This window comes from Phaseolus vulgaris, chromosome 8 (assembly GCF_000499845.2).
Source record: "Phaseolus vulgaris cultivar G19833 chromosome 8, P. vulgaris v2.0, whole genome shotgun sequence".
Lineage (NCBI taxonomy): Eukaryota > Viridiplantae > Streptophyta > Magnoliopsida > Fabales > Fabaceae > Phaseolus > Phaseolus vulgaris.
This window is the reverse complement of record NC_023752.2, coordinates 48,158,587-48,230,675: the sequence shown is the minus strand read 5'-3', so window position 1 is coordinate 48,230,675 and position 72,089 is coordinate 48,158,587. Positions and strand designations below refer to the sequence as shown.

The following is a 72,089-nucleotide window of genomic DNA, read 5'->3' as shown; positions in this document are numbered from 1 at the left end:
ACTCTCAAGCAAGGATTAGTGCTCAACCAAGACAGGGACTGTCCTCAGTTTCGCTTTTGGATGGGGATATAGGAAACTGTAACATACGATTGAATGTCTCTGAATCGGAGGACGAACCGGCCAAGCTATGGGAAATTAGTAGAAGTGCAGGAACCCTGTGTCGCGGGGAAGAAAAGGAGGTAATCAAGGAATATGTAAACATGGAAGCAAGAGATTTGGAGATTCTCAAGAGTGCGGAGGAGGGAAGGAAGGATCGGTTTTTATGATCATAGTTAATTTAAATATCAGAGGGTTGGGGGGAGGTACCAAAGCTAGATATATGAGACATGTTATAGGAAGGGAGGAAGCTGACTTTGTTTTTATACAAGAAACAAAATCCAAAGAGCTCTCGGATGCTAGGTGTTTTGTGATTTGGGGGGATAACAATGTGGGATGGATTCACAATAAAGGAGATGAAGGTAGTGGAAGTTTGTTGTCAATGTGGCCTAAGGACGTTTTTGAGTATGAAAGTCATGTGATGGGAACCGGTTACATAGCTGTTTACGGCCAACACCTTAAAACTTCTTATAGGTGTGTTGTGGTCAATGTTTATTCTTCTTGCTCCTTGAGAGGTAAGAAGACTCTTTGGGAGGACATCTCCAAAGTAAGACAGTCATCACATGTTTTGGCATGGTGCATCTGCGGAGACTTTAATGCAGTGAGAAGTAGCAATGAGAGGAAAGGTATCACAGACAGGGGTGAACAAAAAAGCGAGGTGAATGGGTTTAATAGCTTCATTGATTCCAACTTCTTATTAGATTTACCTCTGGTCGGCAAGAAGTTTACGTGGTTTAAACCTGATGGAACGGCAAAGAGTAGAATTGATAGAGTGCTTGTTACTGAAGACTGGTTACTTCTATGGCCCAAGAGTAAACAATATGTACTTCGAAGGGAAGTGTCAGACCATTGTGCACTAGTGGTGAAGTCAGTGGAGAAGGACTGGGGTCCAAAACCGTGTAGAACCATAGATGCGTGGCTGTTGGAGAGAGGGTTCAACAGGATGGTGAAGGACAAATGACAGTCTTATTCTATTCAGGGGAATGGGTTCATTATATGTAAAGAAAACCTAAAACTCCTCAAGCTCGATCTGAAGTCTTAGAACAGGGATGTATTTGGAAACTTGGAGACTTCCAAGAGGAGGATCTTACAGGAGATGGAGGCCCTTGATAGTCATGATTGCTCAGGTGGGTTAACAGAAAGTGAGAGGTTGAGAAGACTAGACTGTTAAGCAGCCTAAAAGAGAATGAAAAGAAAATTGAATCCCTTAGCTGTCAAAAGGCAAGAGCAAACTGGTTCAAGAGTGGGGACTCATGTACTAGATTCTTCCATTCATCTTTGAGGTGGAGAAGGTTGAGGAATGAAGTGAAGGGTGTCCAGGTGGGGGAGCAATGGTGTGAGGAACCTTGTACGGTTCAGTTAGAGGCGAAGAGTTTATTCGAATCCAGATTCAAAGCAACGAAAGATCTAGGGGTAAGACTGGACGGAGTCGAATTCAAGTCTTTATCCTCGTATCATAATGAGGGTCTTACAGCTGTGTTCTTGGAGAAGGAAGTTAGGGACGCAGTTTGGCAATGTGACGGATCCAAAAGCCCCGGACCAGATGGATTTAATTTCAATTTTATTCGGAAACACTGGAGTTTTTAAAAGATGAGATCTTGGCAGCACTAACACTATTTCATGAGACTGGGAGTGTCCCGAAGGGCTGTAATGCTTCCTTCATAGCTCTAATACCTAAAGTTAGGGACCCTACATTGTTAGAGCAGTATAGACCTATCTCTCTTGTCGGAGCCTTATACAAAATCATATCTAAGGTATTGGCAGGTAGAATGAAGAAGGTGTTGCCAGTTTTGATAGATGAAAGTCAGTCTGCTTTTGTAAAAGGAAGAGGGATCCTAGACAGTGTGCTTATGGCTAATGAAATGGTAGAAGAAATTAGAAGGCAGGGGAGAAGAGGTCTGTGTCTGAAGGTGGACTTTGAAAAAGCATATGATTCGGTAAGATGGGAGTTCTTGTACGATATGCTACTCAAGATGGGTTTTCACCCCCTGTGGACAGCATGGATCAGAGGATGCCTGGAATCCGCAACTGTGTCTGTGCTAGTCAATGGGAGTCCTACGGAGGAATTCAAGCCAACAAGAGGGTTGAGACAGGGAGATCCACTAGCGCCTTTTCTCTTTCTTATTGTAGCTGAAGGCCTTGCCGGATTGGTAAGACAAGCTATGAAAACCAAACTGCTATCGGGTCTCAAGATTGGGCGGAAAGAGATGGAAGTATGCATCCTTCAGTTTGCAGATGATACTCTTTTTCTGTGTGAAGACTCCCTTAATAATGTGATAACCTTGAAGGCCATTCTAAGGGGTTTTGAATTAGCCTCGGGTTTGAAGATCAACTTTCACAAGTCAAAACTAGTAGGCATCAATGTTCAAAGCTGTTCTCTAGATTGCTACACAAAGACTCCGAACTGTACACAGATGAGGTTACCGTTTAAGTATCTGGGAATTGAAGTGGGAGGAAATCCAAGGAAGGAACAGTTCTGGGAACCTGTCATTAACAAGATAAAAGCTAGGCTTAGTGTGTGGAAAGGTAGATTTTTTACTTTGGCAGGGAGAATATGTCTTATCAAATCTGTCATTACTGCCATACCCCTGTATTATCTCTCCCTATTCAGAGCACCGGACATAGTCTGCAAAAAGATTACTAGCATTCAAAGGAGATTCTTATGGGGGTGGGGTAAAGCAAGTAAAGCAAATAAACCAATTTCCTGGGTAAGTTGGAAAGATGTTTGCAGGAATAAGGAGGAGGGAGGCCTGGGTTTAAGAGATATCCGGAAGTTTAATTATGCTCTTCTAGCAAAGTGGAAATGGCGTTTTATCTCTCAGGAGGAAGGAAGGTGGAAGGACATTTTGATATCAAAATATGGGCTGGAGACCGAAAGCACTCAAACTCCCATTAAACTTCAATCGTGGTGGTGGAGAGACCTCAATAAACTATGTAAGGAGGGAGGAAGAAAGGGATGGTTTCAAGAAGAATTAAGTTGGGAATTAGGATGTGGGGACAAAGTAAAATTTTGGGAGGAGGTGTGGGTTGGAAGTAATGATCTCAAATCATTGTTTCCCAGATTGTACTCCCTATCCCTAAATAAAGGCCAAACAGTGGGCGAGGTAGGTGTTTGGGTTAATTCAATATGGAGGTGGAACCTGGAATGGAGACGTAACAGATTTGAATGGGAGTCCGCAAAGGAAGCAGATCTTCTTATGCTGCTAAATGGGGCTAATATGAAAGAGAATGTTAAGGATGTACAGGTGTGGGGGAAGGAAGTAGCAGGGCTTTTTTCTGTGATTTCTGCTTATAATTGCTTAAACAAACAATCTAGAGGCCCTTGCTTAGAAGTCTTCAAGCTCCTTTGGAAGGCTAAGGCATTCCCAAATGTGGTGACCACTGCTTGGAGGGTGCTGCTGGGGAGAATCCCAACAAGGATGAATTTGAGTAGGAGAGGTGTCACGGTGAATACCACGCTTTGTGCAATGTGCCAGTCCAAGGAGAAGTCATGCCAACATCTTTTTCTGGAGTGTAAACATGCTCAAAGGGTGTGGTTGATGTGCCTCAAGTGGATAGGTATATCTTTTGTTCAACAAAATGTCTTAAATCTGCACTTCACTAGCTTTTTTCTGAGCCAAATCAGTAATAAACAAAATCTGATATGGAAAGGGGTATGGGCAACTATCATTAGATGTATTTGGGATCAAAGGAACCTCTTTGTCTTCAAGCAAGGGGTAGTTGATGCGGAAGAGGTGTTTCAGAAGGCACAACTTAAATCTTGGCTCTAGATAAAATATAATGTGCAGTCCTTTAGCTACTCATATGTCAACTGGGTTCTTAACCCAATGTTATGCATTAGAGGCTATAAGTAGGCACAGTTTTGCTGCAGATGCAGGGGTCCTTAGCACACTAGTCTCTGCCACTGGAGGAAGAAGGACATGGCCGAACCTAGGTGTAGTGGTTGAGGGAAGTTGAGATGAAGGAGTAATAAATCTGAGCCTGGTAGTTACAAAATATTAATGCTAAATGAGACTGTGAAAGATGTCTATTTGGTCGAACTAGGGGCAACTGAATTTGGTGTAAGTGTGGAGGAGTATGTTCAGAAAGTCCAGCTTAAGTCCTGGCAGTGGCTAAAGCACAGGGGCTCCTCTTTTAACTATTCTTTTACAGATTGGATGTTGAACCCCCTTATCTGCATCAGAAGTTAAAAATAAATGGGGAAGGATGTCATGATCGCCGGTTGATGAAACGGCGCTCTTCATATGTGTGTAGTAGGTGGTCGCCGAAGTTATGCAAGGTCAACATGATCGCCGGTCTGAAATGGCGATCTCCATGCGTGCGTAGTCGGTGGTCGTCGTCAACATGATCGTCGGTCGATGAAGCGGCGTTCCCCATATATGCAAAGGTCAACATGATCGCCGGTCGACGAAGCGGCGTTCTCCATATGTGTGTAGTCGGTGGTCGCCGAAGTTATACAAGGTCAACATAATTGTCGGTCGATGAAACGGCGATCTCCATGCGTATGTAGTTGGTGGTCGTCGAAGTTAGGTCAACATGATCGCCGGTCGATGAAACGGCGATCTCCATGCGTGCGTAGTCGGTGGTCATCGAAGTGCAAAGGTCAACATGATCGCCGGTCTAGGAAGCGGCGTTCTCCATATGTGTGTAGTTGGTGGTCGCCGAAGTTGTGCATCATTGCCGTATTCGAAGAACAAAAGATCAGATACTGGAAATCGCCGAGGTAGACACATCGCCGGGTTCCCCAGAACGCTTATTTGAAGCTTTTGGAGTTTTAGGTGAGAAAGTTCAAGTTACATGGCGAGCTATTCCGTGCATGGGCAACTCGTCGCGTGGCGAGGTGAATGTAGGTGGCTTCGGTTCTGGGTGTTTCGGTAAAGTTGAATGTTGCTTTGAGGTAACCTGTTTGGTTTTTTTGGGTATTTTTTCTCACTTTAAGGTTATTCTGCTCCAACCATAAAGGAGGGTTTCTTTTGTGGATGACATAGGAAGTCCACTGGTGGTTACTGTATATGGGTTGGGATACCCCTGAAGTATCCCCTTTAATTTTATTTATTCATTGCTGATAAAAAAAAATTGAAATTTTGCATGCATTGAAAACTTTATTGTGAGCTAAATACACATCCAAATTACATGAAATTTCATCCAAAAACAAAGTGTAAAAAAATGATAAATTGTAAAAGCCTGGATGTTGAGTGTTGAAAAAGCTTGAGCGAGACTCTGAAATTGCTCTTGACTTTTATTTACTACAATTAACTCAATGCATATTTTGAGCTGATTCTTTTTTTAATGGATTACTAGTTGTGTTAGAAATTTGTGGTTAAACTTTGAGAACAAAATTAGATCTAGAAAATTTACATAATTCTTGAAAGTAAAGATTCCATAATTGTTTTAGTCTTGTTTTTGTTTTTTTCAATCTACTCTAGTGTTTTTCTTTAGGTTTCAAAATTTAAGCGTCTACTATTTTTGCAACTGTACTCTTGTTTTAGCTCTTTAAATTAGGGTTTAGGGTTTTGCAGTTTTTCAATTTTAATCCATTTGAGTTTAGCAATTTAAATTGAACTTTGTTGATTTTACTTGTTGACCTCTTAAGGTGAATTCAATTGTGGAGTTTTGGTCTTGTTTAGTTGAAGCTAACTTTTCATTGATGAATTATGGAAAATACCAAAAAGGAAGTGTTCATATAAAGAAGTGAACCTTGAAGAAAGAATACTAAACATGTTGGAGAGGAGTTGACAAACCAAGAAGAAGAACAAGTTTTAAATTTAAAGCTCAGGGATTATTTTGTTGTTGTATGTCATGGAACCTTTGTTTATTTGTGTTAATTTTCCTTCTTTGTTGTTTAGGAAAAGGCCTTTGGAGCAATCCCATTAAATTTTTGTAATAATAGGTGCTCACTTAATGTAAAAGTGTGTCAAGTGGTTCCAAGTGTCATTTGCACTTTCACTTAGGATTTCCGACTAGGTTACTTTGCTTTCATTACAACTTTATTCCTTTGTTATTTCTTTGTAAGTCTCTGTGTAATACGACCCAAATCCATAAGAAGATGACCATGAATGCCAACTTTGAAGGGTCATCTCAACAAGCAAAAGAAGATGTCATCAATAGGAGGAATAGTCAAGGACCAAAACACTTGAAGTTCTTCCTATTAGTCTTCTTAAAATTGATGCCCAAGCCCAATCTGAGGCTCAAGCCCAACCCATGATCTCATCATCCATCATGCCTCAGAAGATTATTAAGAGCAAGGGCACAAGCATTAGATGAGCTTCGATTGATGTCTCTTTTTGTAATTTCTTCAGAGTAAATTTAAATAAAAAATAAAAGGGATGTGTGGATAGGAGTTTAGAGCTTATGAGAAGAAGTAGCAAAGTCACACTTTTCATGTGAAGTCACACCTTACATGTGACTTGTATTGGGTGGCAATTTCAAATGAGTTTCAATTGAATTTCCCACCTATTTTCTTTGCTCAAAACCGAACCTATATCGCTATAAATAGGGATGCTTGGTTCATGTAAAAATACATTGAAATTGAAGTAAAGTTACTATACTCAAATTGAGTGAGAATTGGTGAGACTTGTTTCTCCTATCCTAGTCTTATCTTGTGAGTCTTTGGAAGCTCTCAAGTGGCGATAACCTTCACTCATCTTGGAGTCTATTCACCTTCCAAGTGGCGTGTACCTCTTCCCTTGCTTAAACCACATAAGTTTTCCTATCATTCATCTTCTAATTCCATTTCCATTCCATATCAAATTCTAAACATGTTTTGTTCATTTGTTATTGTTTTCAATCGGTAGAATGATGTTGTTTCTTGATTCTAATCGGTTGAATTGTTTTGTTTGATGTTTTCAATCAGTTCATTGTCTTTAGTTTGTGTTTCTATTCGGTTCTTATTGATTGTAATGTGTTCTTGATGTCGCACCATTAATTGTCATTCATATTCACCTATACTTGTGTTTTTCCTTGGGTCTTTGGAAATGAACTTTCACATCTACTTAAAACTTGTTAATTTAATGTCCAATGGGGATTTTCCTTAAATTACTCACCTTAATTGCTTAAGAATTCAGATCCTATTTCTAAAAAGTGTCACCTAATAAATCAACATAAAATCAACTCACATCATGTGGTATCATGAGCTATGGTTTTATTCATCTTTTTTAGTTGATTTGACACTTTTAATTCAAGCAATTTACATTCAAGTACCTTTACATTCTTGTTCTTTAAATTCAAGTACCTTTACTTTCTTGTCATTACATTCTTGTTTTTAATTTTCTAGCACCTTTAATTCATTGCAGAATTTTTTTTAGCTTTGTTATATTCATTGCATTTTTCGTTTTGAACATGTTCCTTGTTATGCCTTTCTTTGATCTTACTTTTTACTTTGAGTCATGTGTTCATTAGTGTTCTAGGTGTTCTTACTTTGATTCTTCTTGCTTACTTTTAATTGTGAAATTTACAATTCAATTAGAAACTTGTTTTAGTAAAAGTTGATGTTAAGTTCCAAACATGTGATTGCAAGTGTTCAATTATCTTGAATCCACCAATTTTTATTTTTATTTTTGTGAAAAATTGAATGTTCTTGAACACTTTGCATGATGCAATTAGGATAAAAAATGAGCCAAAAACAGCAAGCTATTTTAAGTAATTCCAAAACAATACCTCTTTTGTCCAAAAACATTGCCAATTGACGTTAAAAACAGTGAGCAATTGTTTCAAAAACAGTGACGGTTCCATATTAAAGTGCTATTAAAACAGCAAAGCATTTGTTTCTAAAGGCATCTTGCTTATCATTTGGTTTAGAAATTCATTTTTCACATTTATGCATTCAACTTGATTGACAAATTGTTTTCTACTTTGTGGAATTTTGTATCCTTTTGCTTTAGCAATTTTCTAGTTCAAAAAGTTTCATAGTTAAAAGTTTAGTAAGGTTCTTTGAGTCTTCTTTTGTGTTTTTCTTGATTGTCTACTATTCAAAGTTTTGTCATATCTTTTTTCTAACATTGGTTTAGCATTTCTTGTTTTAAACTTTTCTTGATTGTCTTTTCTTCTTTCCTAAAGTTTTGTGGTGATAATACTTTGAGCAAGTGTTTTTTGCTTTGGCATCTTTCACTTGAGAGTTATCCAATCCACAAGGGAGACTTTGGCTTAGGAAAGAAAATTTATCTTTGAGTGATTACTTCTTTTTTCTTCTTATTGTCGTGAGCACTTTTCTTCTAACTTGTTTCTCTAATTGTTTGTTCATTGTGTTTTGTGTTCGGTTTGATAATATGGATCATCTTTCTAGTCGTGAATCGTCTAAACCTCATTCTCCTCAAAAAGATTTTATAATTGGAGAATTGAAAGAAGCAAAATGAACCATTGCACAAAAAGAGGAAGAAATGAGACAAATGGAGGAAAGACTCCAAATATTGGAGATGATGAATGAAAGACCACAAAGACAAAGGAGACATCATCATAGATATGAATCAAGAAGTTCTCCAAATTATCATGGCTATGATGAAGAAACCGAATGGAGGAGGCAACATTATAAAGATAGGCGCCAAAATGTGGCAAAGCCTTTTCTACCTTATGTAAAATTGCCTAGTTTTAATGGGGATAGTGATGCTAATGTTTATTTAGTTTGGGAGGTAAAGTTAGAACAAATTTTTATGGAGCATGAGGTCCAAGATGACCAAAAGGTAAAATTAGCCTACCTAGAATTCTTATACTATGTCATGCAATGATGGCATAAAATTGTAATGGACATTGGGCTAAACAAGAGACCAACCGTGGTTTCTTGGGATGATTTAAAAGAATGCATGCACACTAGATTTGTGCCTCCACACTATAGGAAAGAACTTTTTTTGAAGCTCCAAAGGCTTCATCAAGGTACACAAAGTGTGGATCCTTATTTTAAAGAACTTGAAACGATTTGCACTCAAATTAACATGCATGAAAGTGAGGACTCCAAAATGACTCGCTTTGTAAGTGGTCTAAAAAGGGAAATACAAGATGTTGTAGAATTATATGAATATTCTTCTTTAGAAAAATTGGTTCACCTTGCCATCAAGGTAGAATCCCAAATTTCAAAGAAAAACTCTTTTAAAAATTCTAAGAATGATGACTTTTACCACATATCTTGGACAAATAAACACAAATCTACTTCAATTTTTCCCTCCAATTTTAAAAAGGAGTCCACTTACAAACCAAGGGATTCTTAACCCTCACCTTCAATTCCTAAATCACCTACCAAAACCTCAAGTAAAAAATGTTTTAAATGTTTAGGTTTTATTCATATAGCGGCTAATTGTCCAACCAAATGCACCATGATGGTTAAGGGAGCTCAAGTAGTAAGTGAACATAGTGATAACTCTTCTTGGTCTAACTCCCCCTCCCCTTCAAAAACCCTTACTGATAATGATTATGAAATACCTTGTGAAGGTGACTTATTGATGATAAGGCGAATGTTGGGAACAATTCCAAAACCTTTGGATGATACCCAAAGAGAAAATATTTTCCACACCCGCTGCCTTATCAACAACAAGTTATGTTCCTTGATTATAGATGGGGGTAGTTGTACTAATGTGGCTAGTACAAGAGTTGTGGAGAAGTTAGCCTTACCCACTATCTCTCATACCAAGCCCTATAAATTACAATGGCTTAGTGCCGAAGGTGAAATCATGGTAAATAAACAAGTCCTCATAAACTTTACAATAGGAAAGTATAAAGATGAGGTTTTATGTGATGTTGTGCCCATGGAAGCAACTCATGTTATTTTAGGAAAGCCTTGGCAATATGATAGACATGTTTTACATGATGGCCTAACCAATACAATGTCTTTTTCCTTCCAAGGGCGCAAGGTTACCTTAAAACCCCTCTCTCCCCAAGAGGTTCATGAGGACCAAATTAAAATGAAAACTAAAATAGAAAATGAGAAAGCAAAAGAAGGAAATGATAAACCGAGTCACAATACCTTATCAACTAAATCAACCATGTTGACTCGTGTTATGCCTCAACTTACGCCTCCAAGGTGTTCTTCTTCTTTGTCTTTTTCACTACCCAAGGTTCCTACTTCCACACCATCTTGGTTAAAGAATGTTAGGGATGATTTTTGCATACCTCCTAATGGTTTTCACATTTTAAGAGGACTTTTTTCAAAGAATATCATCATTCCCAAACAATCTTTTCCAACATGGTCTGTCTATAGGACCTTTTTTTTCTGAACTCCCAATGCTTCAAAATGCTAAGTCAAGTTTGTCTTTCTTTTCTTCAACTGTCTTATTTGATAGCAAACTGACTTTGTTATATGCAAGAGTACTAAATTCGTGGTTGAATTCTCTCCAACTTGGGGGGCATAATACGACCCAAATCCATAAGAAGATGACCATGAATCCAAACTTTGAAGGGTCATCTCAACAAGCAAAAGAAGATGTCATCAATAGGAGGAATGGTCAAGGACCAAAACACTTGAAGTTCTTCCTATTAGTCTTCTTAAATTTGAAGCCCAAGTCCAACAAGCCCAACCCCAATCTGAGGCCCAAGCCCAACCCATGATCTCATCATCCATCATGCCTCAGAATATTATTAAGAGCAAGGGCACAAGCATTAGATGAGCTTCAATTGATGTCTCTTTTTGTAATTTTTTTAGAGTAGATTTAAATAAAACATAAAAGGGATGTGTGGATAGGAGTTTAGGGCTTATGAGAAAAAGTAGCAGAGTCACACTTTCCATGTGAAGTCACACTTTCCATGTGACTTGTATTAGATGGCAATTTCAAATGAGTTTCATTTGAATTTCCCACTCAAAACCGAACCTATATCACTATAAATAGGGATGCTTGGTTCATGCAAAAATACATTGAAATTGAAGTAAAGTTACTATACTCAAATTGAGTGAGAATTAATGAGACTTGTTTCTCCTATCCTAGTCTTATCTTGTGAGTCTATGGGAGCTCTCAAGTGGCGGCAACCTTCACTCATCTTGGAGTCTATTCACCTTCCAAGTGGCGTGTACCTCTTCCCTTGCTTCAACAACATAAGTTTTCCTATCATTCATCTTCTAATTCCATTTCCATTCCATATCAAATTCTAAACATGTTTTGTTCATTTGTTCTTGTTTTAAATCGGTAGAATGATGTTATTTCTTGATTCTAATCGGTTGAATTGTTTTGTTTGATGTTTTCAATCGGTTCATTGTCTTTAGTTTGTTTTTCTATTCGGTTCTTATTGATTGTAATGTATTCTTGATGTCGCACCATTAATTGCCATTCTTACTCACTTATACTTGTGTTTTTTCATGGGTCTTTGGAAATTAACCTTCACATCTACTTAACACTTATTAAGTTAATGTCCAGTAGGGATTTTCCTTAGATTACTCACCTTAATTGCTTAAGAATTCAGATCCTAATTCTAAAAAGTGTCACTTAATGAATCAACATAAAATCAACTCACATCACTGTGACACTTAAGAATTCACTCTAAAATCATTAGTTGAACTTCCTTCAGTCATCTAGTTCTTTTTAGCACACACACAATTAGGATTTTTTTTTAAGTTTCTTTCAAGGAAGACTAGTGAAAACTATCTAAGAGAACTCTGGTTAGGAAAGACCTGGTTCTTAAGTGGTCTTAGTGACTCACCTCTCTTTCCTGGGTGTGAACTTGAAAAAACTTTGACTCTTTTACCTTTTTAGAAACTTCCAAATTTAAAATATTCTTTGTGAAAATCTTTTATCACTCTTTGTTAATTAAATCTCTGTGAAAAACTTTTAGTTTTTTATTCAACAATGAGTAATCATTCTCTTCATTATTCTTGGGTGCATATAAATTGGAGGACACATAAGGAGAATTTGTGAGTGATGAAAATAAAAAATAAGTCATGGATGATATAAGAGACATGTTTGCTCAGATAATGAGAAATACAAAAAAACCTTGGAGAAAAACTAAAGGAGTTTCAAATAAAAAACAATATTATAAGGACCCTTATTCCCAAGAAGAAAAAGTGGTGTGTACAATCCTTACTATATCCATTCCTATCAACCACCCTTTAAACAAAATCATAAGCTTAGAAGTCCCCCTCATTCTACAAAGCTTGAAGTAGACCTAATTCTTTTTATGAAAATAAAAATGTTGAGGTATATTTAGAATGGGAGACAAAGGTTGATCAAATTTGTGAATACCACCAAGTGGATGAATTACACTACAAAATAACGTGTATGTGGTGGCGGTTGTTTTTGTATAACCTGACGTTTATCACCGCCACATTTTACATATGTGGCGGTACCGCGTACCACCAACATTCTTGTTGCCACAAAGTTTAATGTGACGGTCAAGTGAGAACCGTTGTAGCAGACGTCATATAATGCATTGTATAAAGTGACGGTTTTAAGCGTGTAATTTACGTCAGTTATAAATGTCGTAATTTTCAAACTGCTAAACCAATTCCAACGTAAATTGTGGCAGTTATAAACGCCACTTAATACGGTATAGTATGACGTTTGTAATAACTTTTATGACTGTTATAATTCAAATATTAAATATTTAATTTTATTTTTAATATTTATAATAATTTATTTAATTCTATTTTATAATTTAATTTCATATCATAATTATATTTCATATTATAAATAAATTTCATATTTTAATTAAATTTTATATTATCATTAAATTTCATATTATAATTAAATTTCACATTATAATTAAATTTCATAATATTATTTAATTTCATATTATAATTAAATTTCAATACCCAATTAAGTTTCATAATATAATTAAATTATAATATAAATTAATTTCATAATATAATTACTTCATAATATAATTAAAATTGAGAAATATAATAATCAAAAGATGACTTCATTCATTCATTTAAAGAACAAAGTTGAAAATGTCAAACTAATCCAAACAACAAGTAAATTAAATTGTCAAAATATAAATTGTTTCACTTTCTAAACATATTACAACTAAAAATCCAATCTTTTTGTCTTAGTGCCTTCACTTGATCTTATATTCTGGTTTGGTGATAGGAGCACCACTTCCAACATCTGATGCCTGAAATAAGTTAAAATATGTTTAGAGTGAACTGACAATTTTTAAAAAAGAAATGAAAACAGTATTAGAATAAAATTTTAAGTATATAATTTATTCCTCATTAATAGATGGTTGTACCAAATTTACTGTCATTGCAGCTAAATGTTTTGGCACGTCTGGTCTAGAAGCAATGTAGGCTAGCAGAGTATGCATTTGGCTCTTTACAGTTGCAAGTTCAGTTGTCATGTGATCTACCTTTTCTTCAACATTTGTTGAAGACCCACCACTAGAGGAACCATGATCATTTTGCTTAACCTTGTTGTAGATTTCCTGGAAGCAAGGGTTGGACAAGCTCCGTATGAAAGTCCTCTGGGATGCTCATTTCCAAAAATGACACCAATTGGATCATTTGGAGATATATCTGATGCAGTGTTTGGATTTTGCAGCATTAGCTCATCAATTTTTTCCTACATAAAAATGGAAGCAACCAACATTAACAAAGAAACACGGTCCATGTAGAAAAACAATAACAATAATAAAGAAAATACTATTTATCAAATCAAAAACTCCGTGCACATATAATCCAAGGAACTGGGAAATCTGCAATCTTTTATAAAGAAAATATGTTCCCAAAACAGTCCAAAACAATGTCAAAAATAATCCAAGACAGCATCCAAAATAGCCCACAACAATCCAAAATAGTCCAAAACAATATATACCCATGACAGAGACAATATGACCCCAAAACAGTCCAAAACAATGTAAAAAATAGTTCAAGACAGTATCCAAAATAGCCCAAAACAGTCTAAAACAATGCAAAAAAAATAGTTCGAGACAACATCCAAAATAGCCCAAAACAATCCAAAACAGTCCAAAACAATATATACCCATGGCAGAGATAATATGGTCCCAAAAGAGTCCAAAACAATGTAAAAAATAGTTCAAGAAAGTATCCAAAATAGCCCAAAACCGTCCAAAATAGTATATACCCATGGCAGAGACAATATGTTCCCAAAAAAATTCAAAACAATGTCAAAAATAGTCCAAGACAACATCCAAAATAGCCCAAAACAATCCAAAACAGTCCAAAATAGTATAAACCCATGGCATAGATAATATGTTCCTAAAATAGTGTCAAAAATAGTCCAAGACAGTATCCAAAATAGCCCAAAACAGTCCAAAACAATATATACCCATGGCAGAGACAATATGTTCTCAAAACAGTCCAAAACAATGTAAAAAAGGCAAGTTCTTCCCACACCCAATCATTTTTAACATGCACCCAACATAGTTTTTTTGTTTCCGAAAATGCCCTTCATTCCAGAAATGAAAATTCAGAACTGAAAATAATACATTCCAGAAAAATGTATCTGGAATTCAAAATTCAAAATCTCATTCTGGATAAAAAAAATCCGTAATACATAAAATTCATTTTGGAAAAAAAAATCCAGAAACATTATGGAAAAGAATATCCGTAATGTTTGACCCTATTTATTTAAGGGTATTTTTGTCTTTTACATTGAAATTGGGTGCAGTGATATGGTGCAGAAAGTAATTGCCTGTAAAAAATAGTCCAAGACAACATCCAAAATAGCCCAAAACAATCCAAAACAATATATACCCATGGCAGAGACAATATGTTCTCAAAATAGTGTCCAAAATAGTCCAAGACAGTATCCAAAATAGCCTAAAACTGATATATGTTATTAGAACTTACCCTAATGTCCATAGCTTCATCATTAACATATGTGTCATTCTTCCTCTTGTGTGTGATCTTCCACATCTCAACTCGGCCAATGTTCCTACTAGTTTCAATTTTCTATACATTCCAAAAAGGATAATATAATTACAAAAATTCATAATATATTATAAATCAAAATATATGCCAAATTCACAAAGTTATATATAAGTAAACATACCAAATTATCCCTCCTTCTTGACAATGGCATAACACCACCAGTGTGAGGAATAGTCTGTTTCTTTCTTATTTCTCTATTCCTATTACACAGTTTTTACAAAGTAAAATGAAATCAGTTTTTGCAAATTTAAAATCAAGCTTAGTGAAAATACATGAAATGAAAATTATGTACCATTGTGGAAGGCTTGAGACGATAATCCACAAATATAGCCCACTGCTCCATGTTAAGACCATCTGGAATATTCTTTATTAGGTCATTTCTGCTTAACAGTGGGTCATATAATTCATTCCAGAGCTTACATCTATACTCCCTCCATAATTTGCCAATTTTGAACATAAAATCTCTTTTAGCGAGGTCTTCATTTACCTTGAAGCAAAAACGAGTCTTCAAATAATACAACAATTAGTCTATATATATTCAAAAAAAAAAAGAAATAAGAATGTATATATTTAATGTTGTATTGAATGTAGGGTCAATTACCTTCAGTGTACTCTCCCATATAGTATCCTTGTAAGTATCAAGCACAGATGACCAACTTTCAAAACTTATAGGCAACAATATATGATTTCCTACTAGTTGTCTACAAACTCCAGCAAGCAAACCACATGCTTCTCCAATGGATTGAAAGTTGTTATCATAGTCGACAACCACACGTATTCCACTGGGCAAGTTATGAGCATCCCTAACCCTGAGCTTCATTTTCTGAGTAACTCCATGCTCATCTACAAAGTATAATACATTAAGGTATCTGCAATGAAAGTAATTAAATGAAAAGAAAAACACAATAGCTCCTTTAATTCTTTTATGAGTGGTTGTAAGTATACATCAATGTCGTTTCCAGTCATTTGTTTTCCATGAATTATCATGGACAAGATGAAAGAGGTTTGCTTCATACACTCCCAAGGAGGACGATTGTATAGGATGAAGACTACTGGCCATATACCATAGCTTGTACTCATGGTTCCAGAAGGGTTGAAGCCATCACTAGCTAAGCTCAGTCGTACATTTCGAGGATTATTTGCAAATTCTTGATGTAATAGATCAAATGCTTTCCAAGCCTCAAAATCTTTAGGATGTCTCATCAACCCATTATGGCTATCCTCTGATGCATGCCATGTCATAGATTCAATTGTCTTATAACTCATAAACAATCATTACAATCTTGACTTTAATGGAAAGTAACGCAAGATTTTTGCATATTGTTTCTTATCTTTATCTTTCCACTTAGACGTTTTGCACTCTTTACATTCTTCTAAGTTTTCATTCTCTTCACCCCAATATAGCATGCAATCTTTTGGACAAGCTGGTATTTTGACATAATTAAGACCAAGTTTGTTAATCACATTCTTGGCCTCATAAAATGAGTTAGGAAACTTAGCATGTTCAAATGCGTCCTTTAGCAAGTCTAGAATCATGGTCATTGCTTTATCACTCATTCTACACATGCATTTTATATGATACAACTTCAAAATGAATGATAACTTTGAATACTTGGTACAACCTTCATATAATGGTTCGTTAGTGTCCTTCAACAACTCATCAAAGTTTGTATTTCCTTCACCATGCAACATATCATCTTGAGTACCCTCATCAATGTGATCATCGTCGTGCCCCACAAACCCAAATACATCATTCAACATGTCTTCCATTGGATTACGAGATTCTATGAAATCTTCAATGACATGCGCACTTGTAACAGCCACAAACTCATTTCCACTTAGTCCTTCACCGTGCATATACCAAGTTTGGTAGTTTTGAGGAAAAGTGCTACATGTTAAGTGTTCTTGAACTACATCCCTTGTTTGCCACTTTTTGAAACCACACTTTGAACATGAACACTTTATGACAACACCATTAGCATGTCCAAATGCAAATTCCAAAAATTCATTCAAACCATTTGCATATTCAATAGTGTTTCGTGGTTTAGAAATCCAACTTTTATCAATTGGAATGACTACAAAAGAAAACACCATAACAAAAAATTACTTATATAAATGCATTAACTACATGAAATAGTTAATCGGAACCTACATTTACCAAACTAGCTTTTGGTAGATTTTATGGATCATACAAATAAAAATTTAATTTTGCAAGTACTTGGATCATAGAAGCACATCATACAAGCAATCAGTACCCTTGAAAACAGATCTGGATGCTTGGATATAAAATTAGATCCAAACCAATTTGCAAGTTGGTTTGGATAGATTGTTGTCTCTATAAATTTCTTAACCATTCTATAAAGAACCACTATCAAATAGAGAAAATGTTTATCATGCAAACAATTTTTCAAGATTTCAGCAACACTAACTACTATAGCAATAGTTGGACAAATAAGCAAATAAAAAAAAACATAAATAGGTTAAAAAGAATGACTACATAAACCACATAGTAGCACTTTAGAATAATCCCATTAATTTTTTGTGAGCGAAAAGTAAAAATTTGATGCTGCAAAAGATAAGATAAAAGACAAACATCCTTTTTCTCCCTTTTCGTTTGTGCCATCGTAACTTTTATACCTTAAATTTAGTCCCCACTGTTGCACCACCACCCGCCTTTGAATAAAGGAAAAATTATGAAATTTTAGAAAGTCATATTACTTTTAAAAAATATTTATTATAATTTATATTCATTTATATATTAAATCATTATATTTAAAATTTAAATTTTAGAAATAATTTTTTTTTATTTTAAATTTATTTGTTTTTTAAGAAAGTTGGCTAAAATCACCCTTTAAATTGTTTAGCAAAGATAGGACACAGTCAAACTAAAAAAATAACAGTCTATTTCAAAAGTAAGTTAAGTCACTGCCATCCAAATTTTTAGATAGTTATATATATTATTTTTCCCCAATTATACTTTTTTTCCCAAAAAAAAAAAATCTTAAGTAGATTTGTGTGTGGATTATTTTCTAATTTAGCACTTTTTACTCCTTAAAAGTGAAATAAAGAAAACATCACGTTATCATATAACTATTTTCAAATTTATCTTTATTAAATAAATTTAACTAACATAAATATTTTAATAAAATAAAATAATAGTTAATAATAAAATAAAATTTTAATACAAAAATATATACTTATTTATAATAAACATCATATCTTATAACTCTAATATCTGAAATTACACTTGGTTGATGTATATGTTTTATTTCAAACTTAGATCTCAAAATTATTTTTATTCTTGATTGAGTCCCTTTGAAAACAGTAAACAATTACTCTGTACAAGAATTAGCTTAGCTCCTTAGAAAATACAAATCATCTAAGTTAATCCCTATTAGATGTATTCTAATTAACAGACTTCTAATTATTCATAAAATGGTAATGATTTAGAGTCTAAATTTTATCATTAGTAAACTCAATTGGGGTCATCTAATTGAAAACCTTTTAGTGTAACTAGACAATTAGCTTGACAATTCTGCATTATATCGAAAACCCATATGATCTGTAAGTCAATTTTGAAGAAGAAGAAGGCACATGCCTTATGGGGCCTATCTCACATGCAGGGAAGGTATGGACTTTATTACAAATCTAACCATTCATCATCACTCATCACTCATCACTCATCACTCATCAGTGCCTCTGTTTAGCATTGTCTATTGCTCTCTCCGCAGGCATTTACTAGGTGCCACCAACCAGTTGTCACAGGACAGAACAAAGACAGAGACATTTCAACAATACTTCATTTTCGTTACCATCATCTGCTATGCCCTTTCACAAATTGCACACCTCTTTCATTCTAGTAAAACTTAATGTTATTGTCATACATTTCTCCTAACCCATTAGAGCAAACACTAATCACCTTCTATTTCTTAAAAAATAAATAAAAACAATATTACAATAAAATGGGAAATAGTGACTAAAAGGATTAAATTAGAAAACAATATACAAACAAATCATGGGAGTAGAATCCGGGAACCTATAGGTAATAACGTGTAGGTCTTGAATTTGAGGTAAACTTTAGAACTTGGTTCAATCTACAAAGCAAAAACACATCAAAATTCAGAATTTGGTTCACTCTACAAAGCAAAAGCTCAATCAATGAACAAGAATCAAAAGTTAAATTTCAAACAATTTCAACCTGTAAGGATTTCGAACAATAGATTTTCAATAGAGAGGTTTAGGGCGTGCGAGCACAAACCTGAAACAACCTTGCGCGAAGGCGGCAATGGCGGACAGAGGAGTGAGCGTTAGGGTTTCGTGAACGTCAGAGGAAGGGTTAGTGAAGGTCGTGTAAGGGTGTCGTGAAGGTCGTGAGTGTGCGTTGCACAATCAATGAACAAAAATCAAAAGTTAGATTTCGAAAAATTTCAACCTATAATGATTTCGAAAAATAGATTTCCAAGATAGAGGTTTAGGGCGCGTGAGCACAAACCTGAAACAACCTTGCGCGGAGGCAACAATGGCGTACAGAGGAGTGAGCATTAGGGTTTCCTGAAGATGGCGTTAGGGTTTCAAGAACATCGTGTGAGGGTTTCATCAAGGTTGCGTAAGGGTTTCTGAAGGTCGCGTTAGCAGATAGAGATGGAAGAGAATTAGCATTGAGGGGGAAGAGAGTGGGAGGCAACGCTGGTTTCCAAAGAGTGAAAGCACGTTTCCAACAAGATTTAGAAAAAAAAATAGAATAAAGAGGAATGGTGTAGGGAGGGAAAACAAATGCGGGAATTTATTATGAAGGATAATTGCGACAATTAAAAATGACATTTTAAAGGAAAATTCTAGCGGTTAGTAAAATGTCGTATTATACGGAAAATTGTGGCAGTTATTAGTAATCAACATATTAAAACCGCCACTTTATACATAATTTTTTGTAGTGTTAGAAGATTATCCATGGCATGACTTGGTGGAAACAAAGGAAAAATGATGTTAGGATTGGTAGAAAATAAAAAAAAATATTTAATTGGAATGAGTTAAAGTCGTGTTCGAGAAGAAAATTTGTTCCACCTTTATAGAAGAAATATAAGAAGATTAGAAAAGAGATTGTAGAAAAAGAATGAAATTTTATAGATGGAGAAAAATATTTTAGAGAAAAATTATAAGATCTTCTTAGAAAGAAAGAAAATAAAAGAAAAAGATAGAATGAGAGAATGATGTAGACCAAGGAGAGAGCACACCTGAGGCCTAAGCCCGACAAACCCAAGCCCAATCTGAGGCTCAAGCTCAACCTATGATTACTTCATCTATCATGCCTCAGAGGATTACTAGAAGCAGGGCACAAGCATTAGGAGATGACCATCAATTAATGTCTCTTTTTGTAATTTCTTTATAGTAGATTTAAAATAGAACATAAAAGGGAAGTATGAAAAGGAGTATAGGACTTATGAGGAAGTAGTAGAAAAGTCACACTTTCCATAGTGTATGTGATTTGTTTGGGGCGGCATTTCAAAAATGCCTTTTCATTTGGTTCTTCCCACTTTTGCCTTTTGAATGACCGCCCCTCTACACTATATATAGAGGAGCTTGGCTCTTGTAAAGACACATTAAAATTGAAGTAAAGTTACTATTCTCAAATTGAGTGAGAATTTGTGACTTGTTCTCCTTTTCCTAGTCTTATCTTGTGAGTCTTTGGGAGATCTCAAGTGGCGACAACATTCACTCATCTTTGAGTCTATTCACCTTCCAAGTGGCGTGTTCCTCTTCCCTTGCTTCAACCACATAAGTTTTCCGACCTTTCATCTTCTTCTTCCATTTCCATTCCATATCAAATTCTAAACATATCTTGTTCATTTGTTCTTGATTTTAATCGGTAGAATGTTGTTGTTTCTAGATTTCAATCGGTTGAATTTTTTTGTTTGATGTTTTTAATCGATTCATTTCCTTTAGAATGTGTTTCTATTCGGTTTAATTGAGTTGTAACAGAGATTCAATCGGTTCAATGTCTTTGTTTGTGTTCTTGATTTTTCCTTAATTGCTTAAGAATCTTGATCCTAATTCTAAAAAGTGTCTCCTAATGAATCAACCTAGAATCAACTCACATTAGAAAAGGAAGAAAAGATTGAAGAAATAAGAGGGAGAAAATAAAATATTTTGAAAACCTCTTATTCAATTAAGTCTTGTGTGGAGTTGCCAAAAGAAACTGAAAAATTTCAAAAAATATGGCAACCACATAAGACAGAAAAATCACCCATAATATATAGTCTCACGCACGAGTTGACAAGTCTCAACATGAGGGTGTGTGTTGGTGATCCCATATCGATTAGAGATAAGGTCATTTAATAATATATAAGTAAGTGCAAACTTTACCTTATAAGTCAATTTTATAAAGTTAAGTTAGGCTTAACATCCACTTCTGTCTTTTTTATAAGTAGTACATGACCTTTAGAAGTCATAAATTGCTTAATTATGTCTTTAAAAAAAAATTCTTCATGACCTTTATGTATATTTACCACTTGATTTGTTTGGTGTTTATTTCAAATGAGTGTTTAATCTTGGAGGAAAAAATATTAAGGCAATAATAAGGCTGTTGTCAAGAACCAACAATGCATATCTGAAGACAAATCCTTTTCAAGAGGAAGTGTCTGATGGAAGACCATCTAGCCACCACAATTTTGAAGAGTCTTTTTATTTTTCCCTAGCATTGAAAATTTGTACAAGGTAGTGAAAGTTTTATTTGGGCTAATTTTTCACGGGCCATGTATTGGGCCTAGTAGAGTAGGGTATAAATAGAAAAAAAAAGTGTGTAAATAGTAAGCATGTCATATGAAGCATGAGGATTCCACCTAAGCATAGGCAAGGAAGACATGAAGGTCCACATATCATCTCCTCAATGAAGAAATGTCACTTGTCAACCTCTAATTTGAGAGGATTTGCTCCAATGAAAGGAAGTCATTTGTCACCATGGGATGAAGAGTTTTTAGGGTTAACATATGCACATTGGTTGCCCTTAGCACTATAAATAAGTGTATTAGTCGCCTTGTAAATTCAACTTGAATTGATTAAGAAATTTATGTCAAAATGTTGTCTCACTTGACTAAAGTTCACTCTATGTTAGCACGAACTTGTGTTTCTAGCCTATGACTCTTCAAAAACTGGTCTCACCTCTTCTAAATCCCTACTTCCAAAAATCAAATTCATCTGAATTTTACCTTCATCCAACTTCTGCATTGCCTTCATTGAATCCACACAACATTTCAAACTTCAAAACAAGCAAGGATTCAAAATCCGTTTTGCATCAACCGGTTAGGTCTTGGAGAATATTATATCATTCATACATAGGATTTTTATTAAAGATTCAAAAGAAAAAAAATTAAAAATATTATTTGTTGTTGAGAAATGAATCAAAATAACACTAAATATTTGTGAATAATACTTAAAAAAATAATATATATATATATATACTCATCATCTTTTAACTTAAAAATACTAATTAAAATTAATAAATCTAACATATTACTAATACTCTAGATTATTGGGAAAATAAATGCAAAATGCAAGTATTGGTCTTCATATTAATCTAAAAATTAAGGGTGACAATGTGAGCTAGCCTGCCCCGCGTAAGAAGTGCAGGCTCATTTCACTGGCCTGCCCCACATAAGAGATAACCCACGGCCTGCGGGCCAGTCTACATAAGATTTTTTTTCTTTCAAAAATTAAAATTTCATTAATTATAAAATAACTTATTCTTGCTGCTAAAAAATTAAAATTGTATCCCTATTTCAATTCAATCAATTAAGATAAAATATGAATTCAAGTATCAGGGTTATTAGTGTTGAACAAGATGCTTTTATGTCTCCAAATTCATGTGGAAAACTTGAAGACCTTGCGACTGGGTGTGTGTGTTGTCTAGTGGTTTTCAACTTGTTAATTCACTCCTTAAGATAATCCAAGTTCATTTGAATCTTTATCTTTTTGAAAAGATGGGTTTTCTAAAAGGTTGTGAAATTTCAACCTGTTAAAATATCGAATCAACCTGTTGTTTGACACTTAGTGATTTTTAAAATGATTTGGAAAAACTTTGCTTTATTTTTCTTTCCTATCAAACAGAATCAACTGGTTGTTTCGATAAATCAACTGGTTGTTTTTATGAAAACCTTAACAGAAAAATTATTTCAACTGATTGATTTGGAAAACAACTTGTTTTCCTAAAAATTTTGTTAAGTTGTTTAAACTGATTTTAAATGATTCCAACTGCTTTTGGTTTTTGATCTAACAACTTTGACCACTTGATTGAGGTTATATATGTTGGGTCTATTAGTGTCTAAGTTCAAGAGGGGAGGGGTGAATTGAGCTTATAAAATTTTCGCAAGAACACACAATTTTTCAGTATTCCAGAGGCAAAAAGAACAGATTGTTTTTACATGACCCAGATTGATTCTTCATAGCAGTATTGGCACAATTTGAATTTTGTTCAATGTAAAATTGTGATCAATAGAGAATTATAACAGAACCAGATCAGCTTAATATTGTGAGGATGAAGGATACAGCAATGCTTAGAAATCAACCAAAATTACACAACACAAGATTTCAAGAAGAATGATCCTTTCTCAGGTTTTAATGAATGGTCAGTTTGTTCACAATTCACTTAAACCATTATATGCAGCAACCTTGTTTATGATCAGAGAACTTTAACAAATCAGGAAGAACAGTTTTACTTAACCCAGAATTAACAGATTCAATTTCAAAAGAACAGATTTAGTTCTTGACAGAATTAAGCAAAAAACCAGAAATGAGTACAGGGATGAGAATACAAGGTACACACGTTTTATACTGGATCACTCATACAGAGCTACATCCAGTCTCACCTTACCCCAAGGTGGAATTCACTAAAAACAGTACCAATCACTTACAAACACAGCAGTTCTTGAACACTACAAGAACAACACACACAATGCTGAAAAACCCTATTTCAGCACACCTTGCACTCCAAGAAACCCTATCAAGGAGTGACTAACACTTACACCTTTACAAAACAGAATAAAGGAAAGATTACACCTGAAAAGAAGATGCAAGAACTCAAAACCAGTAGTTCAATTTGCTGCAGAACTGCACCAGCACCTTTACCAAGATCAAAGGTTTCCTAGAACAAGCACACTTGAAAATCTCTTTGGAAAACCTTTCAAAACTCTTTCAATCCTTCTTTCTCACATGGAAATTGTTTGATCTCTGTCAAAAGCGTAATTCCTCAGCACTGATTCATGTGAGAGAGACTTTTCTTTATATAGAAAACAGTTTCTAACTTCTTTTCAAAAAACAGTTGAAAAGCAGTTATGAAAACAACAGATTCATTTTTGAACTTAACAGATTTATTTTGTGAAAACTGCCAACTCAGCTAACAGAAATAACTGTCTGAGTTGTACCTTTGGTGCCCTAACTAACTTGTGAAAAACCTTTTAGCAGACCAAAGAATAAACCTGTTATTTCACAGTAAAACAGATTAAAGTATAACAAACAGGCCAGCTCAGCTTAACTAAAATAACGAACTGAGCTTTCCCTTGGTGCCCTAACAGAAATTTAGAAAAGCCTTTTAACAGAGAAGAAATAAACAGATTCTTTCTCCATAAAACAGATTTATTTGTGTACTGTTTTAAAACTGTTAAAAACATTTTAAAAAGCTTTTCAAAAACCATTTAACCACATCATGTGCTTGATCTAGACTTGGTTAGGCATCTAGGATAGGTTATACAGCAAAAGGCAATCACACACACTTACAAGCCTAATTACAAATGAATTCTAAAAACCTATTACAATCTTCAAAGCACTCAAGCCATTTTCTTCATCAAACACACATCAAGCCTTGGTAGGGAAGAAGCTTCCTCCAGCTTCAACAATATAAAGGTTGTTTAACATTCTTTTAAACTAACTAAGAAGAAAGATGATCAAAAACGTTTTTCAAGATTTCAAAAGCTTCGAATCACCTCAAGTCTGTGGAAAAGGATTGAGTTTTGTACTTGTGAACCTTAAGCTTTGTAATACCCAGGTGTATTCTATTCCCTTCTTCCTTGAACATTGTATTTTTGTATTCATGTGTAAGGCAGTTTCAGAAAAGTGTTTATGAAAACTATGGTGTTGTGAAGGAGTGTTGTGTGTTCTTGAGGGTTCAAGATCTACATTCTTGGTGTGGTTTTTGGCCAAGGAGTGTTGTGTGTTCTTGAGGGGTTCAAGATCATCACTCTTGGTGTGTGTTTTGTAATCTAGGTTCGATTACATAGTGAATTTTCAGTGGTTAGCTGAGGACTAGTAGCTCTTGGTTAAGAGTGAACTAGTATAAACCTCTTGTGTGATTTTCTCTATCTCTACTCTTATAAACTGTTTTAACTTGATTTCATAATCTACTGGTATAAACAACCAGTTGTTAACAACAAGTTGATTTTTTGGAAATAAGCTTAAAACGGAAATTTTATTGAGTTGAATAGAAAATCAATTGGTTGATTTTTCAGAACTTTTCACTCTACCTTCAAACTTTGTGAAAATCTTGTGAAAAAAATCACTCCCCTCTTGTTTAGGCCGTTAATTCTAACAGTTATAAGGCTTGATTAAACATAATTAAAGTTTTGTTTTGTATCTATTTTTCCTATATATATGTAAATGCATAAGAGTATTTTATCAAAGTTTTGCTACAAAATATACAGAACTCGATTCGTTTCTACTAGACGAGAAATGAAGAACATAACCAATACAGGGAACAAGGGACTACTAGACCATATCTGCTTTTGCGCCATGACAATCTAACTCGAATTACGGGGACCTACACATATTAGTACAGTATACTAGGGTCCTTAGCCAAAACCATACGTGCAAGTTTCCCTGCATGTGGCTCGTCCGCGCTTTCTGAGGCACTGCCTGTGACTCAGCATGGGAAAAGGAGGCGTCACACTTTTGTGTTTAAAGTATTTTCCGAGTGAAGTGAATAGGCAGCACCAACCAAGAAAAGCTTTCTAAAAGAGGCTGGGTTGGTTCCTTTCTGGCACCCACATTTTATTTAGATATTGGGGCAAGGCAAGCCCCAAGAAAGTCTAGGTTGATTTCATTTTATTTTAATGAAGATGATTAATTTTTTAACGAGTCCCGAAATGTTGACACCCTCTGCACATGACACACATTTGACGCTACAGACGTGGCAATGACAAACAATCAGTTCTTACAACGCGAGCTTCAAAATAGGGTAAAAAAGAATATATTACATCGGTTCTTACAAACAATCGGTGTAATATATTTTTTTTTACTCAGAATGACCCATATTACATCAGTTAAGTCATCTAACCGATGTAATATATGATCCATATTAAAAAAATGATTTTTTTTTTCATAAAGAGTGGGTGGGTCATAAATGTTACATAGGTAACCACTTATAGACACACGGGTAACCAGTTTTACGTGTGCCAGTATATGTGGAGAAACTTGTGGCTGGGTAACCAGTTCTGGTAGGGTTATTACATCGATTAAGCCATATAACCGATGTAATATATGATTTTTACATCGGTTAAGTCATCTAACCAATGTAATATATGGTTTTTATTAAAAGAAAATTGATTTTTTTCATGAAGACACTACAAAAAAACGTGTATAATGCGGCGGTTATTTTCGCAAAAACTAGTGTTTTTAACCGCCGCATTATACGTCTGTGGCGGTACCGCGTACCGCCAGAATTCTTGCCGCCACAAAGTTTAATGTGGCGGTCAATTGAGAACCGTTGTAGCAGACGCCATATTATGCATTGTATAAAGTGGCAGTTTTAAGTGTGTAATTAGCGTCAGTTATAAATGTCGTAATTTTAAAACTGGGTAAATCAATTCTAACGTAAATAGTGGCAGTTTTAACCGCCACTTAATATCGTAATTTGAATATTAAATATTTAATTTAATTTTTAATATTTATAATAATTTATTTAATTATATTTTATAATTTGATTTTATAATATTATTTAATTTCATATTTTCATAATATAATTAAATTATAACATAAAGTAATTTCATAATATAATTATACTTCATAATATAATTAAAATTTATAAATATAATAATCAAAAGATGACTTCATTCATTCATTGAGAGAACAGAGTTGATAATGTCAAACTAATACAAACAACAAGTAAATTAAATTTGTTTCATATTTGAACATATTACAACTAAAGTCATAGTCTTAATTCTAATTTATCTTCTTGTCTCCACTTGATCCAATAATATTCTGGTTTGGTGATGGAGCATCACTTCCAACCTTCTTCCAATCTCTCCAGTGCCTGAATAGATTAAAATATGTTTATAGTTAATTTTTTATTTTTAAAAAATAAATGAAAACAATATTATAATAAAGTTTTAAGGACTGAAAACAACATTATAACATTTTTAGGATTGTAAACACAGTACTTATAATCCTTTAAATCATATATAATCTGAAGAGGCTACACCAACCAAGACTTCCATATTCACTTTCAATGAAATATGGCGTCTATGAAATAATAGAAGCATCACCTGCTTACAACAAAATAAAACAGCGTTTTTGCAAATTGCAAATTTAAATAATCATGAAAAAAAACATTGTTTAAGGTATGGACAACATACACCAAAAACAACCTAAAAAACACTTCGTACTTCAAAATTCACTTAAAACAATGATGTGGCATGGATAGTAAAAAAACATGTAGTCATAAATAAAATAAAAAATTAGATTCACCTCAAACAAAGATGAAAAAAAAAATACTAGGACAATCATAAACATACATAAAAGTAAGGAAAATTAATTGGACGTTGGTTCACCCTTATTCATCAATGGGAAAACTAATTGCATAATACTTATAAAGGTTAATTTTTTGGCAAAGAGATGCAAAGAGGCCATACTTGGGTTGTGGAAGAAATCGTACTCGTCCACGTCTTACTTGTATAATCCAACTTTGAAGCACACGTGTAGGCACCAGATTTAACTTTCTCTTATGTGTTCAACTTTGGCGTGTGACCTGATCTGTGTCATGCAAAACTCACTCATATACAAAACTCGTAGTTTCCTCGTAGAAGAGGAAGAAAACTAAAAAATCCAAAAGAGAAAATAAAAGAAAGCCCGTGGTTGCAGTGTATGAGATTGCGATAACATAAACAAGCCCATAAGTACGTGACAACTGTGAACACATGCGCACTGTTACAAAGACAAATCCATAGCAGAATCAATTAGTAGTGAAATGGATTCCATACATAGTAGGAGCACAAAATCTAAAGAAACTAAACGACGTTACGATAATCTAAAACCTCACATTCACAAAATCAATTAATTTTCAAATGAATCCCATTGGAATCACTTTTTCTATCATGTTGTTTTTCTAATTCTACACAAAATTGGTAGTAAAAAATTGATGAACACTAGTGTTCTTTCTATTAAATAATTTGTTTAAAAAAAATATATATATATATATATAAACTATGTTTTGAAGCTTTATTTGAAACAGTTTCACATGAATTTGTCCAATCACAAATAATCATAATATAAAAAAGAAGAATAAACCATTTTCCATCTGTTTTCTGCAACTTTATCTTATGAAACTGTAAAAGTTACCGAAATCTCTGTCTTCTTCTCTTCTTTGGCTTTAGAAATTCTAACTGAATAAGACTTGCAATGAAATCTAATTTAATTGTTAATATATCATAAGCAACTCCTAAAACAATGAATCGATATAACCCTTCCGAATTTTCCAAAGAGAAAAGTAAAGACAATATAGCAGCAAACCGGAATGGCAAAGAAGGAGACAAGAAGTGGATGGAAACTCCGATAGACAAAATCGTGTTGCCAGAAACAAAATCAACAAAGCAGGATACTTTTCAGGTTTCAAATACTGTTTGTTAAATACCCAACAGATAACAAAGAAATTGAATCGTTTCTTAAGTTCCATAATGGAAGAAAAAAAACCTATGTGTTCGGAGGGTGGCCCTTTGTCACAAAAACCGCCGCGTCCTCCACCGCCACGACCAAATCCACCTCTACCGCGACCGAACCGCCACCGTCGCAGCCACTCTAGAAACCGCCACCGTCACGACCACTCTTGAAACCGCCACCGTCGCGGCCACCCCTGAAACCGCCATCGTCACAGCCACTCCTGAAACCTCCACCGCACCCACGCCTCTGGGGCTCTCATTGTTTAGTGATAAGAGAATGCAGCCACAGAGGGATGCCAAGACAAAGTTGGGAGGGTTTAGGGTTTTGAGACAAACGAAATAGGTTTTTGAAGAGAGAGAAATACTTTAATGTTTGGGCTATTGGGCTTTTATTGGGACTAAAACACATTGTGGAGGGAAAAAAATGCGGGAGAGTTTTTATTTAGAAGGCTCTACATGTCACATTTCGAAGGAAGATTATGGCGTCTATGAAGCTGCCGTATTATACAGCTAATTGTGGCGGTTTTTAATAACCGCCATATTATAACCGCCACTATATACACGTTTTTTTGTAGTGAGAGTGGGTGACTATAAACGTCACATATGTAACCACTTATAGACACACGGCTAAGCAGCTTTGCGTGGGCCAGTATATGTGGAGGAACCTGTGGCTGGGTAGTTTTGGTAGGGTTATTACACCGGTTAAGTCATCTAACCGATGTAATATATGGTTGTTATTAAAAAAAATTGATTTTTTTTTCATAAAGAGTGGGTGATCATAAACGTCACATAAGTAACCACTTACAGACATACGGGTAACCAGTTTTGCGTGTGCTACGGGTCATATATTATAATATAGAGCCAGTGTCACATCCTCACCAAATGTCACGTCTGCAGCGTCAATTAATGCCATGCAAACGGTGTCAAGTCTGTGTTAGTGACAGAGGGTGTTAATAAAACATTTTTCTTTTTTAACTATCTTATTGAAATCTCTTCTTTATATTATTCTTTTAATTAACAAATTTTAAATATAAGACTTTACTTTAAACTAAATCCACTTTCACTCTCAATAGTAACTCCTTTAGATGATTAAAATAAAACATTCATCTTTTTAGTACATTAAATTCATTTTTTTTAAAAATAAAATAAAATAAAGATCACACCCCATTAATGGATAAGTGCGATATGATTTTTTTTTTTTTTTTGTAGAATAAAATTTTATTTATGAGGACCAATGGACCAACTCGCCCTGTCCTGTTGTTGGCCTGCATAGTCTACGAGTTATGCGGGGTAAACCTAAGCGTGTCAACAAGTTAGATTAATGAGTCTGTTCCACACTTTTTGGTAGCGGGCTGCGGATCAACCTGCATGGCCCACTCTGCACTGTCATCCCTGCTGAAAATACTAAATAAAAAAATACAAAGATGAATGAATTTATTAAATTAAAAAACCACAAAAATATATTTAAAATAAAAAAAATTGTCACAAAGAATACATTTCACATATATGAAATCACGTATGTGAAAAAAAAAACAATTGAAAGTTCAAAAAATATTATGATAATATAAGAAAAAATTAAATATAATAATTGTTATATATTTCTCATCTAATTTTTATCATTGCACCTTTTAAATATTTAAGAGGTTGGTTTTAAATTATAATATTATATGTTATTGATTAGTCAATTTTTAAAGAAAAAGTTTAATTTTTTTCTAAAGAAAAACTTAACCAAGTCATTCATGAGTACGATGTTTTTCTTTATATTTTTTTCAATTTAATTTTTTTATATATAATAATATTCGGAGTTCATGTCCAGTGGCATTAGAGAGATCTTGACAACGCAGTCTGAACCACCACCTTATCCTAAGTCCAACCTTACACTGTGATGTTCTTTTTCTGTATTTTGTTAATGTTAAATTTTTTAAATATAATAATATTCGGAGTTCCTAATATAATATGCACGTAATAGTTTCTCATTTTCTAATATGATAGTAATTTTTATTTAATAATTAAATTTATATTTAATTAAATACTTTTAATATTTTATTGTTATATATAGCTTTTAAATAAATGTGAGAGAAAATGTGGAGGTGGTAAAAAGGAAAAAGTTTTGTCGGCATTCTTCCAAAATATAACCTTGACTTAACAATCCACTTTAATAATATAGTAATATATATTATAATTTTAAAATAAATATTTTTTTTATTTGATGATGACCCTGTTAAAAATAAGCTTTTTCTTCCTAATAGTGGAGTGGCATTAGAGAGATCTAGAACCATCACGAAGGAGAAATGCAAATGGAACTACTTAGTCTTAACGAAACTACAAAATCTAAACGGAACCATGAAGTCTGAACGGAAGGCAAAGTGGGAACGAGTTTATAATTTTTGCAAAAAGAGGAAATTGAAGCTCAACAACGAAGGGAGAGACAAAGACATTTGGAAAGGACGAAGATAGCCGTAGGGTGTGGTAAGAGAGAGTGTGTAGTCGTGAATATTGGTAAGATTTATTAGCGTTTTTTAGAATTTTTTTTTTTTGGATTTTTAAGGTTGCTATTTTGTTTTGGGATTTAGTGATAATTTTTGTTGGTGGTCCTGGTGTTATGACTCTAAATATTATATTGGTACTTATCTATTGAGAAACTTATGAAGTTTGTGGATATTGTAGAGTTAAGGTATCTAACATACTTTTGTGCCAAATAGTTAAGGTTTGATATATTAATGTATAATTTTTTACTTCTTCTTTACATGCCTACTGATTACAAGATTAAAATTCTTAATAATGATTTGATATTTTAAAAGTGACTAAATTTGTTAGGACATAAATAAGGTGAAGTGTATTATACGTAGTCTTATATTAAAAAAAAGTGTAGTATTAAAATTAAGTTTGTGTTAATTGGCATGTAAATTTTTAGGAGTAGTTAATGAGACATTATATGCGATTCCACATACTCAAATCCTTTCAGAGACTAAGGAAGCATCAACCATTAGACCAGACAAGTTATTTGGTCATATTACCATTTTTATTATACTTATTATTATTAATATAATTTATACATATTATTATTAATATAATTTATACATATTAATAATAATAATAATTATATTAAAAATAATAATATAAATTATATTAATAATAATAATATAAACTATATTTATATTATTAGTATTATTAATTATTAGTTTTATTAATATTTTTACAATTATTAGTATTATTAAAATTATTAGTATTATTAATATTATTAGTATTATTAATATTATTAGTATTATTAATATTATTAGTATTATTAATAATAATAAGTATAATAAAAATTATAATAATATTAAAGAATTTATCTATTATAGTGATTAAATTTTTTTGGTCATCGAATGTAATATTTATCTGTAAATTTGTATTTTTCTTATAGTGTTAAATGACCGCATTGATCGGTAAGCTACTAACATGTGTGTGTCGTGTTTGTTGAAAGTGCATTGTTGGACTTGAAATTCCCACTATTGAAGTCTGTTTTTAGCACTTGAATGTTGAGGCAAAAGCTCATGTGAGAAGCCGAGCACTATCCACAATCTTTAACTTCTGCATTAATTTGTTGGAGGTAATTGTAAATGGTCAATAGATTTGGATGTTGTCACGAGAGTGGTTTCTGAAGCACAAAACTGACAAGTTAAAAACACCAAATCGGAAATACATCAACATATATAGCGAACCAAAACACCAAATCGAAAATTGAGAGACCAAAATCCCATTTCCACACTCTAACCTCAAAACAGAACCCTACATAACCTTTAAAATCAAAATCCAAAATAAACCCTAAATAAAATCAATACCAAAACAAAATCCTAAATAACCCTACAATTAATATCCAAACCAAAACCTGACTAAGTCCTAATATCAAAATCCAAATTGGAACCCTAAATAACCCCTAAAACTAAAACACAAAACATAAATCAACAAACAAAAAATGCACGTCACGAAATAAGAAATCAATGACACCAAATCACAAAACGGGAGACCAAAATCGCATTTCCACACATCAATCTTAAGAAATCAAAACATCAAAACCAAAATACACTCAAAGAAATCAAAGGAAACCAACCTCGACAATATTTTACGTCCAAAATTGCAATGAAAAATGCACTGAAATTTGGATTCTGTTTGCAACTCACGCTTCAAAAGTGCTCCAGACGTAGAAGAACCCTCAATTTAAATTCTCTCTCCAAAGTACTTTAGGGGTGTGTTTGAATTGTGGAGAAGATTTGAGGGAGTGGATTTGAAGTGATTTGAAAGGAAAGTGTAAAGAAAGTGAAGTTGTTGGTTTTATGATATAATAGAGTGGATTTGTGAGAAAAGTTTATTGAAGTTTGTGAGTGATATTATTTTAAAAATTTATTTTAGTTACTAGTATTATTTATAATTTTATTACTTTTTTTTATATATTATTCTTATTTTAAATATATTACTAATTTATTTTCTTTTACTATTACTATATAAATATATTTATATTATTATTATATAAATTTATTTATCTTTAAAAAATTTGTTATATTTTAAAAGTTAAAAAATTCACTGATAAACCATGAAAATACAACTTGCATTTACTTTTACTTTTGTTAAGGATAAGAAAGAAAATTCGTCACGCTTATATATCTTTCTTTAATTTTCTTTGCATAAATGAGTAGAAACTACGGATTTCGTGTTTTTTCACTTTCCAAATTAACGTAAATTGATAGATACAAATATGATTCTCTATATTTAACAAGTAAACACATAAAAAACAAACACAATGTAGAAAAACCTCCAATGTTAAGGTCTTATTCAATTTTAAATTTGTCCACAATATGGGTCTACACTATAATAAAGATTTGTTTTTTACACCATGTCAGCAGTTATTATGGAACAATTATTGAGTTTTATTTTAAATAAAAATAATAATAATTTAAGTATAAAATGAAAAGAATAAGAAAGTAAATTATAATTAATTAATTAAGTAAATATATATTTATTTAGTAAATTGCAACTTTTTTTTATTGAATTTTTTTTTCTATTTCTCTGCGTGTGTTTTTGGTTTTTTGCTGTATCTACATTCTATTTAAGCTTTCTTCACCATAATCACTAATTAATTATTTCTTATTCTGCTTATTCTTCTTCTAGTGCTACCTACCACTCATTCATTTTTTTGGAACTCGGAACCATGATATCTGTCATTTTTGGAATTTGAAGCACTTTTTTACTTAACATATTTATATATAGTAAGTTAGTAACTCCAATGGAACAAGTGAATTTGGATTCTTTAATACGTATATTAACATAAGACGACAACTATTTTTTATTCTACAATAAACACTGAATTGAATTTTCGAAAGAATTAATAGTCCTTCTTTCATCTATCTACTTAAATAAAAATCTTTGTTGTGTTTAAAAAATATATTTTAATTATTAAGCAAGATATTTTATTGCTCTGATGCCATTATTGTACTGCTTAACTTTATGGATTAGTATAAAAATAGTGTATTTTTGTTGGTAAAAAAATTTAAAAAACCGTGATTAGGAATAAAGGAGTAGGATTAGGTATGACTTTTAGTAAAGTTTATCTAATAATTAAAAACGCATTTGCAAATATATGTTATGGAGCATTTGTTACCACTAACTATAGCACTTTTAGATATTTAAAAAGAAAGTAGCTTAAAACGAAACTTTGAAAAGCTCGTTTTATTTTAATATTTATTTTTCTGTCACATTTATTTTTTTCAAAGTTCAAGCAGTCATTCCTACATAATTTGCTGTCTGATTGTCAGTTATATGCAATTTTTTTTCTATTAATTTGAGTGTATCACGTCCCTGTATGTTTTATTAGGAAAATTATTTTATATATGACTTAAAATTGGTGTATATATAATTTAAAAATTTACATTTTGATATTAATTATGGAAAAAGAAAGATACAAACATGATTGGTCAGAACCTTCTCATAATATGATTCCGCTTCTCTTTCTATTCTACCTAATCCTTTTTTTTCTTTTTGCATTTTTCTTAATTTTCTTCTAAGAAAATGATACAATGTATACAACTCTCTTTTTTTATCTAAAATTTCAACTTTTGTATGAAATGACAAAAATACCCTTTTTTTATATCATAAATGAAGAGTTGTATAATGAAATAAGTTGTCCATATATCATTACTCTTCTTCCAACCCTTTGTGATTCAGGTCTCAGGGCAAGATTTGGCAGACACGTACCAACCTCCATTCAAGAGTTGCATTCAGCAAGGTCGAGCCAGTGACATAATGTGTGCCTACAACCGTGTCAATGGGGTTCCAAATTGTGCAGATTTTAATCTCTTAACCAAAACCGCAAGACAACAATGGAAGTTTGATGGGTATGTTCTTAGCTTGGCCATTTTTAAAGCAATGCTCCACAATTATATATCACCTATCACGGGTCAATGTAAGAGTACAAACTTGTTTTCTTCCCTGTTGAAACTGCTTTTTCCATTATGCTAAAACAGCAGAAGATGCTATAGCCGATGTCTTTAGGGCAGGTATTTATATATATTATTAGTGCACTCTCCTTCGTCTATTCTTTATCCATACATTTTTTTTCCATTTTTATCCATACATCTAAATGCAATCACAACGTGCACGAGGTAATTATGTAATTGTGTTAATATTGACAATGCATGATGATTTTCCCACTTGTCTTTGACGCTTGTTTTCCAAACCAATATTTCTAGCACTTTTATACAGGGACAATTATCACATGCACCGACACCTTGTTTAGTCTTTTAAAATAATCATGATATTATAATTTATTAATATAAATATAAGGTTAAATGTTAAGAAAGTAAAATTCAGACCAAATAGTACCTTTATCATATTATATTTGTGTTAGATATGTATATCTATTTATGTTAGATATTACATATAATTCTAATTGTATCCTGTACTTATTTACTTCTATTTTTAAAAGTTTATACTAATACAAATAAGGCCAGCTATGTCTAGTGTGTTTTATAATTTTTAGAAAATTCCATGGTGATATCATTGTATAATATAATTTGAAATTTGTCGGATTGGTGTTGGAGAAGCACCATTGTAGATAACATAAGTAATTTTGATGGATTGTGATAATTGGCTTATAGAGAAATCAACATCGATTTGCAGGGATGGATGTAGAGTGTTGTGATTACCACTAGTGCAAAAAAAGAAAAAGATACGCTTTATTTAGTGCGGCTTTTGCGCTACCTGCTTTCGAAAAAAACGCGGTGGCATTTTTGAAATTATTTTGATTTACGAATGCGGTTATTTGAATAACCGCATTCGTAATTTGATTTACGAATGCGGTTTTACCTTTAACCGCATTCGTAAATCCTTTTTTACCTTAAATTTTGAAGCGCGCCACACACAATTTCAAACTTTATTTCTCGTCTTTGCCTTTGTTTCGCGCACTTTGAGTTCGTCTTCTTCTACTGCATCTGCATTCCATTTGTGCAATGTAAGTTTCTTGAACTCTCTTTTTTCCTCTTCATCTTCACAAATATATGCATAAATGTTTTTCGTTTTTCTTATATATGTTTTTTTCCTTGCATTAGTGGTCTCGAAGCCCTCTTTCATTGTCTTCGTGGTTTCTTGTGGATTTTTTGGTTTGCTCCGTTGCTGCTTCCCTGTCCGTCGTCGCTTCTGCTGCCGCCACCGTTGTTCGCTCCCGTGACTCTTCATCAATCTTGGCTTCACACAAGATTGACGATGTTTTAAAATTTTTAATTTTTTTTAATGATTCGGCATATACAAGTGCGGTTAAAGCAAATAACCGCACTTGTAAATGGTATTTATAAATGCGGCTATATAGCCGCATTTATATTTCTTGATTTACAAGTGCGTGTTGATCAAATGCGGTTATAAAGCCGCATTTATAAATTCAAAACAACCGCATTTGTTTTATGTTTCTGCACTAGTGTACATAACTCAGCATGCAAAATCAGCTGTGTCGCAGAAAAAATTGTCAATATCTCAGATCGACCGTGCTCTTCAGAACCTATTCTCCATAAGAATGAGGCTAGGCCTATTTGATGGGAACCCACGAAGCTTCCCTATGGCACCATTGGTTCCAACGAAGTGTGTTCCAAAGAACACCTCCAACTTGCTCTTGAAGCAGCAAGAGATGGCATAGTCCTTCTAAAGAACACTGATTCACTTCTCCCACTTCCAAAAACAAGCCTCAGTGTTTCTGTGATTGGCCCAAATGCCAATGCCTCGTCTCTAGTTTCCCTAGGAAGCTATTATGGTCGTCCTTGCAAATTGGTGACTCTTTTGCAAGGCTTTGAAGGCTATTCTAAGGACACCACTTACCACCCTGGATGTGATGATGGCCCATAATGTGTCTCTGCACGGATAGAAGAGGCAGTGGGAGGTTGCAAAAAAGGTGGATTATGTGGTGCTTGTTATGGGGTTGGATCAAAGTCAAGAGAGGGAGTCACATGACAGAGAATTCCTAGGTTTGCCAGGGAAGCAAGAAGAGTTGATCAAGAGTGTGGCCAAGGCTTCAAAGAGGCCAGTTGTTTTGGTGCTGTTGTGTGGAGGGCCAGTGGATATCACTTCAGCCAAGTTTGATAACAAAGTTGGAGGAATCTTGTGGGCTGGGTACCCAGGAGAAGTTGGAGGAGTGGCCCTGGCACAAGTTATCTTTGGTGACCATAACCCAGGTAAATTTCTACTACACTTTATTTGTCAATATATGATGAACACACACAACACATTAGACCCACAAGGTATATAACACATACTACATCATGGGGTGATTTATTTTCATCACTGCAATGCAGGTGGTAAACTGCCAATGACTTGGTACCCCAAGGATTTCATCAGAATACCAATGACTGATATGAGGATGAGAGCTGATCCAGCCTCAGGCTACCCGGGGAGAACCTACAGATTTTACACTGGTCCAAAGGTCTATGAATTTGGCTATGGCCTAAGCTACACAAAATATTCCTATAATCTCCTTTCTCTCTCACACAGCACCCTCCACATCAACCAACCCTCCACCCATTTGATGACTGAAAATTCTGAAACCATCCGTTACAAACTGTTTTCAGTGTTGGGAGAACAAACATGCCAATCCATGTCATTGTCAATCACTTTGGGAGTCACAAATCATGGTAACATGGCAGGGAAGCATCCAGTGTTGTTGTTTTTGAAGAAGGAACAAGTGGGAAAAGGGAATCCGGTGAAACAATTGGTGGGGTTTCAAAGTGTGAACTTAAATGCAGGGGAAACTGCTCAAGTGGGTTTTGAGCTAAGCCCGTGTGAGCATCTTAGCATGGCAAACGAAGCTGGTATATTGGTGATTGAAGAAGGGTCTTATTTGTTGCTTGTGGGGGACCAAGAGTACCCATTAAAAGTGACAGTTTGATGCAACCATTGCAGTATTAAACCAAGTAACGCCTTAAAGCCATAAATAACCAATCTGCAAAGATGTTACATCCTAGTAGTGTTCGTTCACAGATTGTACACGTGGTGATCAACATTTGGGAGACTTCAAAAAAGTGTCGAGAAGTTTTCTTCCATGAATCAATAATTTCGCTTCTTGTTATTTAGCATCGTTGTATACTTATAAAAGTTTCTTATTTTAGTATCAAACCTAAATAAAATAAATAAAAGAACTTTATCCACTTTAGTTGTCACTACTAGGAATTTTAATATTCGCATTAGCTAAAAGTCATTGGTAAGTATCAAAAGCAAGGGAAGAAAGCTAATCAACACTTGTTGATAAAAGCACCAAGCGCCACCAGAAGCCATCAATAAAATGTGGCTGAACCATCACGTTGTATAAGCATTACTTATTCAAGTAATAAGAAAAATGTTAAATAAAAAAAATAGTAGAATTCATTTGAAAACTATAAAAATTAAAAAAATACTAAAACCTATCCCGACCAGTCCTCGGTCATCGACTCAGAGGCTGACCTCAGACATCGCGCACCGATGCTTGGTAATGGAAGGGAGCCACGTGAGGTGGGCCCCAAACGCACCGATCACGGGTTTGGTTAGTCTTTGATATTACTACTCTAAGCCCGATGTTGGAGATCGATATCGGACCTCGCCGGTAGAGGGAGAAGATCGCACATCGGTCAGCTGAACGATGTACGGGGCCACGTAAGGTGGGCCTTAGAGTCACGATAAGTTAACAGTTAAAGACATGAGATATGTGGGAAGCCTAAGTCACGAGGGATCCATGCACGTGATGTGTATGACGCATGGAGGCGCAACACGTGTGGATAATCCTAGGAGGCGTTAAGGCCCATTAGGGTTAGGGTTTCCAGGGAAAGCTGCATGCACGACACGTGAATACTTAGGGCACCCACGAAGCAGATGGCGTTAGAGATTAGGTGCACAAGTTGGTACCCAAGCGGCCACTCTGTCAGTCGTTGCACTCCAGTTAAGGGAAGTCCATGTGCCAGATACGCTTAGATTCTACGAATAGCGACGCAAGGACGTTTCCAAGGAACCCTAGTCAAGGGCAATAACGCAAAGGTAAACCCCAGTTCCAGCCTATATAAAGGGTGCCAAGAACTCTAGTAAGGTACACAGTTTCTAAGACTGAAGCTATTCTATACACTTGGTGTTTCTTTGCCCTAATACTGACTTGAGCGTCGGAGTGCAAACAGCCGCTAGGGCGCCCCTTTGTCTTTGCAGGTGAGAGGTTTCTTAATCAAGAAGGCACGCTTCTCAAGCGAAATTGAAGGGCGGCGCCGACTGCTAGGGTCAACCGATGGGGCAAGTCAACCGACAGAAACATTTGGCGCCCACCATGGGGCCCGTTAAAACAAGGTCCCACTCACACTTACGCTAAGAGTCTTTACCAACAATATGAGGAGTACGAGACAAACAGCTGCTGGATCCGCGGGAAGGGTACCCTCCAGGGCGGACAACGTAACCAAGCAACAAATCCTGGATACGATGCGCGCTCTCCAAGTAGAAGTAGCGGCTTCCCGAGCGGACAATGTAGAATTGTGCAGAGCCAACGAGGAACTGCGAAGGGACCTACAACAGGTAGGAGAGCGCGCAACGGACGAACACGCACCACCAGTACCACTTAGGGCACGTCCCATGCCATTCTCGCGAGCGAGCATGAATGCAACTTTGCCTACAATGTCCCTAGGTCCGAAAGTCTCTTTCACAGGAGTAGAGGACCCAAAGGCCCATCTCACGACATTCCACACCCAGATGATGCTCACCGGAGGATCCGACGCCGCCTACTGCAAGATGTTGATGAGCACACTGTCAGGCGCGACACTAGAATGGTTCATCAGCCTTCCCAACGGACACATCACTAGCTTCGACCAGTATGCCACACTGTTCAGGGAACAGTACCTTGTAAACAAGGCCCCCACCCGGCTTTCTTACGATGTTTTTGATGTCAAGCAGTACTAGGGGGAATCCATGAAGGACTACCTGAACAAGTTCAGGATTCAAGTGATTAGATTGAAGCCCACTGATGAGGCCATGATAGTACATGCCTTTGTCAAGGGAATGCTACCGGGCCTTTCAGTGAATCATTGCTAAGGGTTTACCTGAAGACATTCACGGAGATTAGACGCCGAGCGTTAGCACACATTGTCGCAGATGATCGAGTAATGTAGAAGCAAGGTCTCGTCGGCCCTATCCGACCTCGAGCAGCCGCCCGACCTCACCCTATAAGGGTCCAAGAAACGAACGCGGAGAAGAAAGGGGCGGAAAAACCCTATGAGCGGGCCCAGGCGGGGACACACACGCGAAGGGATCCTCTCCCGAAACATAATTTGAGTGGAACTCAAGGAGCTGATCGTTATCCCAAACATAGCGGCAAGACTGAAGGTACCACCAGAGACCGATAGGAAGATGGGGCCCAACAAGAACGCTTGGTGCGAATTTCACCAAGCAAATGACCACTACATATGAAATTTCCTAGCCTCGGCACATCAACTAGACGAATTAGTAAAGAGCGGTTTTTTGAAGGACTACCTTCAAGAAACACCAGACTATTAGACGTTGGTGGCTGCGGGTGTGGATCAGGGGCACGAGGTGCCTATCCACGGAGAGGTAAACACTATCTCGGGAGGATTCTCAGGAGGAGGATGCACCGTCTCCTAGCGGAAAAAGTATGCACGAGAGGTGATGGCAGCAAAAGTACTGAAGGCAGATCTGATTCCCGATGTCGACCTCACCTTCACGAAGGCTGATCTCCGAGATGTCATACCTCACGATAATGATCTGGTGGTAGTTTCTCTAGTCACAGCCGGGAGGAAGGTGCGTCGTGTCCTTGTAGATGAAGGGAGTTCGACCGATGTTATGTTCCTGACAACCTTCAACCGTTTGCAGTTGTCTACGGACCAATTAAAGCCCTACACCGGGTGTTTGTATTGTTTTGCAGGGGACGAAGTGGAAGTTCGTGGGCATATCGAATTAAGGACAACGTTCACAGACGACACGTCTTCACGCACTCCTAGCATCAGGTACCTCGTCGTCAACGCACCATCGGCTTACAATATACTGTTGGGAAGACCAACCCTGAACAGGCTGGGAGCAGTTCCCTCCACGAGGCACATGAAGATGAAATTTCCTTCCCTCGAGGGAGCAATGATCACCATCAAGTTTGACCAAAGGGAGGCTAAGAAGTGTTACGAGAACAACCTCAAGACGAAGAGAGGGGTGTTCTCTGTCATGACCAGACCACCAAGGGAAGACGGAGTAACCCGTGAAGAGATCATCTGTGAAAACTAGCTTGAGGCTGCTGAAGGTGTGGTGGGAAAGGAGATCGAAGGAAAGATGTTCAAACTGGGGCACTCTTTGAATAAGGAGTCACAGAATCAAGTCGTCGGGGTCTTAGCACGACACCTCGACGCCTTCGCATGGTCTGCCACCGACATGCCTGGTATTGACCCTGATTTCCTGTGTCATCACCTCACTATGGACCCTAGCGTCAGGTCATACTGGAAGAAACGGAGAAAATGTTGAAGGTTGACCACATAAGGGAAATCCAGTACCCCGAATGGCTAGCCAACGTGGTTCTAGTAAAGAAAGCAAATGGGAAGTGGATGATGTGTGTGGATTTCACGAATCTCAACAAAGCCTGCCCAAAGGATTCTTACCCGCTGCCCAACATCGATGCCTTGGTGGACAGTGCCTCGGGGTGCAGGTTACTCAGCTTCCTGGATGCCTTCTCTGGCTACAACCAGATCATGATGCACCCTAGGGATGAATGCAAGACTGCGTTCATGACGGAGTCGTCTTGTTATTGCTATAAGGCAATGCCCTTTGGGCTAAAAAATGCAGGGGCCACCTACCAACGAGTAATGGACAGGGTACAAGCACCCATATTGGGGCGGAATGTCCAAACGTACGTAAATGACATGGTGGTCACCTCCCAGCAGAGGGAACAACACGTAACTAACCTGGAAGAGCTATTCACTACGATAACAAAGTATCGGCTAAAGTTGAACCTGGAGAAATGCGTGTTTGGAGTAGAGGCAGGGAAGTTTTTGGGTTTCCTGCTCACCGAACGAGGAATCGAGGCGAACTCTAAGAAATGTGCTGCCATAATAGCTATGAGAAGCCTAATCTCAGTGAAAAAGGTGCAAAAGTTGACAGGGGCATGTCTGCTCTGTCCAGGTTCGTATCGGTAGGAGGAGACAAGGGTCACCCTTATTTCCAGTGCCTGGAGAGGAACAACAGGTTCGTCTGGACCCGTGAGTGTGAGGAGACATTTGTCAAATTGAAGGAGTACCTGGCCAGCCCTCCGGTGTTGTGCAAGCCAGAGTTGGGTATCCCACTCCGTTTATACTTCGCAGTTACAGAGAGAGCAATCAGCTCGGTCGTATTACAGGAGCAAGACCAGATACAGAGGCCAATCTACTTCATCATCAAGGTATTGCAGGGGCCGAAGGTGAGATACCAGGCCTTAGAAAAGGCGGCTGTGGCAGTGGTATTCTCAGCAAGAAGACTCCGCCACTACTTCTAGAGCTTCACCATGATAGTAATGACGGACCTTCCAATTCGCAAGGCTTTGCAAAAACCAGATGTGGCGGGAAGGATGGCGCGTTGGGCGGTGGAGCTATCTGAATTTGACATACACTACAAACCTAGGGGCCCCATCAAGGGCCAGATCTATGCCGACTTCGTAGTAGAACTCTCCTCGGCAGCCACACACCAAGAAGGGTCGGATTTCAAGTGGGAACTCTCCGTAGACGGCTCCTCAAACCAACAAGGTAGTGAAATAGGTGTTATTTTGGAGGGTCCAGATGGGTTGTTGATCGAGCAGGCCCTACGGTTCGCTTTCAAAGCCAGCAACAACCAGGCGGAGTATGCGGCCCTGATCGCGGGAATGCTACTGGCTAAAGAGATGGGAGCAAAAGGGTTGTTAGCAAAGAGTGATTCCTTGTTAGTTACAGGCCAGGTCACGGGGGAATACCAAGCTAAAGACCCTCAGATGGCCGCATACCTAGAATATGTCCAGGTCTTGAAGGAGTCATTTGAAGTGTTTGAGTTAGTCCATGTACCCAGGGAACAAAATTCCCGAGCTGACTTGCTTGTGAAACTCGCCAGTTCGGGCAAGGGGAGGGGGTAGAGGACGGTGATTCAGGAGACACTGAAGACACCTCGAGCTACCACAAACAATATGGCAGTCTAGTACATCAGCACGTCGGAAGAGACGAGGAGGAGTCATCAATCGTTAACACAGGAGACGATGAAAACACCCAGAATAAGCAGGTACCCGGTCGCTGGGGAGGTAGTGCTGCAAATTCACCAGGTTGAATAAAGAGAAACGTGGATGACGGCCTACTAGCACTACTTGGCCGATGAGATACTCCCGTTAGATCCCGCAAAAGCTCAGAAAATCAAGAAAAATTCGAGCAAGTACACCCTGATCGATGGGAAATTATTCAGGCACGGATTCACCCATCCCATACTGGTATGTGTGGACGGTGAGCAATGCACGCGTATCATGGCAGAACTACACGAAGGGATATGCGGTAGTCATATCGGTGGCCGATCTCTCTCGTCAAAGGCCATTCGTGCAGGTTATTACTGGCCAACCATGAGGAAGGATTGCACGAGATATGCCCAACGATGCAAGCAGTGCCAACAACACGCTAATTGGCACAAAGCGCCCCTAGAGGAGTTTGTGTAGAAAAACATAGTGTGCCGCTTCGGAATCCTGAAGAGGTTGGTATCTGATAATGGTACCCATTTTGCAAGCCAGCAATTGGGCAAGCTATGCACGGAGCTGGGGATAAAGCAAGTATTTGCATCAATAGAACACCCCTAGACGAACGAACAGGTCGAGTCGGCCAACCAAGTTCTACTCAGAGGTCTGAAAAGAAGGCATGACAAAGCCAAAGGGACCTGGGCAGAAGAAGTTCCTAGAATCGTGTGGGCCTACCACACTACCCCTCAATCCACAACCAAGGAAACACCATTCAGCTTGGTGTACGATTCAAATGCTATGATCCCTGTAGAGATCCATGAGAACTCACCACGTTTCTAGAACTTCGTGGTCGAGGAGTCGAACGAGGAAAGAAAGGTGAGTTTGGACCTACTGGATGAAGTGAGAGAATAAGTAAGGATTAAAGATGAAGCTTTGAAGAAGAGGGTGGAATACAAGTACAACTCCAAGCTGAGACCTCGCCAGTTCCAGGTCGCCGACCTAGTGATGAGGAAGGCCCACCCGTACCAGTTAGAAAACAAGCTATCTCCCAAGTGGACCGGTCCTTTCAGAGTAACGGAGGCCCTTGGGAACGGAGCATACAGACTCGAGACATTAGAAGGCGGCGCGATTCCTCACACTTGGAACGCGACCAACCTGAAGTTTTATTTTAGTTAAGTCTTGCGTTTGTACATGACTATGGGGACTCTCTTTTTCCCTTGAGAGGATTTTTTAACGAGGTCACCGAATAAAAATTATTCAGCTAAATGTGCATTGCAAATAAACGAACCTCTCCCTTGTAGTGATAAGTCAAGAGCGGAAGTAGTATGGTCCTCGAATGGACCTCCCTCTTGCGAAAGTTCACAATGCTCGAGAATAGTATGGTTCGCCGAAATAAACGAACATCTCCCTTGTAGTGATAAGTCAAGAGCGGAAGTAGTATGGTCCTCAAATGGACCTCCCTCTTGCGAAAGTTCACCAAGCCTGATAATAGTATGATTTGCCGAAATAAACGAACCTCTTCCTTGTAGTGATAAGTCAAGAGCGAAAGTAGTATGGTCCTCGAATGGACCTCCCTCTTGCGAAAGTTCACCAAGCCCGAGAATAGTATGGTTCGCCGAAATAAACGAACCTCTCTCTTGTAGTGATAAGTCAAGAGCGAAAGTAGTATGGTCCTCGAATGGACCTCCCTCTTGCGAAATTTCACCAAGTCCGAGAATAGTATGGTTCGCTAAACTAGAGGAACCTCCTTCTCTGAAGTAATGCGCAGAGGTAGTTTGGTCTCCCCAATAAACCCCTCTCGCAACGAAGGAAGTATGGTTCGAGTACCAAAAAGTTTCGTCCCTTGACTTTGTAACAAGGGCAAGATCAGCTATTCCCTGACTTCATACAGCTAGAATGAAATTGAGAAAGTGTTGTTCACTGGGGGCAGAAACATTACAATGAGGAGACATGCGTCCCCTCTTGCATATAGACTCCAAGAACAAACAAGCATGCAAGGCAAATGTGCTACCCAAAGGGGCGAACCTAAACCGAAGGCGTTGTATGGAGAGCGAGGCGACAGTTAAAAGAAATAAATACGCGTCGTATGGAGAGCGGGGTAAATAGAGGCAACAGTTAAAAGAAATAAATACTTATAAAGTATACATACGAGAAAGTTTGGTTGTCAACAAAACAGAATTACAAAAGGAGTCATTCTCGCGGTCATCCACAACGCATTTGGACTCATCAAAGAGGGTAAGATCTACATCAGGATGCGCACAGGCAAACTGAGCGATGGCATCTTGAAACTCCTCACCGTAAGCCACAACGACATCATTAGTAAGCTCCTCCTCTGTCCTTCTGAGGGATTCGATTGCCCCGGTCAAGGATTCGGTTTTCTCGGCCAACTCGCCTTCAACCTGCCCCAGGAGGATCTCGTGTTGCGTGCTCCTTTTTTCCAGATTGGCCACCTTTTCCTTCAGTTCGACTACGATGTCGTCTAGCTCAACCGCATGAGTACGTAGAGGCAAGATCCTTGGTTCTAGTTCGACCGCCTCTAGGCTTTTGTCTTGGAGGGCTTTTCTGGCGTCTTTCTCAGATTGGCGAAGGCTTGCCAGCTCCAGGTACAGGGTCGTTTCACGATTAGTAAAGGTTCTGATCCTGTTGGCCAAGTCCTCCTCGAGCGTTGCCATCCTGGCCTTGAGGTCTTCGGACTCTTGGGTCCTGCTAAACGCAAGGTTGGAGGCAAACAAGAGGTCCCCAAGAACCTCGACCACACGCTCCTGAAGGAGATTGCCGTCTAAGCCCTCCACCTTTTGGCTTTGGAAACGACTGAGTGCCTTTTTTAGCAGCAAAGGAAGTGGCGAGGAGGAGCCCGTCTCTTGGCCTCCGTGGGCACTCTCTCCCCCACCCTCAAGAGCAACAACTTGAAGGGGGAAGAGGCGCTAGAGGGATGATCAATGAAGGTCGGTGTACCGGCCGAGACAGAAAGAGAAGGCGCCACGGTCACGCCCACCCTCGGTCGTTTGAAGACAAGACCGGTGCAAGTATCTTCATCATCAGACTCGACCGCCACTCCTCCTCTAGGCTCAACGGCGGTAGGGGCCAGATTGGTGGGCGGAAAAGTAGGCGCAACCGACGATGAAGGGGCTAGGGGTGTCGAAAGGCTCGCCTCAGTAGCAACCGCCCTGTTTAGGCAAGAGGTCGGCCGATTTCTTTTTCTTGTCTTTACTGAAACCCATATCTGTGTGAAAGCAACTAGTCAATGCGGGAATGAGTAAACAGGACAAGTATGCAAGTAAAATTGGGATAAAATAAGAGGCATAAGAACAAGGGAGTACCAATGTAGGTTTCAAGATCTTCGGGGCTATACTCACACTTGAGTAGCTCCAAAGTGTTCAAAGGGGCACAGAGCCTAGAGAGAAGCTCGCATACACCCCGCTCCTGAGAGGAAAGATCCTCAAGACTCCAAGCTCTTTGAAGGTTTGGTTTCTCTGTCCATTATAAGGGAAACCCATCTAAAAGAGAGGGGTCCCTCTGATTGCTGTGAACTTTGAAAAATTTCTTTTTAAAACCCTAGTACGATTGCTGGAAGAGTGTTAAAAGTACCCTCCCAGCCACACCATTGAAGCTGACCCACAACTTCTTCCCTGGATCTTTGACCTCGAAGAAATAAAGGAAGACATCGACGGACTGTGTGAGGCCGAGGCTGCTGCAAAGAATGGCAAAGGCTTTCACGAACGCCACACTGTTAGGATGCAGCTGGGCGGGGGCAACGTTCACCTCGGTCAGCAATGTGCGCTCGAAAGTGGTGAAGGGTAACCGAAACCCCAGCCTTCGAAAGAGGGTGGAATAAATGAAGCAAAAAGGACCTTCGGGGTCGGAGGCTTCGTCAGAACATACTGGTTCCCCCTCGCGACAGGCCACCATCCGCATGTACTTATCGTGGTCTTTGCCAAAGACACGCGATGGATGACATGATTGCTTCTTCCTATAGGTTGTTATGCTTTTAAGGGTAGTAAAGGTGGACGTTTCCTCTAAAAGGTCCACCGATGACCAGCGATATAGAGACTTGTAGAACGAGGCAGGAGTGGGGGGGGGGGGGGGGACTGGGGAAGAAGGTGGAACGGAGGACGACGACTAAGTCGAAGTGGAGTTAGAAACCGAAGGAGAAACCAATTCGGGAACTCGTTTTGCTCGTTTGGTCATCTCGGATTGAAAAGCTAAAAAGAGGAAGAAACATAGGAACTTTAGAAGGTTGAAAGCGGCTCGACTCGACAGAACCAGAGAAACCCAGAAAACAGAGACTTTGAGCATAAACAGTAGAAATGAATGCACAGAAAAATACATAAATCATAAACAGGCCCAGGCAGTTATAAGCATGTTACGAGCAACGAAATCATGAATTGCAAAGCAATAGGTGAATAAAAATCATACCTTTAGAATGTTGAGGTTCGAGGGTTTGAGATTCGGGGGAAAAAGAAGAAAGTGTTTGGTTGCAGAATGCTAGGAGAAGGTTCGGATAAGTGAAAGTAATGAAATAGTGGTGGGAACTCAAGGGTTAAAGTGCTTGAACATGCACGAAGAAGTTCGAGTGCCAACAAGTCCCATCCATCGATCGTCACACGTGTACGTGGATTAGCGAAGAATGATGAGATGTCACTTCGGTGTACTATTCACGTCCGTTACTCAATGCCACATAGGTTGCGCAGCGCGATCACTTAGTCTCTTCACTGAAACAAGTTACAACTTGAGACTGGGGGGCTTGTGTCTCGACCAATCCTCGGTCATCAACTTGGAGGTTGACCTAAGACATTGCGCACCGATGCTTGGTAATGGAAGGGAGCCACGTGAGGTGGGCCCTAGACGCACCTATCAAGGGTTTGGTTAGTCTTTGATATTACTACCCTAAGCCCGATGTTGGAGATCGATATCGGACCTCGCCAGTAGAGGGAGAAGATCGCACATCGGTCAGTTGAACGATGTACGAGGCCATGAGATATGTGGGAAGCCTAAGTCATGAGAGATCCATGCACGTGATGTGTATGACGCATGGAGGCGCAACACGTGTGGATAATCCTAGGAGGTGTTAAGGCCCATTAGGGTTAGGGTTTCTAGGGAAAGCTGCATGCACGGCACGTGAATACTTAGGGCACCCACGAAGCAGATGGCGCTAGAGATTAGGTGCACAAGTTGGTACCCAAGCGGCCACTCTGTCAGTCATTGCACTCCAGTTAAGGGAAGTCCATGTGCCAAATACGCTTAAATTCTACGAATAGCGGTGCAAGGACATTTCCAAGGAACTCTAGTCAAGAGCAATAACGCAAAGGTAAACCCCAGTTCCAGCCTATATAAAGGGTGCCAAGAACCCTAGTAAGGTACACAGTTTCTAAGACTGAAGCTATTATATACACTTGGTGTTTGTTTGCCCTAATACTGACTTGAGCATCAGAGTGCAAACAGCCGCTAGGGTGCCCCTTTGTCTTTGCAGGTAAGAGGTTTCTTGATCAAGAAGGCACGCTTCTCAGGCGAAATTGAAGGGCGACGCCGGCTGATAGGGTCAACCGACGGGGCAAGTCAACCGGCAGGAACAAAACCTAACAAAAGTAATTAGTTGAAAAACAAGATTTTTTAAATAAAAATATATTTATTATATTGGACAAATTTAAAACAAAAAATAATTTTAGCTTAAGAGTAAAAATAAAATAAAAATAGTTTCTCAAATTTTAAAAGACAAAAGAAAAAAAGAACATGTTTTTCCCTGTGTTATGTTTGGATCCACGGTAGTACTGTTCACGATTAAGGGTGAGCGCAGATGAAACGTATTTGAATCTGTGTGTTCGAGGAAAAAAGAGCGAGTGAGTGAGATTTTTGCATCTTTGCTCAACTACGAAGAAATTCGAAGAAATACGAGTAAAGTCATGTACCATATTTGACTTTTACCTTATTTCTCTTGTCTACTGCGTAACATTCATTTTTGTCATTGTGTGCTTGTGAAAAGTATGCACTGAGACACTGCCATGAAGGAATTCACACAGGATTCTCCAACAGTTCTCTTCAAAGCATTTGAGAGGTTTCTTCACTCCCATTTCATGGTGTGTTTTAGAAACGTTCTATGCCTTAGGATCAAAGATAGCATTGTTGAAAACATGAAATTTTGCAACTAGTGTTGAAGCTTGGAATCAAGTGAGCCATAATTGATTAGGTACGGTAATACACAAATACCATAATCGATTATGTATGAGAAAGCACATGCAAGATAATCGATTAATCATTTTTTTAGTAGACAATTAATTATGTATGACAAAGCACATGCAACATACTCGATTATGTCTTATATTTTCTAAGCAAAATTGATTATGTGGTGCCTTCAATCTTAACTATAATTGATTACAAACTATTTTAAAAGTCATAATCGATTATGTTCAGCAGGCATAACCAATTAGCCTATATTTTACTGAAGTTTGTGGTTGTGTTTAAATTTTTTTTAAATATTTAATTAATGTTTGTTAAATAATTTGTTTTAAAAAAATTATATTTCATTTAATAATTAAAAACCGTGTAGATTTATGCTTTGTATATAATTGGTTGTATAATTGATTTAAGTTCTTCATAAATAAATTTGTTTGTTAACTTAGTATTTGGAAACAATGAGTCATTTGGTCTTTAACGAAATACGAAATTTTATTAAAGGCATATTAGAATTAGTTATAAATTAATTTTTCTATATTATAATTACTTATAAATTAAATTTTCTGTCTTATAATTAGTTAATTTTTTTTTCTGTATTGTAATTAGTTATAATTTTATTTGTATGTATTATAATAACTTATTTAATTTATTTTTATGTATTATAATTAGATATAAATTTATTTATGTGTATTGTAATTAGTTATAATTTTATTTGTGTGTATTATAATTAGTTATAATTTTATTTGTGTGTATTATAATTATTTGTAAATTTATTTTTTCTGTATTATAATTATGTTGATATGAATATAAATTTGTGTGTTATACTTAGCTATAAATTTTTAACTTTGTATTAATATAGTTAGTTATGAGGGTAACCCTACCCTAACCCTAGTCCATAATTCTAATACCTAACAAAAATAATTTATAAAAATTTAATTAACTCACATCTACAGAAAAATATCTCATATTTCATTATTTAAATATTTTTAAATATAAGGGTAAATTTGTAAACTTACATTTTACACCTTTTAAAAAAATTTTAAAAATCCTCACAACCATCATATTATTCACAAACTTCAATAAATTCTTCTAACAAATCCACTCTGGCATACCCCAATCCAAACACACTCACTTTCTTCACACCTCCCTCTCAAATCCTCACACATCCACCCCCTCAAATCCCTACACGTCCCTTCCCAATTCAAAACAACCTTAACGTCCAACTCGTTAGAAGATGACACTAATGCTTTGTTTGAATTTGAAGATGGATTTGAGGGAGAGGAAAGATATGGATTTGAGAAGAAACTGAGGAAAAAATGGGGATGTTTGGATTGAAGGTAAGAAAGTAGAAAATGAAGGAAAATGGATTGAAAGTTTTGTGATTAAAAATGGGGGTGTTTTTTTAATTGATAAAAATGTAAGATTACAATTATGTCTTTGTCATTAAAATTAGTTGAAAATGAAATATTATTTACTTATTTATGCATGGAAATCGTTTAGATTAAAACATTATGGCATTGTCAATCCATGAAAAATGTTTGAAAATGGATTTTGCTAAATTAAAATAAAATTCAATATTAATAATTGAAATAGAAAAAAATTGAAATATGTGAATGTAGTAAAACTTAATAAAATATATCGAAATAACACTGTACAATACAATATGTTGGAAAAAATAGTAAAATTATAATAATTAGATAAAAAAAACTACAATCATATGATCACAACTATCATTGGAAAGAGTCTTGGAAGTTATCAAATCTTTTTTCGAGGCGGTCAATTCTTTGATGAACCCTATCAAAACCTCTGTTCACATTGATCATCAAATTATTTAATCCTTGGTGCAAGTCTGGTATACCACCCCAAATTTGTGAAAGCATTTGAGTATCATGGGGGATTGGGGGTTGAGTTACAATATCTTTAACATGGTCGTCAGTTATAGGTGGGTGTCCCTTATCTTGTTCATTATCATGTTTCCAGACATTGTGGACGTGAAAGATATTCAATTAGATCAAGTTTTTTTTTCCGAAAAGTGTGACCACCCTAGTTCAACGATTGCAACGATGGATAAGTCCACGTCGTACTAAGCCATGATTCGTGTGATGAGAATGTTGTATGGAAGAAGCATGTTGTTGTCCAGACATTTAATCATGTGGTACATGATGTAATGAGGCCAATTAATCAATACATTATTTTTTATGGCCCATAACATAAAAATGTCTTCATGCAACAATTGAGCAAAATTGTTGGCCCCGAGACTCAAGATGTGCACAAAGATGTAATGAAATAGTCTATCATTAATATTCAAACTACGTCCATTCCTTATATTTTGATCATGCATTTGTAGTCTGATCATGGATGTAAGTGCCTTGTCATGATCATAGTTCAGCTCCTCAGGAAAGTTTGAAGACGTCAACTTCTGACCTTGGTACTTCAAATGAGCAAAAGTTAACCAATCTGGAGGTGTGATTTTAATTTTCTTCTCTCTAACCTCAGTACAAAGGTTACCAACTCCTGTTATCTTTAGATTGGAATAAAACAATTTAATAAGATCTTCAAAGTACATAACTTGTAGCATAATAAATTAAAACCCTTACTATGTAAAGAAGGGAATTCATGAATTTAGGTGTCAACACTGGTCTCGTGTAAAACCCCTTCTCATACTCAATCATCTTATCACACTAACTAAAAAAACATTTTTTATTTAGTATGTCTTGAATATCTCGGTGATGTGTAGCAGGAACTGCAATATCAGTTGTCAAAGCTTTTCCTTCACTTTCCCCGTGACTTCATTGTCTATTACTTGATGAAGAAGGAGCCATGGCCACAAAACTTAACACATAAAAAATAACAATTAATTTTGTTGATTTTCCTCGGCAAGTATACCGAATCAAGTGTAATATAATACTATTTAAAGTATGAATATTGAATCCACAGGGCAATTTTTTAATTAAGATGTTCTTATATAAAACTCAATAAGTATAGAAAATAACCGTAGGAACTTGTCATTAACCAAATTAACGCTTTCACCATAAATAACTCACAGTTTAAGATTTAATTCAACAAGTAACGAAGCTAACTTATAGAATATAGATAAAAAAATGATTGGGATTGAATTGCTTCTGTCTCAGTCATCTGTATTTTTGGAATATTAGAATATATAATACTCAAAACTACTTATTCTTGATGCTATAATTTTTAAGTCATTCACCTTGATTCGTCACATATGAAATTCATAAGATAATTTGTCAAACACTAATTCCTTAGATATCTAACAAATCATCTAGCTTTATGAAAAAATTATGGTTCATCTATTTCAGATCCATAAAAATACTTTTCAGTTAAATTTAAGGATCAAAATCAAGACTCCATTGATTAGATAGAATCCAACAATAAGCATGAAAGAAAAATACCAAGAACAAGTAGAAAAGAGAATATTATATATATATAACCAAGTATACATTTTATCATAGTAGATTACATTCAATCCCAATTTGAAAGCAATTAGCCACTCACGATAGCTTCTCCAATCTTCATTCCTGATTTGAATAGCATAAGAAGAGCTGATCTTAGCTAGTTCTTCTCCTAAAAACAAAGTTTTCTTATTTTCTCCAAGTAATCTCTCTAATCCTTCCCATAATCTTTGTTTTAAATCTGTTCCAAAATTTATTTAATGGAATCTAGCTCAAGCGAGTTAACCTAGCTTAGGCTAGATATTTTGGTGTTGTTTTAGCTTGGGCGAGCGATTCTATCATGAGCAAGTTTAATACTGCCCCCATTAACTTAATCTGGATAATTTAATTCTAAGCTAAATTTTTTAACTTGAGTGAGATGCTTCCTTTAAATTTTCTTTCTTGACTTCTTCTTGTGATCCAATCTATAAGTCTTTGATTTCTTTTTTCTAATGCTTCACATTCATCTAAAATTTACAAAATAATTGGAATTAAATTTATTCATTTGTTTCTTGGTTCAAAATATATAACCAGATTCAATAATTCTCAAATTAGGGTAATTTTTTGACATTAAGCAACAATTAAGTTTCAAAGTGTTCAATTTTCTCTATTATAAATACTACACATTGACACTTATCAACTTCCTCCCAACCTAGAATCTTTCTTGTCCTCAAGCAAAATAATTGAATCCCAAAAAAAAAAAAAAAATTCATTCCTCCCCAATAATCCTTAGAAATCAAATATATAGTTCAATGTTAGAACAACTTATGAAAAAAGAACAGGATAAAAGAAACAAAATTATGGTGTTTCCAATCAATTTCCACGGTAAATAATTGTTACTCTTTACTGAGAATCAAACTAAGGAATTCCTCTCTTAATTCCTCATTTGTAAGTGTTTTCCCTCTCTTTTCACTGATTTCCTAGCTATTTTAAGGTTACCCTTCATTTCCAGTTGATTACAAACACTCTTACAAACATAAATCTTGAGGTCTTTTTAAAGTTGTAATGAGGTTGGGTTTCAAAGAAAAATTGGTTTTTCTAGGATAACAAAGTGCACACTTAACAAAAGATTAGCATATTTGCAATTCAATTTCTAATTGTGTTATCCATTATCCATTCAATAAGATTCATTCACATTGTTTCCCTTTTTATTCTTGTAATCCCCCTTATTTATTTTGATTTTTTTAAAACTTTTTTTAGAAAAGAGAATGAGAATGTGGATTATTTTTCTGTCATTCTCAAGATCCAAACCCAATTCTTTTAATTATAGAAATTTGAATTACATCCACGCTCTCCATTTGTTAGCATACCACAAGCTAGGACAATATATTTATATTAGAAGCTACAGTAAAATAAAACAAATTTCAGCTAAAAAATGATTATTTTTCTACACATTTCATTACATAGTGCAAAGGTTAGCTATTTGGATATGATTTTTCTCACATCCACTCTATTAAACATGCCTCAATCATCTCCATGTTTGGTTTTGTGATGCAAATTGACTCGAAAATCAGGCAACCTCAATTAACTCTTCACTAGTGAAAGTCTCTCAAACTGTTTTAAGGTTTCACACTCTCACTTGGTTGACTAATTTTAATTCCTTAGTTGTTCTCACTCATTGCTTTCAACTGTTTACCTTGTTCCAACTTTTATACATTACTATCTTTCCTCAATTTGAGTGATGGTTTCAACCACAATTATTTTTCTTTAAATTAATTCCATGATCCTCCATTTAGTTGTTGTAATTTAGAATTAGGGTTTGATTTCTTTTTTCAAAATTTTTTACTATGACTATACATTTGAAAAAAAGAAGTTACCATCATCTATCTATGTACAAAGTCTCACAAAATACGCAAACATAAGCCAATATTACTAACTTAAGCTTGCAATCAACAAAAAGTTAAAGTAAGAAATATTAAACTAAACTACTAAAGTCAACTTACTATGAAAATTTGTGCATGTCCCCAGGCCAAGATAGATAATCATTAAATTCAATGGGTGTTATCCACAAATTATTTTGACCTTGGGCAAAACCATGGTAGATGCCTTGTTGGATCTTTGAGTTTGTAGCAATTTGGGAATGAAACCTTAAAATGAAGAATTGCTTGAATGGAAATGGCAATGAGAATGGCAATGGAGATGTTAGTGGAAGTACTTACCTTGGTAATGGAAGTTTAGATGAAATGCTTGACTGAAAGATAGCTTTGGAAGTCTAAAACTGGAGAGAAATAGGGCGCACTGGGTTTGAATAAAGTTTGAATGAAGATTTAAAATGGTAAAGTTTATTAGAGTTTGTTTTACCCCGCATCTCCACCATCAGCAATGTAACTTTTTCTAGCCTAGGCTGGGTCTGTCTCGCTCAAGCTAGATTTAGGGCGAGAGCAGCAACATAAAGTTTTTTCACTTTAGCTCAAGCTAAAAATGGCTTGCTTAGGTGATAGAGATCAAGAAGAAGAAGAGAATAAGGTTGAAGTTCAAGATTCTCAAGGACACATTAGCTCATCATCCTTTATACCTCAAAGGATTACAAGGAGCAAAGCTAAGGATTTAGGTAGTAGGCTTCAAATGTTTTCTCTTTTTATAATTTCTTTTGTATAAACTTGTAAAACATATAGAGTAGTGTTTAGGAAGGTGCTAAAGAGGGAAACCTAAAAGATACCTCCATTGTATAGCACCTTATTAGGCACTAGTTTTAGGAAGGAACTAGAAGGGTGCCTCTTCACACTCCTTTAGGCGCTAGAATAGAAGGAGTTAGAAGGTAATCTTTCAAAGCTTCTCTTGTACTTTATGACCGGTCTTCCTTATTATAAAAGGGAGGCTTAGGTCTTTGAAATAATAAGATTGATTTTTGAGAGTAAAGAACCTCTACCAATGGTGAGTGAGTGAGTGAGACTTGTGTCTTCTTCTCTTCTAGTCTTATCTTGAGTGAATTCTTGGGATCTCAAGTGGCGGCAACAACACTCATCTTGAAGCCAACCATCCTTCAAGTGGCGTGCACAATTCCAAGAGCTCCAACCACATAAGTTTCCTTGTCCTTTTTCATCTTCTTCATCCATTTCCATTCCAAAACAAACTCTAAAACATGTCTTTGTTGTTTCTTGTTGATTCAATCAAAATTTGTTTAGTTTGTGTTTATATTTGGTAGTTTGTCTTAGTTTGTTGTTCTTATGGTTTTAATTGTGTTTCTTAGAGTTTTAATCGGTGCATTTGTGTTGTTCCTTGTTTCAAACGGTTCATATGGCAAAAAATGGGTTTCTATGTGAGTTTGGCTTGGTTACTTGTGTTTTGGTGAGTTCTTGATTGATTAAGAACATTGATCCAATTCTTAAAAAGTGCCTAATCATATTCCAACTCTCATTGAATCCATAACATGTTCATATCATATCCTTATCATGTTCTTGGGTTCATATCATTAGGCGAAAATTTGGCCGAGAGCAACACATTCTTTCTAGCCCAGACAAGGTCATTTTAGCTTAGGTGAGAATTGTAGAATAAAATTTGTTAATTCTTCTGCATATCTCGCTTAGGCTATAAGAACCTAGCTTAAGCTAAAATTACCCTGCAATGAAATTTTCTTGAAATTTTTTATTTTGTGAATAGTTTCAAACCTTTTTTTTTTTCATCCATTCATTTCACCTAACATTCCAATCCTACATGACCATTACTCAATTCCCAAATTTAAGGACATCAAATATCAATTGGTTTTAACGACATCAAATATTAAAATATACTACTAAATCAAAAGTACAATTAAAGACACACTTCAAAATAAAACACTGGGTTACTTCCCAGCAAGCGCTCGTTTAACGTCATATAGCTTGACACCTGATTCAATTAAGGATCATTCAGGTGGATCATAGTGGTGCGCCTTTCAATTGTACCACCAAAATAATGTTTCAATCTTTGTCCATTGACCACCCAACTCCTTTTTTAGGTAGGATCTTCCAATTCCACTGCTCCATATGGTTTTACTTGCTTGACTTGGAATGGTCCTGACCACCTTGATTTGAGTTTTCCAGGGAAAACCTCAACCTGGAATTGAATAACAACACTAATTGACCTGGTTCAAAAGTTCTTTTCAAAAAATTTCTATCATGATAAAATTTGACTCGATCCTTATAAAGTTTTGAAGATCGGTAAGCATTGAATCTCATTTCTTCAAGTTCATGAAGTTGTACTTTTGTCTTCTCTCTAGCTGCTTCAGGATCAAAGTTTAAGAACTTGATTGCCCAGTATGCTTTGTGTTTCAATTCCACCGGAAGATGACATGCCTTACCATATATCAATTGGAATGGAGACAAAGTAGTAGGCATCTTAAATGTTGTTCTATAAGCCCAAAGAGCTTCATCAATCTTGTTAGACCAATCCTTTTTGGAAGAAGATACTATTTTTTTGCAAAATATTCTTAATTTCCCAGTTAGAAATCTCTACCTGACCATTAGTTTGAGGATGGTAAGTTGTTGCTACTTTATGTCTAACTCCATAGTGTTCTAAAACCTTTTGAAGCTACGCATTACAAAATCCATCACTTATCAAAACTCTAGAGTACCAAAACTAGTAAAAATATTTCTCTTAAGAAATTTGATCACAATTTTGGCATCATCTTTCTGAGTTGCAGCTGCTTCCACCCATTTCGAGACATACTTGATTTGAGAGTGATGATGGCATTGGTCCTGTAAAATCAATTTCCCAACAATCAAATACTTCAATCTCTTGAATGTTCAGCAACAACATTTCATGCCTTCTGGTAATAGCTCCAGTTCTTTGGCAACTATCACAGTTCTGAACATGTTCATGTGCATATCTGAACAGAGTTGACAAATAAAATCTAGTTTGTAACACTTTAGTTGTTGTTCTTTCTCCATTGAAATGACCTCCATATGGTGAATATGATGAATTGTGACAATGACAAAATATTTTTAGCTTCATCTCTTGTAACACAACACCTTATCAAATTATATGCACCAACTTTAAATAGACAAGGATCATCCCACACATAATGATTAACATCTTTGAATAACTTTTTCTTTTGATGCCATCCAAAATCTTCAAGAACCACTTCTGCAGCTTTAAAATTTGCCATATATGCAAACCATGGTCTTTCTTAAATTACAAGGAGTTTTTTATCAGGAAACTCATCTATTACTTCTGATTCAAGTGCAACTACTTCCTCATTTGCAAGTCTTGATAGGTGATTGAATTTTAGCATTGCATCCAACTTCTAATTCAACTATTTCCTGGTCATTGAATTTTCTTTTCTTTGTCAATAATTCCTTCATGAATTTAGCATATGTAGGCATCTACTATAAAGCTTCAGTAAACGGAATGTTAATTTGTAATCTTTTAAGAATATCCATAAATCTTAACTATCTTTCTTTGTAGGAGCATGTGGATAAGGTACATCTTTTAAAGGAACACTCCTCTCTTGTTTTTCACTTTTTTTTTTCTTTTTTTTTTCTATTTTCTCTTCAATATTTACAACATCTTCCTTATTCCTTCTTTGTCCTCCCTCACACACAATCTGTTCTTTTTAAATCTCTTTACCTTTTAAAACCTCCTCCTCAACAACTATAATTTCCTCAATTCTTTTTCCTATAACTTTCCCACTTCTGGTAGTGATAGACTTGCAATGCTCCTTGGGATTGGTTTGTGTATTGGCTGAAAATTGACTTCCTTGATTATCAGCTAACTGTTTAGCCAACTGCCCCACCTATGCCTCTAAATTCCTTATTGATGCTTCCGTATTTTTCTGATTGGATAGAAAGACTTGCATGAACTTCTCAAAAGTATCCTCCAATTTGAATGTTCTCTCATGAATGAAAGGATAATGTGGTTGTTGCTGATAAGGATCTTGCATGTTAAATGATCCAACCTCTTGCTTACACGCAAAACCTTGATTTAGATTATTCCTCCACCTTTGAGCCATGTTATTTGGATAGTTAGATGAAAAGCCACCTTGCCTTCCTTGATTATTCATATACTGGACCTTTTCCTCTTATGGATTTAGATAAGAGCATTGTCCATTAAAATGATGCCCCCCACAAAAATCACACTTCAAAGCTTGATTATGAATTGAATAAGAATTTACTACATGTAACTGTTGAGTCATTTTTGACATTTGCTTGGTTAATGCCTCAATTTGCTGAGTCAAAATTTTATTCTGTGCTAAAATTGCATCTGAAGTACTAAGATCCAACACCCCTTTCTTTTAGACTGTATGTTTATCGTGTTGAGCTTGGTCAACAGTCATCAATGTACCTCCTACTGTAACATCCAAAATCATTTTAGTATCAGGCCTCAAACCATTGTGGAATATGTTCAACTGAGCGTTTTCTTCAAAGCCATGATTAATACACTTTCTTAACATTACTTCAAAACATTCTCAAGTTTCAAAAAAAGGTTCATCTAACCCTTTCTTGAATGTGGAAATACCAGATTTGGCATTTGATATATCGAGAGAGTGGGAAGAATCTATGTAAGAATTTCTCTTTTATATTATTCTAGCTACTTAAACTTTGGTTTGGATGCGACTTTAACTATTCTTTTGGCTTGCTTTCCAGTGAGAAAGGAAATAGGCACATATAAATAAATTCAATATCATTCTCCTCGAAGCCCTTGGTCCCAACCAACTCATAGAATGTGGATAGATGAGTATAAGGGTCTTCATGATCCATTCCAATGAATTGATGAGTACTGATTAAGCTAAGAAAAGTTGGTTTCATTTCTAATGATTTGGTGGCAGGAGGTATGGCTATACTGAAGAAATTCCTCGGTCCTTGTTGCATGGTATATTCTCCAGTGTCCTTCTAGGTGGATTTTGTCTATTATCAGCCATTTCTAACTTTGTTTCGTTGTGTGAGTTGAGAGTGTTGGAAGATTCTCTTTTTCCTTGTCCTTGTTTCTTTTCTTTTCTCATTTTGCTCCGATTTTTTATAGTTGTCTTCTCAATTTCTAGGTCAAATTCCAATTGATCTTCAGGAACCTGTCCTCGTAATAACATATATCTAAGACAACTCAAGCAAATATTTGCACTAACATAAAATAATAAGCTATAAACAATTATCTATTCACAAAGAAAATAAACTATTCAAAATACTCAATAAGTTATACTTCAAAAATTCTTAAAAGAAATTTTTCCCCAGCAACGGCGCCAAAACTTGATTTTTATCAACTGTAATATAGTACTATTTAAAGTACGATTGTCGAATATACAGGGAACAATTTTAATTAAGATATTATGATATAAAACTAAATAAGTATATAATATAACCGTAGGAACTTTTTCATAACCAAATTAACGCTTTCACCAGAAATAACTCACAATTTAAGATTTAATTCAACATGTAACGAAGCTAACTTTTAGAATATAGATAAAAATGCTTGGGATCGAATTGCTTCTATCTTAGTCATTTGTATTTTGGTATATTTATAATACTCAAAACTACTTATTCTTGATGCTGAAATTTTTAAGTTATTCACCTTGATATAAGATAATTCCTCAAACACTAATTCCTCATATATCTAACAAATCATCCAGCTTTATGAACAAAAATTATGGTGCAATTAATAACCTGAAATTTATTCCTAGCATTACAAGTTATCAAATATTTCCGTCTATTTCAGATCCATAAAAATACTTTTCAGTTAAATTTAAGGATAAAAGTCAAGACTCTATTGATTAGATATAATCCAACTATAAGCATGAAACGAAAATACCAAGAACAAGTAGAAAAGAGAATATTATATATATATATATATATATATATATATATATATATATATATATATATATGTACAGGCCAGACCTCAATCATCGGCCTGAGAGAAAGACATCGGACATCGGTCATCGGCGGACTGATAGTAATGGTGGGCCACGTAGGTTGGGTCCCACAAGTATTATGAGTTAACATGAAGTTAACGCCCATATACTAGAAAAAGACCTAAGTCATGAGAGGATCATGCATGGGGTGTGTATGGTACATTCGGGTACGGCACAAGCAAGTGTTCCTTGGAGGTGCTGAGGCCCGTTAGGGTTAGGGTTAGGGTTTCCAAGGAGCAATTGCATGCATGGCACGTGAATACTTAGGGCACCCATAAAACAGATGGCCTCGCAGCATTGGTGCATGAGTTGGTACCTTGACGGCCATACTGTTAGTCGTTGCACTCCAGTGAAGGGAAGTCTTATGTGCCAGATTACGCTAAGATTGTGTAATAGAGGCACAAGGACATTCTCCTAGGAACCCTAGATATGGGTAATAGAACATAAGTAACCCTAGTTACAACCTATATAAAGGGTGGTAAGAACCCTAACAAGGTACACCGTTTCTAAGACTCAAACTACTTTATTCACTTACTATTTCTTTACCCCAGTACTAACTTGAGTGTCGAAGTGCAAACGGCCACCAGGGTGCCCCTTTGTCTTTGCAGGTGAGAAATTCTTCAACCCAAGGAAGTTCGATTCTCAGGTGGAGACAAGCGGGCCAGAGACTGTCGTTTGAGTCAACCGACAATCAAGTCAACCGGCAAGAACAATATATAACCAAGAATAGATTTTATCAGAGTAGATTACATTCAATCCCAATTTGAAAGAAAATAGCCACTCATGATAGCTCCTCCAATCTTCATTCCTAATCTAAAATGCATAAGAAGAGCCAATCTCTGCTGGTTCTTCTCCTAAGAACAAAGTTTTCTTATTTTCTCCAAGTAATCTCTCTAATCTCTCCCCTAATCTCTGTTTTAACCTAGTTTAGACTAGATCTTTTGGTGTTGTTTTAGCTTGGACGAGTGATTCTAGCCTACTAGTTAAATATTGCACCACTAACTTAATCTAGATAATTTTAGCCTGAGTTAAATCTTCTAGATTGAGCGAGATGCTTCCTGTAAATTTACTTTCTTTACTTCTTCTTGTGATCCAATCTATAAGTCTTTGCTTTAATTTTTCTAATGCTTCACATTCATCTGAAATTTACACAAAAATTAAGGTTAAATTTCTTCATTTGTTTCTTGATTCAAAATATATAATCAAATTCAATAATTCTCAGATTAGGGTAATTTTCTGACATTAAGCATCAATTAAGTTCCAAAGTGTTCAATTTTCTCAATTAAAAATACTACACATTGGCACTTATCAAGTGCACATTCAAATAATATTATATGGAAACAATTTAAGCATAGCTAATAAGAAAATAAGAACAAATATATGCACAACATATAATTAAATGCTCAATAGGGTATTTCAATTCAACAAAGTATGATGGAGATCAAGCCCAAGAGAACATGGAGGCCACTCATCAAGCTCAAGAAGAGGTGGAGGCACAAATGGAGGACGCCCATGGAGGTCAAAGTCCACCTCAAAGGATTACAAGAAGCATGTTCAAAGCCTTGGGAGCTAGAGGACATTTATTTTCTCTTTTTGTAGTGTCTTTAGTTGAAGGTGCTTAGAGGGAAACCTTAGAAACCTCTTTTGTTATAGCATCTTTTAGGCTTTAGTTAGGAGCTTTAGGGGGGTGTATTAGTAGATAGGTGTAGAAGTAGAATAGGGGGTGCCAAAGTGAAGGAAAGGATCACACCTTCCTTGCTTTGCAAATAGGCGCCGGTTCTAGTTTGAATTAGGAGGGAATTTTGAATTGTTTTAGCTTTCATTTTCAGCACCTTAGGCTATAAATAGAGGTGCCTTCCTTGTAAATTTCAGATTTGAATTTATCTAAAGAAACTATACTCAAAATTGGAGTGAGCATTTGGAGAGCTTTGAGCTTCTACTCTAGTCTTATCTTGAAGGACCATGGTTTCCTCAAGTGGCGGCTTCCACACTCATCTAGGAGCATCCATACTTCTAGTGGCGTGATCATCCAACCTATCTTCCATCTTCATGAGCATCCTCTTCTCCTTCCTTTCTTCTCTTTCAATTACTCTTGTTGTCTTGTGTTCTTGAGCATGTTTTGGTTCGGCTATTCCATTTTCCAGCACATGTGTTCTGTTTTTGTTTTCAATTCCTTTTATGTTGGGTTCTTATGTGTTCTTGCCTAATTTCTGTTCGGTCTTCTCTTTTTATAATTCCTTTGTTGATTCAATTTGACAATATTTGGTTCAACCAAATGAGTTTGGGATTTGGTACTTGTTATTGGTGAGTTCTTGACTTAGAACCATGATCCAACTTCTAAGAAAGTGCCTCTATATTTTCCAGCTCAAGGTGATTCCTCAAAGTGTCAAGAATCTTGTTCTATGTGGCTATTGGAATCACATCATGTGGTATCATGAGTCTTAGGTTCATTCTTGTTTAATTGTTGAGTTGTGTGCACTTTATTTCAAGAGCTCTTTTTAATTTCTTGCAATTTAAGTTTCTGTTTTAGAATTTTAATTGAGTATTCTTGCTGTTTTTTCTTTTGCTCCAAGTGTTTGTGGAAAGGTTTATGGCACTCATAATTCTTATGAGTATGGTTGCTCTTTTGGAATGACATTATCCTTCCTAGAGTTTACCTTAAGCTTCCTTTCACTTGTTACAATTTGTGTTGTGTCTTTTAATTTTTGAATCATGTCAAGTTTTGTCTTAGTCATGTTATTCCATATATGTCATTACATCTAGTAGTACTTTTATTGTTTTGATTGTTTCTTGCTTTGGTGTCATATAATTTTCTGAATTGATGTTGATCCTTTGTGCATTTTCTTTTTAGTATTGAGTTCATACTTGTATTCTAGACCTATACAAGTTCCAATACATCATTTTCTATTATGTCTTTGCTAGTTCATCATCCTGTTTTTTTATTCCTATTAGGATTCCTCTGTTTCTGAAAAAAAGTGCTTACTGTTTTTCCTTATTGCAACTGATTTACGTACTGTAAAATTCTGAAATTCTGGATTTGAGATATTCAAAGTGTTAGAAAAGAATAGAAAAAAGAATCATTCAAAAATATGAAGTACACAAAAAATGATAAATAAAATAAAAAAAGTGTACATTCCTGCCGAAAAAAAATACGGTAATCTGGCAGTGATTTTGAAAAATTTATTTCTCTCAATTGGCTTACTGTTTTTAATTGATTCCAGTGCCATTATTGAGTTAACATCTTGAAGTTTCTGTGGTATAAATTTCATAATCCAGTTCGCTCTACAACGTTCCAGTTAAATCAGTGAATATCAAACACAGTTTGCATTAAAATTTTTTTTTTTCCAGTAGCTAAATTTTTTTGTTTTCTTCATCTACTCTAGTGCTTTTCCTTAGGTATTCTTTTGTGTGCCTACTTTTCTCATTGAGTTCTTTATTTTCTTGATTGTCTTTCATTCTTACTCTTTGAGTTTGTCTTACATATAGTATTCCTTTTGCAATTACCTTTCCTTGCTTATACCTTTTCTTGTTTGTCTTTATTGTTTCTTTGGTTTTGTGGTGGTTTGCTCTTAAGATTGGTGTGCTTGCTTTGACATATTTCATTTGAGGATTCCAAGGCCTCAAGATCAGATTGGAGCAAGAACATTATTTCTTTGAGAGTGATATCTTTTTCAGCCTTAAGTTCACTTCGGCAGTTTCATTACAGCTCACTGTTTTTGCTAATTTTTAACTTGTTTGCTGTTTTGTGTGTTTGCTGTTTTTTAATTACAAATGGCTGGATCTTCAAGTGATGCATCCTACAAGCAGAATTCTCCTTCCAAAGCTTCCATTCTTGGTGAATTACATGAAGCTCAAAGAACAATTAGAAGGTTGGAGGAAAAAATGCAAAAGATGGAGGTCCAACAATCTAGACCATCTCCTTCTATCCATGATGGACATCATTCTCATAGACCATCTTCAAGAGCTTCTTCAAATGATGTTGGCCGTGAAGATGAGCATAGGAGAAGGCGACCTCCACCCCAAGTCCATGGACAAAGACATCATCATCAAGGGGAAAGAATTCACTACGGCAATGGCTTCTACCATGATGCAAAGTCCAAGCTTCCTTCGGTCAAACTACCTTGTTTTAATGGTTCTAGTGATCCAAATGTGTATTTAGATTGGGAGGCTAAGTGTGAACAAATTTTTGAGATCCATGAGATCCAAGATGAGCATAAGCTCAAGCTAGCCACCCTAGAGTTTAGTGATTATGCCATGAAATGGTGGCATGGAATTGTAAAGGACATTATCTATCACAAGGGTCCTCCCGTGGACTCTTGGAACTCTTTAAAGGATCATATGCGCGCTAGGTTTGTGCCCCCACATTTTAGGAAAGACCTCATGTTGAGACTCCAACGGTTTCAACAAGGCACGCTAAATGTGGATGAATATTATAAGGAGCTTGAGACGCTTGTGCTTAAAATTGAATTAGAAGAAAGTGAAGAAGCCATGGTTGCTAGGTTTGTGAGTGGTCTTAGGAAGGATATCCAAGACATTGTTGAGTTACAAGAGTATTCATCATTGGGCTCTTTAGTTCATCTTGCAATGAAGGTGGAAGCCCAACTTGCTAAGAAAAACTCTTTTAAAAATGCTTCCAATAATGGATACTACTCCAAGTCTTGGAGAAACAAAACTTCTTTTTCTAAACATCCTTCCAAAGATTCTTCTTTCAAACCCAAGGAATCTAAGCCATCAACATCTAGACCTAAGTCTCCCACTAGAACATCTAACACTAAATGCTTTAAATGTATGGGTTATGGTCATATTGCTGCAAATTGTCCTTCCAAACGAAGTATGTACATGCATGAGGGCATTGTAGTTAGTGAGCATGATTCGGATTCTTCAAAGCATTCATTGCATTCTCATGCATCTAGTGAGGAAGAGAGCGAATGTCCACTTGAAGGGGACTTGTTAGTTGTGAGAAGACTTCTTGGACAAGTTTCACAACCTTTTGATGAAAGTCAAAGGGAAAATATTTTCCATACAAGATGTCTTATTCAAAACAACATTTGTTCCTTGATAGTGGATGGGGGTAGTTGTGCAAATGTGGCTAGTACAAGAGTAGTAGATAAGCTTGGATTGCCTACTATCTCTCATACAAAGCCCTACAAGTTACAATGGCTTAGTGAAGTAGGAGAAATAATTGTTAATAAACAAGTCCTCATCCATTTCTCCATTGGAAAATACAAAGATGAGGTATTATGTGATGTTGTGCCCATGGAAGCCACTCATGTTCTTTTGGGAAGGCCTTGGCAATTTGATAGAAAAGTTTTACATGATGGCTTTACCAACAAATTATCTTTTGAATTCCATGGTCACAAGGTTACTTTAAAATCTCTCTCTCCAAGAGAAGTCCATGAGGACCAAGTTATCATGAAGAAAAAGAGGGAGAGTGAAAAAGATAAAAAAGATAAGAGTTCTAAGCCTACACTCCTTGTGTCTAGGCGTGACATTGAAAGGGAAATAATGGCTCATCATCCTCTTTTTTTAGCCATCCCTAGAACTCTTAGCATAGAATCACTTGTTGATAGTCCTCATTGCTTGGAAAATTTGGTAGAAGAGTTCAAAGATGTGTTTCAAGATCCTCCAAATGGACTTCCACCTTTGAGAGGGATTGAACACCAAATTGATTTGATATCGGGCTCTTCTTTACCAAATCGTCCCGCATATAGGACCAATCCAAGTGAAACCAAGGAAATTCGCCAACAAGTTGAGGCTTTGATTGAAAAAGGGTGGGTGCAAGATAGCATGAGTCCTTGTGCTATGCCTATCATCTTAGTGCCAAAAAAGGATGGCACATGGCGAATGTGTTCGGATTGTAGGGCCATAAATAACATAACCATTAAGTATAGGCATCCCATACCTAGACTAGATGATTTGTTGGATGAATTACATGGTTCTAAAATCTTTTCAAAGATTGATCTTAAAAGCGGCTACAATCAAATCCGTATCAAACCGGGTGATGAATGGAAGACGGCTTTTAAGACCAACTTTGGTTTATATGAGTGGTTAGTTATGCCTTTTGGTTTAACTAATGCACCAAGTACCTTCATGCGCCTCATGCATCATGTTCTTAGACCTTTCATTGGTAAGTTTGTTGTGGTTTACTTTGATGACATTCTCATTTATAGCTTATCTTTGAATGACCATAGGTTGCATGTTAGGCAAGTTTTGGAAACCCTTAGGAAGGAACATTTGTATGCTAACCTTGCTAAATGTATGTTTGCTCTTGATCATATAGAATTCCTAGGGTTTGTTGTGAGTTGTAAAGGGGTCCATGTGGACAAAACAAAGGTGGTGGCCATTCAAAATTGGCCTACACCAAAATCTTTGAATGAGGTCCGAAGTTTTCATGGGCTTGCTTCTTTCTATAGAAGATTTGTCCCAAACTTTGGTACCATTGCCGCACCACTCAATGACATAGTGAAAAAGGATGTGGTCTTTCATTGGGGAGAAGCACAACAAAATGCTTTTGATACTTTGAAAGAAAAATTGACTAATGCTCCCATCTTGGCCCTTCCTAATTTCACTAAGACATTTGAGATTGAGTGTGATGCTTCAAGCATAGGTATTGGGGCTGTTCTCCTTCAAGAGGGCCACCCCATAGCCTATTTTAGTGAGAAATTGAAGGGAAGTCATCTCAACTATTCCACCTATGATAAGGAATTATATGCACTTGTTAGGGCTTTGTTTACTTGGCAACACTATCTTTTTCCCAAAGAGTTTGTGATACATAGTGATCATGAATCTCTTAAATATTTGAAAAGCCAAAACAAACTTAACAAGAGGCATGCTAAGTGGGTGGAATTCATTGAGCAATTTCCTTATGTGATCAAACACAAGCAAGGTAAAATAAATATTGTGGCGGATGCTCTTTCTAGAAGATACACCTTGCTAAATCTTTTAACCTCTCAATATCTTGGTTTTGATCACATTAAGGAACTTTATCATGATGACCTTGATTTTTCTCTCCTCTATCAAGAGTGTCTTAAGGGAGGACACAAAGACTTTTTTATTCAAGATGGCTTTCTTTTTAAAGGAAAACGTCTTTGTGTTCCCCAATGCTCTATTAGATTATCTCTTGTTAGAGAAGCTCATGAGGGGGGCTTAATGGGACATTTTGGGGTTGCTAAAACTTTGGATGTGTTGCATGAACATTTCTTTTGGCCTCATATGCATAAACATGTTCATAGTTTGTGTGATAAATGCATAGCTTGCCGCAAAGCTAAATCTAAAATGCATCCCCATGGTCTTTATACTCCTCTTCCTATCCCTTCAATGCCTTGGGTAGATATATCTATGGATTTCTTCTTAGGCTTACCCAAGACATCAAAGGGAAAGGACTCCATTTTTGTGGTAGTGGATCGTTTTTCAAAGATGGCTCACTTTATTCCTTGCCACAAAGTGGATGATGCATGCCACATTGCAAACCTCTTCTTCCAAGAAGTGGTTCGCTTGCATGGGATTCCTAGGTCTATAGTGTCCGATAGAGATCCTAAGTTCTTGAGTCACTTTTGGAAGACCTTGTGGGGCAAGCTTGGAACTAAGCTTTTATTTTCTACCACTTGCCACCCACAAACCGATGGTCAAACCGAGGTGGTGAATAGAACTTTGGGACAACTATTGAGATGCTTTATTTCGGGGAATCCTAGAGTGTGGGAGAATTTACTACCCCATGTTGAGTTTGCATATAACCGAGTAGTAAATTCTACCACCTCCCATTCTCCTTTTGAGGTGGTCTATGGGTTTAATCCCCTAACACCTCTTGATCTTCTTCCTATTCCCCTTCTTGAAGATGTCTTGTGCAAAGATGGGGATGAAAAGGCTTCTTTTGTGAAAACTTTGCATAAAGACATCAAGAAGAGAATTGAGAAGAAGGTTGGCAAGTATGCTGAACTTGCCAATAAAAGGAGAAAAGCATTGTTGTTTGATGAGGGCGATTGGGTTTGGCTTCACTTGAGGAAGGATCGTTTTCCTACTCAAAGGAAGTCCAAACTAATGCCTCGAGGGGATGGACCTTTCCAAATCCTCAAGAGGATTAATGACAATGCTTATGAGTTAGATATGCCTGATACATTCTTAGGTAGTCATACTTTTAATGTCAGCGATCTAACTCCTTTTTCTGTAGGTCTCCAGAATTCGTGGTCGAATTCTCTCCAACTCGGGGAGTATGATGGAGATCAAGCCCAAGAGAACATGGAGGCCACTCATCAAGCTCAAGAAGAGGTGGAGGCACAAATGGAGGACGCCCATGGAGGTCAAAGTCCACCTCAAAGGATTACAAGAAGCATGTTCAAAGCCTTGGGAGCTAGAGGACATTTATTTTCTCTTTTTGTAGTGTCTTTAGTTGAAGGTGCTTAGAGGGAAACCTTAGAAACCTCTTTTGTTATAGCATCTTTTAGGCTTTAGTTAGGAGCTTTAGGGGGGTGTATTAGTAGATAGGTGTAGAAGTAGAATAAGGGGTGCCAAAGTGAAGGAAAGGATCACACCTTCCTTGCTTTGCAAATAGGCGCCGGTTCTAGTTTGAATTAGGAGGGAATTTTGAATTGTTTTAGCTTTCATTTTCAGCACCTTAGGCTATAAATAGAGGTGCCTTCCTTGTAAATTTCAGATTTGAATTTATCTAAAGAAACTATACTCAAAATTGGAGTGAGCATTTGGAGAGCTTTGAGCTTCTACTCTAGTCTTATCTTGAAGGACCATGGTTTCCTCAAGTGGCGGCTTCCACACTCATCTAGGAGCATCCATACTTCTAGTGGCGTGATCATCCAACCTATCTTCCATCTTCATGAGCATCCTCTTCTCCTTCCTTTCTTCTCTTTCAATTACTCTTGTTGTCTTGTGTTCTTGAGCATGTTTTGGTTCGGCTATTCCATTTTCCAGCACATGTGTTCTGTTTTTGTTTTCAATTCCTTTTATGTTGGGTTCTTATGTGTTCTTGCCTAATTTCTGTTCGGTCTTCTCTTTTTATAATTCCTTTGTTGATTCAATTTGACAATATTTGGTTCAACCAAATGAGTTTGGGATTTGGTACTTGTTATTGGTGAGTTCTTGACTTAGAACCATGATCCAACTTCTAAGAAAGTGCCTCTATATTTTCCAGCTCAAGGTGATTCCTCAAAGTGTCAAGAATCTTGTTCTATGTGGCTATTGGAATCACATCAATGTATCTCAAGGTGCAACCATATATAACATTACATTTCCTAGAAGTTAATAAAATAACATTTGTACCGCCCTGGTGGTCGGGTGTGATGACGTGGCATCCTCCTACAGTATAGGCGTGTTGACAAGGCGCCAGGTTGGCAGAAGGGAAGGAAGTCGGGGGGCAAGTGCAGTCGCCAGTTGTTAAGTTGGCGTGTTCCGATTTCCAGATTACCAGAATAGGCGATCGCCAGGTTGAAGATGAAGTCGCCTGATGTAGATTCAGGCGACCTAGTCATTGGAGATCGCCAGAGAAAGCACATCGCCGAAGATGAAGGAGAAGCAGATTATGAAGGCGGCCGGCGAGACCACAGGGAAGGTGTATGAAGGCCCTAAACTCGCCAGTTCCAGTAGAGATCGCACTCCCAAGTTAGCTATGCACTGGGCAGTACCATGCATACGTAACTTAGCCAAAATGAGAGTAGAAGCAGCGCCAAGTCAGGGAGCCTCCAGATGATGGCACGTGTACAGTTGGATGCGAGCCACGTGTCCAAGTCTGTAACTGCCAGGAGAGAGAAAGCCACCAGGTATATAAGAGTTCTTAACAAACTTTCTGAGGTACGCACGTTCAGTTCATACACTTTACGCTTGCGAGTGATAGAGCTGATTGTGAGAGAGGATTTGCACGGTTCTTGTTCTTAGTATTTGGTGATACCGTCACTGACTTGAGCGTTGGAGTGCGATCGGCCGCAGCGGCGCCGTACTGTTTCTTTGCAGGTTCTTGAGGTAGATCCCGGAGAGGAACGGAGGTGAGAAGCGGTGCGCACGTCGATCCTTTGACGAGGCAGTCTCCAGCGTTCCGATCAACAGGCAGGATCATCAGGCGCCCACCGTGGGGCTGTGTAAAACTTGCTCCCATCCACAGCGTGGATTCTTGGAGGTTTTCGAAGTTGTTTTCTGCGTGGTTGTGTGCTGGTGCAACCATCGTTCGCGGTTTGTCTGAGTTTCGTTCGGTGAATTTGCGTTTTGTACCGTTCGTTTGGCTTTTCGATCGGTGGAGTGAGGTTTTCTGTTGCTTACGCGCAATCTGTTTGGTGGAAGTTCGAGTTCTTTCGCTTGTTTGGTTGTCCGCGGGGAAACGGTGGTTTCTGTCGAAGTTGTGGTTTTCTTTGAAGGCTTACGGTGTTCTTGAGTTTTCTTGCGCAGTTTCTTGATTTTTCTCCGATTGATCGCTGATTCAATCGTGGTTGAAGTGTTGTTCGCTGTATTCCTGTGATTTGCTGAAGTTCATGAGAAAAATGAGAAGCAATCGCTCAAGTCCAGTTGCGCCCGTGGCGCCTGCCGCTGCTGAAGGTGCCGCTGCCATGACCATGGCGCAGATGGCGGAGATGATGCGTGCGTTGCAGGCAACTGTGGAAGCCTCACGCGTGGAGCAGGCGAGAATGCATGAGGACCTGGTCGCCTCTCGCGCCAGGAATGAGGAGCTCAGCAAGATGACTGAGGAGCTGCGTCAAGCTCTTCAGGAGCAGCAAGGGCGTTCTGCCGCGGAAGAGGTTGCGCCATCGTCGCCACCTCGTGTTTTTCCCATGCCTTTTATTCAGGCGATCACGGACACGCCCATTCCCGCGAGCGTGGTTCCGGTTAAGGCTGTTTTTACCGGCGTGGAGGATCCTGAGGCTCATCTCACCACGTTCCATACGCAGATGATGCTGTCAGGAGGGTCAGACGCCGTCTACTGCAAGATGTTTGTGAGTACGCTCCAGGGAACGGCGTTAGAGTGGTTCGTGAGCCTGCCTAACGGCCACGTAACCAATTTCCAACAGTTCTCGAAAATCTTTGTCGAGCAGTATATCGTGAATAAGGCACCGCCCAGGGTGTCTTATGATCTGTTTGATATAAGGCAGTACTAGGGAGAGTCCCTCAGAGACTACCTGAACCGCTTTGGAGCGCAGATGGTCAGATCGCCGGCTAAAGATGAAGAAAT

At 36.6% G+C, this 72,089-nt stretch overlaps 4 protein-coding genes and 1 pseudogene across 4 annotated transcripts; 4 read left to right on the top strand and 1 right to left on the bottom strand.

Moving 5' to 3' along the window:
* Nucleotides 1–319: 319 nt before the first annotated feature.
* LOC137825269 (uncharacterized) lies at nucleotides 320–1,057 on the top strand. The gene has a single exon (XM_068630942.1). It carries the CDS (start codon nucleotides 320–322, stop codon nucleotides 1,055–1,057), a length of 738 nt encoding a protein of 245 aa, XP_068487043.1.
* A 12,292-nt stretch (nucleotides 1,058–13,349) lies between these two features.
* Nucleotides 13,350–16,138, bottom strand: LOC137825268 (uncharacterized). The gene is made up of 6 exons (XM_068630941.1): nucleotides 15,961–16,138; nucleotides 15,498–15,739; nucleotides 15,169–15,383; nucleotides 15,018–15,096; nucleotides 14,816–14,917; nucleotides 13,350–13,565 (listed from the first exon to the last, which is right to left on the bottom strand). Exons 1-6 carry the CDS (start codon nucleotides 16,136–16,138, stop codon nucleotides 13,350–13,352), a joined length of 1,032 nt encoding a protein of 343 aa, XP_068487042.1.
* A 20,535-nt stretch (nucleotides 16,139–36,673) lies between these two features.
* LOC137827081 (probable beta-D-xylosidase 7) lies at nucleotides 36,674–38,477 on the top strand (annotated as a pseudogene).
* A 2,476-nt stretch (nucleotides 38,478–40,953) lies between these two features.
* Nucleotides 40,954–41,559, top strand: LOC137825267 (uncharacterized). Its single transcript, XM_068630940.1, has one exon. The coding sequence runs from the start codon at nucleotides 40,954–40,956 to the stop codon at nucleotides 41,557–41,559; it is 606 nt and encodes a 201-aa protein (XP_068487041.1).
* A 1,255-nt stretch (nucleotides 41,560–42,814) lies between these two features.
* Nucleotides 42,815–43,402, top strand: LOC137825266 (uncharacterized). Its single transcript, XM_068630938.1, has one exon. It carries the CDS (start codon nucleotides 42,815–42,817, stop codon nucleotides 43,400–43,402), a length of 588 nt encoding a protein of 195 aa, XP_068487039.1.
* Nucleotides 43,403–72,089: the final 28,687 nt, after the last annotated feature.

Excerpts from the sequence above, each read along its gene's own strand:
- LOC137825268 (XM_068630941.1), bottom strand. The coding sequence starts at position 16,138 with ATGACATGGCATGCATCAGAGGATAGCCATAATGGGTTGATGAGACAT. Across the intron at positions 15,097-15,168 it reads GTACATAATTTTCATTTCAT|GAATAGAGAAATAAGAAAGA; the intron begins GTATTTTCACTA and ends ACTGTGTAATAG. Across the intron at positions 13,566-14,815 it reads ATGAAGCTATGGACATTAGG|GAAAAAATTGATGAGCTAAT; the intron begins GTAAGTTCTAAT and ends ATTTTTATGTAG.
- LOC137825266 (XM_068630938.1), top strand. The coding sequence starts at position 42,815 with ATGACGGACCTTCCAATTCGCAAGGCTTTGCAAAAACCAGATGTGGCG.
- LOC137825267 (XM_068630940.1), top strand. The coding sequence starts at position 40,954 with ATGGCAGCAAAAGTACTGAAGGCAGATCTGATTCCCGATGTCGACCTC.
- LOC137825269 (XM_068630942.1), top strand. The coding sequence starts at position 320 with ATGAGACATGTTATAGGAAGGGAGGAAGCTGACTTTGTTTTTATACAA.